The following is a 72089-nucleotide window of genomic DNA, read 5'->3' as shown; positions in this document are numbered from 1 at the left end:
CTAAGGTAAGATATATTGCAGTAAAAGGCAGCACGAGGAAAAACTTAAATGTTAGTTGCATACTGTAAGTATGCAGACCTGTAAACGTAATATTTGGTGGAAGCACTAAAGCAGTTATTACAGCTGCAAGTGGGTGAATCTCAACCAATTTTTCACACTGACTTGGTGTATTTTTGCTTGTGCTCTTATGCGGTTTTACTCAAACTCTCTCAGGTTGATTGGGGAATATTTATGGGCAGCAGTTTTCAAGCTTGCTACAGATTTACAATAAGACTCAAGTCAGAACTTTACTGTACCTCAAGAACATTCACATTCTTTTTTGTTAAGCCACTACAATGTAGCTTTGGCCTTCTGCTTTGGATTATTGTCCAGGTGAAAGAAACTTTTTCACAGTTTTAAGTTTTAAGCAGACAGAAGGATTTCTTCTAGGATCTTCCAATACCTTTACCACATTTTTGCAAGATCACACCTGTCAAAAAAAACATGTGGTCTTCAAAATAGCTTATATTTTGTGATGACTTTCTTCCTGCCACCCTGCCATACAGGTTAGTCATGTCAATTGATCTGGATATTGTTGAGTGATACACATTTTCTCCCAACCCAGTCTCTGAATTCTGTAACTCTTTCATAGTTGTTGTTGCCCTACAATAGCATCCCAAACCTGATCTAGGCATCTGAATGGTATGATACGCCTATAACTGGGAAGATTGTGCTCATAGGGATATCCAGAGACTAAAAGAAGTTTTGTACCCTTTGCCTGATCTGTTTTTCAATTTTATCCCTGCTTTGCTTTTAAAGCTTCTTTGTCTTCAGTTGTTGAGTCTTTGCTTGAAGTTCACTACATAGCCAAAGATAATCACAGAAAAAGACATTATTACACACAGAAGCCACTCAGCTGAATTGTGTACATTGTGCATATAGTGTAACAAACATACAGGTAATTGCTATTTCAAAGTGTCAGAACTGCAAGCTTTAAAGCAAACAAGTGTGAAAACTGTGGAACTTTTGCATGGCAGTGTAAAACTGAAAACAGGAGGTATTCACGCAAAATGTTGTGGGAACAAGCTATCCAGTCATGTTATTAAAGCTGATACCCTGGCTTCTATCAATAAAAAGTTGGATGATATTCTTTCTATCTAATATACTACAAGTAATATTATCTACTACAAAACAGGCTATATGAGCCAAAAGGCCTTCCCTTTAACTTTTTTGTTCTTGTATTGATTTACAATTAGGATGTGATTACATATTAGGTATGAAAACAAATTATATTAAATTTAAAATTCAGGATTACACCTCAGTACAGTTGCTTCATGACCTCACATGGAAATAAAAACAAATGAATTATGAAAGTATTGCATGTTTTTTCTGGATATTAGGTTGCACACAAGAACTAATTTACTTCTGAACAAATGAATGACATAATCGGCTGTCCACTTGGCCAGACAGAAGTGAGAACAGTAAACAGCTGATCAGTATTATGAGTTTACTGCGCAAAGTTATCCTATTTAAAGTCCATGACCATCTAAGAAGAATTAAGAGCTATGCTGTAAATAATGTGCAGGTATACTACAGCTTACCTGACCTATTATTCCTCAGTGCTATAGAATATTCAGCTTAGGTCTGAACAGAAGTTGTATAAGGTGAGTTCCACACATCTTCCAGGGTTTATTACACAAATACCATGATTTCTTCCAAGTTCTTGCGTTTTAGGTCAGGAACCGTAGCGTCTTCTGTGGGATAACCCACTGGCAGCAGCAACAACAGCTTTTCATTCGCTGGACGCTGGAGGAGAACACGCAGTTTTGGGCCACAGTTTAAAGGTGTAGACGTCACTGTTACCAGACCTGCATTCTGAGGAACAAAACACAGACATCATGTATTTTTTAAAAAAGGGGGGCATTTACAGTACCTACTGTATTTTCTTCAGAATAGTAACAAAATGAGACATGTAAAGGTTTTACATATTGTAAAACGTTTGATGTATAATGTGTATAAAGATACTGTAACTGTAATAACTAGGACACTGATTTTATATGTCATGCAAAAGATAGCACAACAGCCTATAATCTTGCAAAGTTCTGTCATGTGATACCTTAGCATCTCACATGAGGAGGAGCATGACATTCCGAGACACTGGGGCACGAGCAGCATTGTGCTGATGTACTGTATTTAAAATACCTGCAGTGCAGCAAGAAGCATCCCACAGGAGATAGAAACACTGATTTCATTGTAGTAATGGGTTTTCTTTTTTCCACTGGAGTTAATTCCATATATTTGCTTGAATATGAGGATGAGATAAGGAGCAGTGTCAAGATAATCTTTAACCCAGTTTGTTCTGAAACAACAACAGCAATAATAATACAATAATAATTACAATAGTAATCACCATCATTAGAAAAATAATTAAAGATCCTAGCTTGATGTGAGCCAGTGTCAGAATATACTGAGGTCAGTGGGACCAGGCCTGGGAAAATCTGTTGTAAATACACACACAAAAACTTTTATCTCCTAATTAATTCATGCCTCAAATTGTATTATTGTTTTATTTTTACTTCAGCATTCTATGGTATTGCTTATATCTACAGGGAACAAAATACTATATAATACAAAATACTATGGAAAAATCCTGTCAAACATGACAATTTACTTATATTTTTCACCACTAACCTAGCTTAATAACTGTAATGAAAATGTGTGAACACCTTTATTAAGAAAAATAGTCTCTTTTGGATCAAGCACACCTTCAACTGAAGTAGCACCAGGGATGTTTTACTTATACCCAGTATACAGAATGAGAAAGGTGTTTTAAGCCCCACCACCTTTGATGGACACTGAACTTCTGTTTGTTTTATATTAATAAAAACAAATTTGCAGGCTTTGTAATCCACAAGGAGGAGCTGCTGTGGTATATACAGTATCCGCACTGTGATTCAGCTCCAGGATTTATGTTAAAGGGCTCCATTCACAAAAGGGTTTTAGGCAATAAATTGAAGGTATTGTAGCAAGTTTGAGCAGAGACCATCTTGAGCCATCCCCCCACAATAACTCCTGTTCAAAGGGTTTACTTTGATTCAGCTTCAATCCATCAAGGGATTACTATACAAAAGCTGAAAACATATTGCAGCAAAACACAGTTTCTTTAGGAAATCGCTTCGGCTGCTGGGAATGTGAAGCTAGTTACGCTAACCATCCAATGTAGACAGAACTCGCAACTTTTTTTCTGAAATTGTAACATAACCAATGTCTTATGTATTTCCAAATAAGGAATTGGTGAAACTGACCTCATCCTCAAAATACAGAAAATGTTTTTTTTAATTATCATTAAAGCTATCAGTAAATGAAGTTCAAACCACACCAATCCCCAAAAACACAGTAAATAACATTTTAATAAGCAGGAAGGAAGTCCAAATCATTTACTAACATTATTGTTATTTCTTTGCATGTCCAGGTAACCATACTTTTCTGACTTGTTTGTCAATCTGTTTTTATGTAAACAAAATCTTGATAAACAAATAATTAAATGTCATTGGTGAGAACAGCTTAGAAATCAAAAGGGTCTTCTGTTTAACATAAGTTTATGTATAACCTTTGATGATTAATTCAGTGCTGATAAACTATCATTGGTTAGGGGAGGGATTTTGACCCCTATTTGCCTGGAAATGCTGGAACAATGTCATTACACTCCAGTAAAGCAGTGATCTGAAAAACCCCGTCAGAATTAGATATATATTTCCCAGTAGAATGTCTTAGAATAGAATTTTTAAAAGTACAGCACATCAAAGCATAACTCTAATGTGTGAAAAGGTAACAGCAGTAAAAACTACAGGTCCAGGTGACTTCTGTTACTCATGTTCTTCTCACCTTAGTCTCTGCAGATCGCCGACCCATTTCTCTCCCATCCGCTGTTTGTAGTTAACCTCTTCCTCCTCCTCGACAATCTCGCGGATCATGTGCTTAGTTTCGGGATCTGCCACTACCACATATGTCCAAGGCTCTGTGTGAGCGCCGCTTGGAGCCGTGCCTGTCATACATTCAACAGAGAAATCATAGTGTTGTCCCTTATCTCTGTCAGCCACCATACAGAGATCTGAGCAGAGGTATAAGTCAGATTGCAGGATAGATACAGTATGTACTGCCTGAATACTGTCTTTTTAAAGTCTGTTTTTCACATATATTTCGCTTATATTTCACATTCTTGTGAGTTCAATTATTTTTTTAACTTTACAAGGTAATTATACATTTCTTACATTGTGCTCCAGTAATTTTTTTTTCTGTGAAACTTCAACAAAGTTTAATAAATAGACTTGTCCTTCAACAAAAGTACATATTAAATAGGTCTCGACCATTGTTGGTTTACATGAACATCTTTATCTTTAAATAAAATACACTATAGGCATTTAATGCTAAAAGCATCTGTTTACTGAAGTGCCAGACTCCTGTTTTCAATCTGAACTGTCACTGCTGATCAGATACATGAATCCTGTTCTACTGATATCTTTAGATTTGTGCTAAAACCATCTCTCCTCTGAATAAAGATCACCGGATAAATTAAATTATAACCTGATATCTTTAGATTTATTGTAGGAGTAGTACTTTTTTCTTACTGGCAAGAGCAATCACAACTGAATATAATGCACTGTGAAAAAAAATGTATTTCTAAGAGATGAGAATCAACTGCTAAATCAATACATTTTCCATCAAGAAGATGTACACTTGATATATAGTAGAGGTTTACCAGCATGGCGTTTTTCAATATTAATCTGTAATTATGTAATGTTAATTCATCCCCATAATTTACCAGAATAAATATGTAGAATTAATTTCATTTGAAACCCATGAGTTATGTCTACTCCAATTTATTCACCTCCCAGAAAGCACATGCCTATATCATGGGATAAATCTGATTGTTATTCTAAATTGTCACTTTGTCTGGCCTTTGATAGATCTTGAAGATTGAGTACCTCTTTACTAGATGTTATCAGATAAAAAAATCACATTTCAAAACAATAACTATTTGGCATCATTTGGACCTAATCAAAGTTCCAATATGTCCTATATTGTAGGACAATCGTATTCCAAGTTCTAGTGAGCTTCTGCTAATAAGGTTTGGGATTTCTAAGAACACAGACATTATGATCAATGATGTGCAACAGATGCATAACTAGATTTGAATTTTGATTAATCAGAGAAAAAAACAGCAGATGTTTTGGTTTATCCCATTGCAGTCAATCTTCTTTAGTAGCAATATACAGATACAGGTTAACAAGCCTAAATTCCCATTTTACCTAAACCCTTGAGAACAGTAGTAGCACCAATCATACAATATTAACCAGTGTTAATATTGTGTTTCTGCCGTTTACTGAGCATTTTGGAATCAACTGGGGAGACGTGTCATACTTTGCAATTACGTCCAAAGTAGAACAAATTTTGTTTATGATGAAATTATCATAAACTGTTGCTCCATGTACTTTAACGTCTACAAAATGTGTAATTAAGGATGGTGTCAATAGATGTTATAGAATGTTGACTTCCAACAGCATTGAAATTATATAACAGACCATTAGACAATTCTCCATTTTTTATATCTTTTACACATCTACTTAAAGAGCAAATATTAACCCTAAAGTTGAACAAATTAAGCTAACAGCAAAATACATAATTGCAGGTACTACTGTATATAATAAGCACCTGCTTTGCACCAGTTGTTTGCCATGACAGGATCCAGCTCCTCTACAACCCTGAACTGGGTGAAGCGGTTAGAATATACTGTACATGGATGTATATTATGTTCCTAGAAAAACTATCATATTTAAAAAACAATTCTAACATATTTGTCAACAAACTGTGCTTATCAATCATCTAGTAATGCACAAACATTTATGTAGAGTACATATATTTTGCAAGAGCACATAGTATAGTTTATACAGTAAATTACAGATACAGTAGCAAGATATCTAATTGTTGCACATTTCAACTTTTACAATTTTAGCCAATTAATATGTCTTTGTCAACCTCATAAAGCTTGATTTGGCTAATGTTGTGATTACTTATGGGCTGTTTTCAAAAGATACATTACATAGGGTGAGCTGGATATTTTATAGAAAATATATTGTCTGGCAGAAATGTGAAAACAGCTGATCTAGGAGAAAATAGCCAACAATCGTATTTATCTTCTTTGGGTAAAAAAAAGGTCACTTGTTTCCAGTGATTCATATCCAATCACCTCAAGGTACAATGTAGCTCTGAGAAATCTTTCCAGCTGTGACTAATGTTATTTAAAGTAGCCACACATTCAAGAGGTTGACCTATGCAGTGGTTTAGAGTTGTTTCAAAATGTCACTAAACCTTTACAAAAAAAGGGATCCATTCAAATTCCTTACCATGTTTGCTAAAGCAAGTCATCTTAATCATGTGTACATGAAATGTTGCTTATTGTAACATATATAGTATACTGTATATAACATATAACACACTATCCTTCTAAATAGAACATGTCTCTCATGGCTATCTTTTACCACACAAAGGGGGCTTGTCCAAATTTTGTAATAGAGTTGTTAATGAATGCTGTGGAACACTTTGGTGTTTTCACCTTAGACCTAATTAGACAGAAGTGGCAGCCTGAGAACATTCATCAGTCTTCTGCCTCAGAGGCCATGAACAGATTTCTTCAAATTTGAACAGATATTTAGTTCAGCCCTGAATTGTGTTTGCATAGCTCTTAGAGAAAGTTTTCAGGCTGCCTGCTGGCACTGTGCCTGATTGCAGAGAGCACCATGGTCTGCATTCTGTCTTGATTACTACACACTGCAGTCTTTTAAAGAGAAGACAGATAAAACAAGTCTTTGTATCTCACCAAGGACAAGCTAACAAGAGAAGAGTCTGTCATGCTTCAGATCAGAATGTTCCAATTCCAATATTTAGAATATAAGGAGAAGGTATGTCCTAATGCACCTGCTGTTCTGATGACATTGTCGATAACCTCCCTTGGCACTGGCTTGGAACTGATGAATCTGACAGACCTCCTCTTGTTCATCAGCTGGTAAAACTGCTGAGAGCGCTGCAACATTTCATCTTTGGAGAACCTCAGGGGGGAATATGGGACGTGAGCAACATTGCTCTCACTGTCAGCCCATTCATCGTCAGCTAAACAAAACAGAAATTAACAGCAAATTAGTTTAAGATGACACATCTGCAGCACAAAGTGATTAACTATTTTATCAGAGTCTCCTACTTCACTTTAAACATGTTCATATACAGCTGGAATATACAGTGAGTTCGAATACATTGTATCCCTGACATGGTCTAAATTCTAAATTTCTGTTCCTGTTTTCCTTAAACCTCCATCTACCAGTGCTATAGTTATAAAACATGGAGCTGCAAATATGAAAGTATTCGATAGGTGGGTATCCTTACAACAGCCTGCCTACGGAAATTTAACGGGGATCAGCTTGCAGGCATTTAAGAATTCAAGTTTAAAATTCTCTCTTTTGACCTCCTGTGGTTGATAGTACAGTAGGTGGCTGTAACAGTTCCAAAAGGGTCACCACTTGACAAGAACCTAACTGGACTTACAGTTTTGAGAGAGTATGTGAAGGGTTCACTTGGTTGTAAGGGTCTGATTGTTTTGGAGTGTGGACATTGTGGTTTTTGGTATAAAAAGGGTGTGTCAAAGAAAGGCGAACACAGTATCAGATAAATCAACTTCTGGTACATTTTCCATTTGTGTTCTTGTATTGTATTTTGCCAGCTATCTTATTTGGCATCCTGAAACTATTCTGTGCCTTTTGAAAAAATAGTATATTCATTTTGAATGAGGGAGGCAGGTTAAAACAAGATGAAGGCCCTTGACTGAACCACATTTCACACAGAGCAATGGAAAATCTGCCATCGTCAGTCACCTGACCAGACAGAGGAAGATGATTGCTCAAGTGACATTTAAAATCAGCATGCAGATGCTTTGGGTGCTGATCTGTGCCTGATGTCTGAGAAAGACGTCAGCTCCTCTGCTTTGCACTGAACCAGAAGACCAGAAGGAGAGAAGTCTACTTATTTCTGATGGACCAACCAGCTGTGGGACCATGGACTCATGTGAACATTTGTTCACTTTGTGAACTTTGTGGGTTTTTGAGAACTTTCAGAAATGAACTTTGAAGATGGTAAGCAGCTTAGCTGCTTTGCTCTACCTATATAGAAGGATATTAGAACATGTTTAGGTAAAGTTCAAAAAGAAGCTTAGAGTTTTGTTTTGAATATGTTTTATTACTGTAAGTAAAGGATTTTTTTTACCTTACTGTACATCTGTGTGTGTGTCATGGATGTCTGAAGGACTAGCTGTGGAAAGACAAGGAGAGACCCTATGTGTAGTGGTAAAAGGGGCAACACGGAGGTTTGCCCAGGCTTAGAGGGTTTAGATGATGTTGGAATAGAAACCTACTGTATGCCCTCAGGCCACGGACGTGGGGCGACCTGGTGCTAGGCGGGTTTCAGGACATCCATACCCTCAATGCTGAGCCAGGAGCAGAGCAGACACAGGACATAAATAGGCTACATGACAAAACACCCCAGAAAGACATGAACAATAACAGGGAACAAGGAACAGGACAGAAGTAGTGCGCCCTCTAGGTGTACAGGGCGTGACGGTGTGTTTCGCAGTGACTTGCTTACATAAAGATCCTAAAGGCACCCTGCCCCCGAGTAGGTCATAATTTGTAGCTTCAACTTTACTTGGATAAGCCAATTGTCTATTTTAAATACATGCATTTGGAAACATTTAATCTATTCAATTTTAGTTAGGAGATTTTAATATATTGTATATACTAAATGTGGATTGGAGTTACAGTAGAAGTGTTGTGATCAATAGATTTGGAGGCTTTTTATATAACTTAAATGTCATTGCAACACTACATTGTTTATGGACCTGTTGGACTCAAAGGGCATCCTTTGAAAATTGTTAAGGTTGTTTTATTATATCACTTCGAGGAAATAAAGAAGCACAAAGATATGTGTTGTCAGAATGCAAAATAAAATTTTGTGAAGACCCTGTCCCAAGACACACAGAATGGTCATTTTACAAAACCTTTAGCATTTGTTAAGTTTCCAGTCTGATTCTGCTGACTGAAGATAACAGTTATAAATGAGAGCTGGCTATTAGTTTTTTCCTAAGTACATTTCACAAGTAATAAAATTGAATGGTCCATTTACTGTCAATGATGTTCATACGTACTGTATATGTGCCTTTCAGGAAGAGTTATTTCCGGACCCTATGCAGACGGCACAATCCGGGGTAAAGTGAGAAAACATGGGGAAAAAAGCATGCAGGATACAGGGATGAGGATAGGGGAGCTTGTCCATGGAGTGCTGGTGGTCTGGGGAGGTGTGACCAAGGCAAACGATCCAGGAATGAGTCAAATGGGAAATCCAAAACTGCACAAAAAATCCAAGGCCAGGCGATCCATCCGAGAACGACGATAAAAATCCAGAACCGGGTCGGGACCGGCAGGGGAAATGGGAACAGGAACAGAAACTAAAACCATAACGGAGCCAGGCACATCCAGGTCCCGGGCTCGCATGATGTGGGAACCAATGCAGAGCCCGCATTAACGTCTGCATCTGGCTTTTAAGAGGGAACTGAAAAGGGGCTGGAACATGGAACAGGTGCGGGAGATGAAACTAACAAGGAAGGGCTGGAGCGCCCTTAAGAGGAGGGGCTGCGATCATGACAGTGCTTTGTTATTAACACAATACCACAAAACATACTAGAATTGTCAGATGTCCCCACAGCTCTTGTGTACCTTTGATGAGTATTTGAGTCTTTTGCGTGAGGTGTCTGCATCAGGCACTGCATAATAATCAAAGCTAATGTCCTGATGTGATTGTTTCAGCTCTCTTCTGTGCTTAGGGTTGTCCATATAATATTTTATGTAAAGAATGCTTACTTCAATATGGAAGGGCTCTTGTTATGAACAGTTCAAATGAAAATGCTGTAAAGCTGCAGAGCTCATTTTTTAATTTTAAATTTCACATTTCTACTGAATACATTTCCCAAGTACCAGTAAACCACTTGTATTATTTGCTGTTCCACATTGGAATAAGTGCCACTTCTGATTTAGTGCAAGCTCTAATGCAGCCCATTAACCAGCCATAAATATTGAAGAGATGAAAGTCAAGAAGATCTGTTGACAAAACTCTGCTTCAAAGAAGACAAAATAAAAGACAGAACAAAATGTTTTTATGCATATGATCAACTGCTGTTGAAGCTTTCTGGTGATTAACAGCCCTGAGTTAATCAAAAACATTCATGATACTGCAGTATCAATTTAATTTATTTGTCGTGATTGTACTTTCTGAGATAACTGACATAAGATTAATAATGAAAATCAGTGACTTAAATTAATCCTTTTCCCCTTGCTGCTTCCTAAGTACTCAGAGAAGAATGGTTGTAATGGAAATGATTGAAAAATGTGTTCTTCCGTGATTCATTGACACCTGGCTATATTTGGCACTTCTATATTCCTCTTTACCCTCGTTTCTGTAATTCTGGGAAGGATATCACCATACAGTCTTGTCAACCAGATTACTTGTACTTTTTTTCTGATTGAAATCTATTTTTTTTTCTTGGAGAAAATGAATGACCATGCAATTTAAACTGATACCATATTTAATTAGAAATTTATAGTCAATATATAATCAACTAGAAAAATGAAAAAATTGACTTTCCAGATTTGTCTTCCAACATTTTTCCTCCCTAAGTCAAACACTAAGCCAAGTTTAAAACATTTATTTTAAAAAATCAAAGTGAATGTAAATGAGAAATCATCGATCCTGTGTATTTTCTTTTGCTAGAGTTGATACAGTAAATAGCAAAAGAGCTCACTGATTCAAGAATCTCATTTGATCACTTGAGAAGGCTCTCAAGGATTCCGGTTCAACACATTGCTACACATGAAGCTTTATGTAAAAACGTTGCAGAGGAATGTCTCTTATTTTCAATGCTTAATGCACATTATCTATAATTCTGCATGTGTTCCCAAGTCAGACAATGAGTTATATTTTTAGGGATTTCAGGTGTAATAATGCCTAAACAATACCTGTGCATTTTCCAAAAAAAAGATGTTACTTTTTGTTACTTTTCTAATATGTAAGGGCTGGATGCCGTTTTTACAGAAATCATATTGTTTTAATATATTAGTAAGATGTGCTGCAGTGGTTAACATTGAACCTTGGGTTCAGTTCATGGGGAACTAACTGCATGGAGTTCATGTGTTCTCCCATTGATTGCATGGGTTTCCTCCTGGTGCTCTGGATTCCTCACCCAATCCAACGAAATACTTGTAGTTAACTGGCTTCTGTGTCTGTGTCTGTGTGAGTCCTGCAATGGACTGTTGTCCAGTCCAGGGCATATCCTGCCTTGTTGCTTGCCGGGAAAGGCTCTGGCTCGCCCAGACACAAAGCAGTTAAAAAATGTATGGATGGATGAAAAGTAGATATTTACTGTATAACCTTGATGTTTGAGGCAGTTAGAGTTTGGCTTTTAAAGTTGGAAACACAGCTGACTTTCAGTTTAATGTAGTGAGTCCCCATTTTCTTTGTCAACCATACAAAGAATTTGCTTGATTCCACCCTACTAAAGCTATAAAAAGTTTGATTAGCAGCATGAAATTGCATACATTGAAACGTTCACCTTTTAAGTGAGTCTTTTATCTCAGTGCGGGTAAATGTTAGAGGTACAATTATAGCAATTAAGCCCTTGTCATTTCAGGTTGTGTTTTTTTAATATATACCTTCTTACTGTAGTTTTTGTATTTTCTTTTGTGATATGACTCACTGCAAGAGGTTTCCATGCAAAGGAAAAAATAAATGAAATCGCTGACTTTTACTGTTCAATTCAGTTCAATATCTCTGCAACATAAGTGCAAACATTTTGAAGTCAATGCAAAAATTGCATTTTAATAAAGATTATGTAAAAATGATGTCATAAATGAGCTGTGTGGTGATCAGTAGACAAAAATCAGTACAAAAAAAATTAACTCCAAAAAAAATCCCTCAAAATGTACTTTGAAAACAGAAAAAGAAGAGGGTAAGGATCAGCAGTATCTGAACGTAAACATATTTACAGTCTATACCACCTGATTATGTTAATATAAACCGTGTATTAAGAATATGGTATAGTATACTGCACTTGCACAGTCGAAGCGTTTTGCTATGGTTAACTAATTGATTCAGAATTAAGTGACATTAATCTTTAGTCTAACACTAGAAAAACATTCAATATATTTTTAGTTTGTCTTTTGCCTTCCTTGGTTGACGTCTCTTCAGTTCATGCTTCTTTCTGTCTAAATATTTAACGGAACAGTTTTCTGAGTTGAAGTAAGGTCAAAGTATGACTGAGTAGGCTCAGAAAAAGTCTTTTTGATCCACTTATCGAATTCTAACATGAATTTTGTAACAAGAGTGATGTACAGAACATATTCAGAGGTTGCAGATACCCATTAATTTGCTTAAAAGTTAAAAGTTAAAATTAAAAATCTTCAGAATCTTCTTGAAGTTAAAGATTTGGATTTCCAGATTATGATCGAGCGTGACAAATTTCTCAGTTACCTTTGATTTCCATTTCAATATTTGCCATTCCTTCTTTAAAATTATTTGACTACAGGCACTATTGTAATTTCTATGATGACTGCTATCATCTTGTATGCATTAATAACAAATTAAGAAAATAATCAGCAAAAGAAATAATGTAGTAAGTCCGTACATTAAAAAAATTATTAAACCTTTTTAATAATGTTGTCACAGCAGGAGTAACATCTTTCTGGAAATGTCAATCAAAATTTTTTAATGATTACCTTCAGCTCTGGGGTTTATCTCTGTGTTGTCTTGAAGATCTTCATCTACCCAGGGTTTGGCTGTAGCAGGGGGTTTGAACTTCTTCTTTGTGACTTGATTTTTTTTCTGTGACCCTCTCAAAATGAAAAGGACAACAACACATAAAATGGCCACAAACACTGGAGTCAGAGAAGAGAAAAGAGCCATAGTCCTCGAGTGCAATGTGAGGCAATGTGCTTCTTTTCACAAACTGGAACATTTCACAGGCTGAAGAGGAGCGCACCAGCAAGAACAAACAATCTCTCCACCCTGAACTGCAGAACAGTGGACCTTGAAAATGGAAGGTTTGTAACAGAGAGTTATCGCCTATCTTTAGGGTAATTATTAAACAAAGTTGCTGACAACTGCACAAAAAACTGCAAAATCACAGGGACAAAGATCTTAACACTGCATTGTTTTTAGGTTGCTGCAGTGACCTTTTCGATTAACTTCACTGCATCTAAGTTTTGAGCTGCAACACCAACACTTACTGTAAAAGAACTGCTGCGAAGATAAGTTGCTAATGGCATAATGGGATAAACATCTAATTAGTTTTACTTCTATACAAAGCTTTTACTTAAAGAAATGTAAACAGAAAGAAATGACATTCAACACAATTAATTACTTTTTCCAAAAATGAACAAGTAATAGGTTTATTCCATGCTGAAAAAAATAAGAAAGAAAACACAACGTTTCGGCCGTGGGGCCTTCTTCAGGTGTGAGGAAGAAGGCCCCACACCTGAAGAAGGCCTCACGGCTGAAACACTGTGTTTACTTTTTTTCAGCATGGAATAAACCTATTGTTCCTTTGCAGCCTACACATGCTGACGCAGCTCCCCACCTGAACTACTTTTTCCCAAAATGCCATGAAATAAATTATTTTAATCATTTAAACTCTGTGCACAAACATAAAAAAAATCATTTTCTTTTTCCGTCAATTATGTGTACACTGTAGTTCAACCTACAACCCAAAAAATCATTCTGTCCTAGAGCAGGAAATCTCAGCCTTTTCCAGTTTGCTCAACAACTTCAGGGAATCTCTCAAAAAGGGCCGTCCAATTAAAATGACTAGCTTGAAGTATGCCATTCTTGTACGTACAGATTATATCCATCTGTCGTCTAATCGCTTCATCCGATTCAGGATCACAGGGGAGCTAGAGCCTATCCTGACAAGCAAGGGACGCAAGGCAGGATACACCCTGGAGAGGACGCCAATCCATCACAGGACACACACAGACACAGAAATGCACATACATAGCACCACAAACAGCTGAACATTCAGAAACTACTCCCTGAAACATGTCCTGATGTCACGCCGGGGCCAGTTTTCTCTAAGTCAATTAACCTACCAGTGTGTCTTTGGACTGTGGACGGCAACTGGAGAACCCACACAACACAGGGAGAACATACAAACTCCACTCAGGCAGCGCTCCAGGTCCAGCATTGAACCCATGGCCTCAGAGCCTGTACAGGAGGAATGCTAACCACTGTGCCACTGTGCTGCCCCTGATACTATTATAACAATATTAAAAACAGAATGTCTGAACCACAGAACTACTGTAGTTCTGAGTACCTTGACAGTTGGATTTGATTCAGTCTTATTGTGTAGTGTATTGGATTTTAAACATTTCAGAATTGATAAAAAAAGTACCCCAATTTCTCTGGATGATTTTTATAAATACACCCTGGGTGACACCCCTCAGTGACACCCCTTATTAAGGAGCCAGTTTAATGGCTCCTTAAAGCGCTGGCTGAGCACCACTGTATTTGTAAAGCAAGTATTAAGCTTCTGTGACAGACGTGGTTAAAACAGGTCGAAACAGAAAAGATTCATATACTGTGTAGATGCTGTCTGAAAAACATAGTGTTGAGGTGCCTGTATGAACTGTACCTCTAGAATAAAAGGAGGAATTCAGTTGTTTAGTTGGAAAGAAACCCTTCATTGGTCAGTGAATAAGAACAAAGGGTGAGGCTGTTATTAAAAAAAACACCTCTAGAAGCCAGAAATGTTTTTTTTTTCCTTCAGCAAATTTATTTGGTCATTGGGCTGTTTCTAAACTACTTTTATGCCATATAAGCAGTAGCTGAAAAACATCTACAGTAGGTAGTAAAAAGTGAAGATGGTGGCTGGCAACAACACAACCTCGGGGAATGTGAAACATGACACTGGACAATCTCTGAAAAGTGTTAGTATTTGGTGAAATACCCTATTAATCTATTACTGTAGTTTTGTCCAAATCAAGTTATTCCAGCATTCATCAACGCTTACAAATAACAGTTTTAAAAACCATTGCTAATAAATACTGTATAATAAATTGCACTAGTGTACAGTAAGTCCAAGATTTCATACTACAAACATACTAATTTACTAAAAAGGTGATGCTTTTCAGGTGATTGGGATTCACATACTATATGACTGTATAAATGTTAATTATTGTACATTTAATGCAAAAAATGAACTATGGTACATTGTAGGTGGAGTTTTTATACAGACCCTATCCACACTGCTGTTACCAGCTCCAAATGTTTGCTTAATGTTGCTAAGCAACAAAGACCTAGCATAGGAAAGTGCTTCACCAGCACAATCCTGCAAACAACACACTGCAGAAGGTGGGTTATGGTCAAAGCTATTAAATAATAAGTTTTTTAAGCAAAACAAGTCCAGAAGAATTTTATATCCAAATATGCACAGGGTACTGTTCTCGAAGGTTCCTAATGGAACACAGATATTTATGTTAGTATGTAGTAGTTCAGGTGGGTAGCTGCGTCAGCATGCGTAGGCTGAATTTTAATCTTCACAGCCCTAACATGTTCTCTGAAGCGGTCTCTGAGTCTCTTTCCTGTTTCTCCAATGTAGATGGCTGGGCATTTACTGCAATACATACAGTAAATAAGGTTGCTGGAGGTACAAGATGCCATCTGGGTGATCCGGAATTGTCCTGAGGGGCCTTGAATGAGTGTGGTGTTAGATGTGTACTTGCAGGTGATACAGCAAGCTCTGTTGCAATACACTGTGAAGCTATGAAGATTAAAGATCTCTCAAAGCCTGTTGTTTCTCATTTCACCTCTGACGGCCATGACCACTCTAATATCTCTGTCTGTGTTCTCAAAGATGGTTTTCCGAACTCGTACATCAGAAAGACTACAGAAACCAAAATTATCCTGCATCTAGGATCACACCTTCCCCCTTCTCTTAACAACAGACAACTTTTCTTCTAAATTTTCTCCATTCATTGGAGGTTTCATTTCACACCTCTCTACATCTATTCTGACTTCACACCTCTTGATTGGCCTCTCTTTCTTCTGTCCCTTGCTCCCGCCTCTCGCTCCTCTCTCCCAGCCTTTGTTCTACCGCTACATTACCTTTGCTTACTGCCTTGTCTTTCTCACACCTGAAGAAGGCTCCACGGCCGAAACGTTGTTTTCTTTCTTCTTTTTTTCAGCATGGAATAAACCTATTACTGGTTCCTTTATGTTAGTATGTTCATTTACCTTGTGGGGCATTTGCCTGACTTTAGGCAAAAAGAACTAGGTTTCCAGATTTGGAGTAGGTGCAGTAGGTACCAGAGTATTGAGGAGCCCGACAGCCTGTGGAAAAAAGCTGTTACTGAGTCTGGTGGAGCTGGCCCGTATACTGCAATACCTTTTACCAGATGGTAGGAGGGCAAAGAGGTTACAGGAGGGGTGGGAGGGATTGTCCACAATACTGGAGGCTTTCTGTGTGCAACGTTTGTGGTATATTTTGACTTCTTTGTGTTTCATTTGACAAATGTCTTATATTATTTCCATACTTATCTTCCTATTCTCTGGCTTTCCAGGTGCATTGCTATTATTATTTTTTTTACTTAATTTTTTAATGTTTTATTTTCTACAAATAGTATTTAACACTCAGACACAACTTCCTAAAGCCTGTCCTAATGCTACAGTAGGTGTCCTTTTTTAGGCTACATATTCTGTTGTACTGTCAGTTGGATGCCAAAGTGATTGCTTTTCTGCTTCTCCAAACTGACAAACAAAAATATAATAAATCTAAGGTTGCATAATTCCCACATTTCAGCAAAATAAAATCAGGTTCCAAACAGTATTTTTTTAAATTGAAGGACCTAGATTTTCGCTTGGTCTTTCTGATAATTAGAACATAAGAAATATTACTAACAAGCTGAAGCCATCTGGCCAATCTAGTTCAATAAGTAGTTAAGTAGCCTATTGATCTCAGCATCTCATTCAGCTGTTTCTTGAAATAAGTCAGAGTATGATTGGATAGATTGTTCCATTCTTCCACAACCCTATGCGTAAAGAAGAGCCTCTTGTTTTGGTTTAAGTTCAATTCCAGTTTCCACTTGTGTACTCTTGTTTGTGTTTCACTGTTGATTCAACAGCGAACTCAAGTCAGCCTCAACTAATCTTATCATATGCATGTCAGCGAACGCCAGAATAATTTGAAACACGTCTCTTTTCTCTCCTTACTAATCTACAAATTGTATGCATCATGAAAGCCTCAGGAAAGGAATTAAAATGACAATCAACATAATACGTAATACACTCCTTTCTGTTTCTGAGTACTGGGACAGTGCTAGTTTTCTAATGCCCTCTGAAATGTGCACAACCCTTATTTGTGGAGTTAAAGAAAGTCAGGAGGTGTTATGTTTCAAAAAATGAAATGGCTGGGGGCATTTATTTCATGTGTTATTTAAGCGCCTGTATATCATTGAATACATTTGCTTAGGTTCTGTTGAACAATTGATCAATTACATTTCATAAAGTATTTTTATTAAAACAAAAAAATTCAAAAGAAGCTGAGTAAGATGAGTAGCCATACTGTACAACATTACATACCCTTAACAAGCACGTGAAATGCAGAGGAATCATATGCTTGTTTTTATGACAAACAAAAATGTAGATTTCTTAGCCACCTGCTTTCTCACAATGTAGCAAAATTTGCACTTATACTGTATATAGAGTCATTTAAAGGAAAAAACTGTAGGACCTCAGTAGCACACTCTCAGCTCTCACAGTCCTGGTTTTCTAACAGAAATAGGAAGTTAAAACATTTTATGAAAGAAAATAAATTTCATTTTATTCAAAATTTTAAAATAGCTTTGTGTTCATTCATCTTTTGAGATATATTTGCAGTTATTTACTTTTGTGATGGTCAAGATTTTAATAAAAAATGTTTGAATTATATACACATGAGCAATTTCATATTTATTCTTACAATGAAACTTGATAATAAAAGCTTTAAATGTCTGTTAACTAGGATAATGACTAAATACAGGATATTAGTACAATATTTATCATCTGACTGCATGATAACACATCACATCATCCAGGAAAATCATGCCCTGAAAGACTCTCAGGCAGGCAAACATCAGCAAACACAACCTGTGAAATTATGTTTTTTCTTCCATTACTCATCTGGTTTGAAGAGACTTGTAGATGACAGCTTATCAAAACGTACTGTTCAGAAGGATAGCATACTGTGGTTTAAAATTCCCAGATACCACTTAATGCTGTCATGTCATAATCCTCCCTTGAAGGCCAGGACACTTCTATTATAAAAACAGATTTCATTTCTATCTAGACATCATTGTTTTTAAAATGGCTGGATTTACTTGTACAAATGTGAAATTATATTATGAAGGTGTAACGAACAGTTCTTTCCGGACCCTATGCGGACGACACAGTCCGACTGAGTGGGGAAACACTGGGGAAACGTCATGCAGGAATACGGGGCTGAAGACAGGGGGGCGTGTCCAAGGTGCGCTGGTGCACGGAGGAGGTGTGGCCGAGGCGAACAATCCAAAAGAGTAATCCTTAAGAGTATCCAAAACACAAGGGTAAGTCCAAAACCAGGAGATCCATCAGAACACGGAATTAAAACCACGAAGGCCGGGTCGGAACCGGCGGACGGGGAACAGGAACGGGAACAGAGGTTAAAACCTTAACGGGACCAGGCGCTTCCAGGTCCCGGACTCGCACGATATGGAAATCAGATGCAGAGCCCGGATGAGAGTCAGCGCCTGGCTGTTAAGGTGGGCTGGGAATAGGGAGCAGGTGCATAGAATAAAGTCTTAAGTGAAAGGGCTGGAGCACCCTTAAGGAGGGGGGACTAATATCGTGACAGAAGGTATTGTGAAAATAACATTAAGTCATAGAATATGCCATTATTAAAGATATATCCCATGCTTTATAGAACTGATTAGATGTAACAGATTAATAGAATTGAATAGATGGATTTAAATCTCATTTTCTCACATGACATCTTCTAAAACCCATATGTAGACATATTTTGGTTTATTTATAGCAGTATTTTCAAATTTCTACCTTACATTTACTAGATAGATACTTTATTGATCCCATGAGGGAAATTGCAGGTTTCTTACGGTGCTGACATGTCTTCATGGTATGCTACTACAGTATGTCAGACAGTACCATACAGTAGCAAACATTTCATTGGAAGCTTATGGAAATGGCATGGCAATTTCTATGGTTGAGTGTAGTAAAGTGAAAGCATAATGGAAACATGGAAAACAATTAGAAAAGAAAAGCATTGGAAAAGTACAATTCCAAGATCATTTAATATTGATTAACATTTTCATCATTAACAACTTTCATGCAGTATAATGAGTACAGTCATTACTGATACAATAATATCTTTGGTTCTTGTCTTTTGCTGTATTTGCATTATATGCATACATGTTATTACTTTATTTTGGTTTTTAAATTATTTTAGAAAAAAAACATGAACTTGCTGTAAAATATATATCCAAAATAGCAAAAAAATGTAATTCTGACAAACCATACATGTACTGTATGATCATCTATCACAGATATTGAAAATAAAATGTCTAAAGTTAAATGGGTAAAATAAAATATTTTAAAAGTAAAAAAAAAACATACATGACTATTAAAATAAATGTAGGAATGAATAGAGGGATCAAGAATACAGATATTGATTAAATGTTTTTAGATTTAGATTAATTGATTATTCATGACTTTGCTTGCTGCATAATCGTCTAATCAGATAATTAATGAGACTGTTGATTGGGCTCAAGTGATGATGATTTCACATCTTAGTGTCAAGGCTGTTGAAGATCAAGAAACAAAAGCAGCATGTTCCATTTTTTTAAATAAAAAAATTCCTTTGTGGCATCGGAATGTAGTGGCAAAATCTCAGGTAGATCCACCAGCAGTGAGTCCATGTCTTTTTACGTGATGAATAAAGGCTTTACAGTTTACCTAAACTGCTCTGGTGGATATTAGCAAATGCGGCACAGACCTGCAGAAATATAAAATTTGTACAAGAAAATATTATGTCCTGCCATTAACAACATCCTGACTAAATTCTGTCAGGAGAATCAACAAACAAATGCTGCTTGTGTAACAACAGTTTTCGTACAGGATCAGAATGTGATGCCCAGACTTACAACCGGTAAGTAATATTAAAGTCTCAGAGACTGGTAAATGACACATGCTTGTCCAGGCCCTACAAAAGGAGGAGAACAGAACTCCACAAAACAGGATCTGCAACCTAGTGCAAAGCATGTGTTGCAGATGTATATTGTAGCTTGTCATAGTTTTGTGGCTTTCATACTGTAGTTGTCCAGCCTTATTGATGACAAACGTTAATCAGGAAAATTAATTTATCTATGTTGTGTCTATTCAATACATTTGATAGTGTACTTCCTACAAAAAGGTTTTCTTATGTTTTCAAATAACATTGTGAATGTGTTGTAGTTATAAATTGCTTTGACTCTCTGTATATAGTAAAAATTAAATACTTATTTTAAAGCATATTTATTGTAATTATATTGGATACTGACAGGAAATTATGAATCATTTATATTGCTCACACTATTGCTACTGTATAATGTAAACTGTATGTCATAATAAAATTCTATTCATTTTCTAGACGTTATTCCTCAGGCAACCTAACAAAAAGCATGACTCTGCTAAATGTTTGCTTTTCAATTCTCCTTTGATTTCCCTCAAGATGGAGAGGATTAAATACATTACATTATTTCTTCTGGATTGTTGGAATAAGATTAAAAAGCTTCATAATGGGAAACCACTTCCCTTTTGGCCCTACAGTATTTGCATGGAAACAGATTTATTCTTTTTAACAAAAGCACAAATTACTGTACAATACAACAGCATGCTATGCCTGATCATTTACAGTACATACAGTATATAACACTGGGCTATATTGTATTGTAATCCCAGGGCGTTTCTCGAAAAGAGTAGGGGTGTAACCCTGGCGTCCTGGCCAAATGTCCCACTGGCTCTTACCAATCATGGCCTCCTAATAACCCCCCTCCATGAATTGGCTACATTACTCTGCTCTCCTCCCCACTGATGGCTGATGTGTGGTGAGCGTTCTGGCCCACTATGGCTGCCGTCGCATCATCCAGGTGGATGCTGCACATTGGTGGTGGTGGAGGGGAGTCCCCATTACCTGTAAAGCGCTTTGAGTGGAGTGTCCAGAAAAGCGCTATATAAGTGTAAGCAATTATTATTATTATTATTATTATTATTATTATTATTATTATTATTATTATTATTATTATTGTTGTTGGTATTAGTAACTAACTGCCCTCTGTTAACAAGGCTTTGAAAAAGGTCTGCTTAGGATTATCCACCCTTCACTTCCCTCTTCTGTGTCCTCAGCTGTTCTCTGCAGCTGTGTGTCCTGTCACCCACTTCTCTGTACTGTAGTTCTTGCCTGCACTGGATTCTGATATGCTATCCGCATGTGGTCATACTGTCACACGTCTCATGACACTTTTGAGGTTTTCTGGTCTACCCCATGAAGGCTGTTTGTTACTGCTTGGCTTCAACAGTTTTAATGTGTCACAAGAATTCACATTATGTGATGCAAATCTGCAGAAGAAGGTAGACAATCTAGACAAAGGGTTCACAATTTACCCTTAAAACTTCAAACCATTTTTATGGATTTTAACCACATTTCTATTCATACTAAATGCTGAATATTTGTTATACTGAAATATTGTGTGATATATTATTTTTTATTCATAAAATAAAATGGAATTTGGCATCAAAAAGATAATTCATTTATACAGTCAGTAGTAGTTTAGAATGTCGAACAGCCTTGTTTATAGGCATCATTCTGTTTACCTTCTATTCATCCATTCTCTTTACAAAGACTAAAGGTTTTCCCAAAAATTTTCAGGAATGTATTTAATCTCATTAAAGTATTTTTGAGTTTTTTGCATTTTTTACTTCTGGATGCTATTAATATATTAGCCTTCATGTTAACATGTAACAGAGGGTTACAAAGCCTTTATTCTGGAAGGATTTAATGCATATTAACATTCCTGCATTAGCAGACTATATTGACAGTTGTGCTTGGAGAAGAAGATCATTTTAAGTATAATAGCACACTGGAGAAATGATGATTATTATATCAAATCAACCTTCTTTTGTGGGCCAACAAAAGCCATTAAGCACTGCCATTCTTCAGAAACAAGTCACACATCATACTAAATAAACATCAATGACTCCAATGTTGACTGAGATGTGGAAACAAGTATACTTAACACACAGTAGATGACAATCATATGAAGCAAAAGCAGCTTATGATATTAAATGTCATACTGTACATTTTAAAATAACGAAGACTGTATGCAGACTTAATAGCAAAACCCTACATATTGTTCCTGCACAGCAAAATCCTGTTCTGGCAGACCCACAGGGAATGTGATTTTACACTGTCAAATACTGAACCATAAGGCTTTTGGAGATCCTCTTCTTCTCCTTTTACCTCGATTTGATTCATCTTTTCCAATAGAAAATTAAGCTTCAGTAGGTTTGCCAAGGTTAAGATCTGAAACCAATCAATGGAGTTCAGAAGAAATTATCAATTTGTGCTTAAGGTACTAAAAATCCTTTCATTCTGCAAATGAGCTGAGTCATGCAACTTGAACTATGTTATACAGTACATCTACTGTATGTATTTTGTATGTACAGTGGTGTAGGTAACTGGATCATTCAGTTTAAGATTTCTGTTTAACCATTCTTGTTGAAAGTCAGCTCTGCTGAAAAACTATGAAACATACATATTGCTGAAAAAATTAAATATGAAATGGTGTCCCAAACTGAAAAACAGGCTTACAATTTTTTTTAAAGTAAGTTGATCCATCTGGTTATTCAAAGACCACCAAATTCTACTTTAAAAAAGTTTGTTTGACACCAACAGTACTGTACATCTCTGTAACTGTTCTTCAGGTGCAACTGTATTGATAACCTTTCACCATTATTCATGTTAAAAACAGATCTGTTTGTGATCAGCCATACCTCAGATGTTTAGTGATATATCTGTAATTTATTCTGCATTCTATATTTTGCAGTAATACAGTCACAATGTCAGCTGGACATTAACCTTTATTTAAAAAATATTATGTATAAGGTATATGGGAAACTTTTAATTTAACTGAACAACTTAAAAACTGAATAAAACTACAGATTTGAGCAGAGAGCTGTGTTTGTGTGCTTTGGCAGTATTGAAAGGACAACTCTGAAAAAGAAAGTTGAAAAGTTGAAAGAAAGGACAAAACACATGGTTAAGCTGTAAATGCTAACATTTTGTTGTTAAGCCTTCTTCAGGTGTGAGAATTACTGTGAAAATTAATTTTCGGAATAACTGTAAAAACCTCCATTATAAAAGGCATGTTAATCTTCATAAAAATCCCAATCCCAATCCAAAAAAAGGCTGGTAAAATCTGCACTTCACTAAATTCCTTCAAACATGACAAGTTTCCAAATTGATTCCATTATCAACCTGTTCACAGGGCTTGCCTTACTGTTGCATACTGTACAGAAATTAAATTGGATTGAATATTAAAAAGATAATCCATATTCAGCAACTATATGCAGTCTAAATATGTGACTAAATTTAAAAGGCATTAAGTCTGCAACAATATAAACCACTGGCAACAAATGTGTGGTATTACTATTTTTTGATAATACTGCACTGTATGTTTCACTCATATAAAACAGCAATGTACCCATAGGATCTTTGTAATTTAAGACAAGTTGAAATGATTTGGAGTGAAGGTTTCTGAGAGATGCTTCAACCTTGAAGTCACAGAAATAATCAATTTACACAAACCTCTGAATTAACACACTCTAAAAAGGAAACTAAATGTACTGTTCCCTCACATTCACTACATGAGACACATATTAATTTAATAAGAAAACAGTATTTTTCTTCTTGCAGTAGAAAGAAAAAACCAAGGCTATCAGGCACTGACAAACCATAAAAATGAAATATTATAATTTTAAGAGTCACCCCCTGTTGTGAGAATATTAAATTCTACTTTGAGTGCATACTGCTAATCTGCAGTGGTATTCACTTAAATATATCATGTGAAGTGGAGATGTACAGTACCTTGCCTAGTTTTCGGAGAAATTGCAGAATATGAATGAAGGTGTTTGAGGTGAAAAATGTATTGCAGAATAAGCATAGCTGGCATTTTCTTTTCACAGAGTTGTTAATTCATCTTGCTCCCGGTTCACTCGCATAAGCAGAAAAACCTCCATCAAAGACATTTCCAGAAGTACAACTTTATAAAAGGTCTGACAATTTGATTAAATGACATTTAAAAACATTATGGTAAAAAATTAATATGATTAAAGCAAGAATTTTTATTATGAAAACTACAATATAGCTGACCCTTTGGGCACTGCACACATGCATTAAGCTGTACAGTATGTTAAACATGTGTTCTTAATTTTATTATCATAATTATGAAAAAGGGTAGAGATCTGGTATTGTTGGATTCTGTAGCCCTCAGCCCTCTCTTAATGTCAGTCCCAACTCGACTAACACAAATTCCACTTTATGTAAAAAGCTCCCATGGCCCCCATAATAAAAATGTCTACAGTGTAGGTAAGAAAAGTTTACGTTACATGCATTAGAGCAAGAATTTGAATTAAACACAATGCGGTCTCCACCAGGGCTGTTTAACAACTCAGTCTCACTTTGCTTGAGCAAATATCTGGTAACTTCTGCAAATTATCTGTCGCTTCTTCTTTGAAATTTTGGAGTAATCTGTATTGTAATAATGTCAGGGAGGCATCTAAGAGATTTTATTTACTTTGAATGTATTCTGTGTTTATGCACAGAACAGTACATTGTACATAAATACAAAATATATTCAAAGTAAATAAAATCACTTGGGTGCCTCCCCGACATTTGTGTTCATGTACGTAACAGTACACTGTAGAGCAGGAAAATGTAATTTTCTATGCAGTTTGTGGTCTTTGAAAAGGGGGCCTCTTTTTATAGGCTTCATCAGGAAAACAGACTTATAATTTAACAAATGTGTTGCTGGCTTCGAGTTTGAAATATACCATTTTGAAGAAGAGGTTGTATTTTTCGGTTTGAAAGGCTCCTCTGTGCTCCTGTCGCTGTCACTGGGAGAGCGACTGCAATCCAAAGGGCTAGAGGTTGAGTCACCTAGTTTATTATGTCAAGGACCAGCTCTGTACTGTACATACTGTAGTTTGTGGTTCTGTTATGATTTTGCTACCTCTAAGTGATGAAATTGGCATGTAGGGCTGTATGTATATATTTTTTTCTGTATTGGATTAAGAGAATATTGGAGATTACTTGCATGTACCATACTTTTGTGAAATGTTTTAAAAATGTTGTTTGTGACAATGTAAAGTGTAAGGTATTGTATAATTCACTTGTCATGCCCACATCCAAAATGACTGGAAGAGGAAATTCTCATTTATTTACTGTACTATATTGTTTTTAAATATGCACAAATTTGGTGTTTAATGATTTAGTGGGCTGGTGGATGAACCTTTCTCAAATTTCTTATTCTTCTTGTGCACTGCGAGCTAAGCCTTAATGGAAACCATTATCAGTTCAAAATTGTGTGGTTATATACTTAAAAATAGCTAGCAATTTTGAACACCTCAAGGTGTGATTCAGAAAGTACTATAAATGTGCTGATGAAAGTTAATAAGCACTTCCCTATCTCTCTGGAGGCTGGTTCAACTGATGTCATAGATGTATAACATAAATATTATTTGAGTATTTCACAGGTTTTATATTGTATTTGTAACTTGTAAACAGTCAGGGTAGTAACCCAGTGGTAACCCACTGAAGCTAAGCAGGTGTGAGCCTGGTCAGTACCTGGATGGGAGACCTCCTGGAAAAAAAACTAAGGTTGCTGCTGGAAGAGGTGTTAGTGGGGCCAGCAGGAGACGCTCACTCTGCGGCTCATGTGTGTCCTAATGCCCCAGTATAGTGACGAGGACACTATATTGTAAACAGGCGCCGTCCTTCTGATGAGATGTTAAACCATGGTCCTGACTCTCTGTGGTCATTAAAAATCCCAGGGCGTTTCTTGAAAAGAGTAGGGGTGTAAACCCTGGCGTCCTGGCCATATTTCCCTTTGGCCCTTACCAATCATGGCCTCCTAATAATCTCCATCTATGAATTGGCTACATTACTCTGCTCTCCTCCCCACTGATAGCTGATGTGTGGTGAATGTTCTGGCACACTATGGCTGCCATCGCATCATCCAGGTGGATACTGCACATTGGTGGTGGTGGAGGGGAGTCCCCATTACCTGTAAAGCGCTTTGAGTGGAGTGTCCAGAAAAGCGCTATATAAGTGTAAGCAATTATTATTATTATTACTAATCCAATGAAAAATTTATTTTGATTAATAAGTGTGCACCTTCTGAACAAGTTGTAACAAGTATTCAGCTTAAACCAGCTAACTTTGGGATTATTTTTGGAATGAGCTAAGAACAGTACCATCACATTTACTGTAGCTGTTCTTTAAAAGTCTGTTACATGTTATACAGTAGGAGCTCATATACTGTACTATTTTCAGCTTTTCAATTTCTGCTTGAGTAGGTTAAAACACTAGTATGCCAGTCTCCCATTAACCACCAAGTCCATTTTTTACCTTCACTGTTATAAAGAGCTGCAATTTTACCATAGCTAGGTTTCACTGTGTGAAAACTGTTAAATGTTGTTGGTTGCACGCCAGAAGCTGAAACTCTCTTGGTTTGATTGAATCATTTTGTGATTTAAGGTGATACTGTTTTTTAGAAGCCTCTACCATGACCAAATCAATGTTTATTATTTATGTGCTTTGAAAAGGATTTGGAGTTGCAATTTTAAAACCTAAAATTCTTAGGTTGCAGACAAATGTACCATGAAAAGAAACAGAAAATAAAAATGCTAATGCCCAGTGTGCATCTATTCTACTGGAGGTTTAATTTCTACTGTATCAAATCTGGGGCAGCTGTGTCATGTTATTCACTGTTTCTATGGTAACAACAACAATCTAATCTGATCTGAGGGACCTCAGAAAGATAGACCTGCAGTCTTCATCATTGTTTTTTTATCCAGATTCATTGAACTCTTCCCAAAATAAAGCCAATGTGCCTAGTTTTCACTGCTCGTGTTAAAAGGATATTTTATTAGGTGTCTATTTTAAATTAAAGTGGGATTTAAATTACAGGTACTGTAAGTGGTATTTGCTGCTCATTTCTTTAATACTGTAAAATAAATCCAACCTTGAGACAAAAGTGAGATTTTTCTCAATGCATCATTTTTCCTATATAACCTAAACAAATAAAATTAACTGAAAAAATATATAATAAATATATCATTTAGTGTATTCAGTATATACAATTTCCGGTCCTGTTTAAGATATTACAAGGTTACCTAACATTAAAATACATAGAACATGTGATTAAAAATCCAGAGTGGAGACTATAAACATCCATTCATTTTCATCCAATCCACATTTGCGATGAATTTGGAGCCTATTCTGGGAAGCAATTGGTGAAAGGCAGGATACACCTTGGATGGGACATAGGGCAGACACAAACATAGACACACACACATACTCAAAGCAGTGCTAATTTATCCAGAAGCCACCTAACCTACAGGTACATTTTTTGGACTGCGGGAGGAAACCAGAGCACCACAGCACTATGAAGCAGTAATGCTAACCATCATGCCAACATGCTGCCCACATTTTAAACATTTTTATTGAATTATGCAGACTGTACATTAGCTTTATTAGTGGCTGACAGTTCTAAATTTACATTTTAAGTATGAATAATCATTAACACAAAAAACCTACAGTCTATCTGTAATGTCAGCTCTGGGTATGATGTCAGGATGTTTTAGGGAAATGTTGCATAAAAGATAAAGCAATGAAAGAAAGTAAAGCCATCAAAATGGTAGTGGTGGAGGGGAGTCCCCATGACCTGTAAAGCGCTTTGCGTGGAGTGTCCAGAAAAACGCTATATAAGTGTAAGCTAAAATAATATTATTAATAATAATAATAATTATTATTATTATTATTAATGTTATTATTTTTGTTGTTGTTGTTGTTAAAATATAGGTAAAGTGATATGGCAATGTGACAATCAGTCATTAAAGAAGTAAGGATCATGAAAGGACTTAGTGGAACTCTCTAGGTAACTGACAGAGGTTGTGAAACAAATCTGTTAAAGATTAGATATGGTTTTGTAGTAATTTTGAAACTACAGTACGTGAGGGCGTAACAATGTATCTTGACCAATATTATGGGTCTTTTACAGCAGAACACAGTTATTGACAGCATCAAAAGCCTTAGCTAAAAATATATGGATAACTGCATACATGTGATTTCTGTCACAGGTCATTGATATCAATGAGATCATTGACATCTTTCAAACCTGTTATAATACAATCTTACCCCAGAGTTAAAAAAACAGACTGTAATCATATAAAACAGAATTACTGTCTAAAACAGAGCTTAGGTTTTTCCCATGACCTTTGAAAGTTAAGGCAAAATGGACAGAGGTCTAAAAAAGTTAGGATCTGACTTATCAACAGCTTGGAAATGAAGCAGAACATGGGTGGACTTCCAGTCTGCTGGAATTTCAGACATCGTGAAAAGAGATTGAATAAATGGGTCAGCAGAGCAGATGTTAAATGAGCAGGACGTTTTAAAGAACATGGCTCGGTACCAACCTGATCAGCAGAGTTATTACTCTCCATTGCTCAAAGTTGAGCTAGTATTTCTGATTTAGTACTGTATTGTATGGTAAAACTGAAGGAACTCTGGAACACATGAAGCTCAACTGAATCAACATTGTTTGTTTAAAATCAACTTATCAAAAATACAACAAAAATTAATGAAATATTTACTTTTTTCTTTAAACTGAAAATGTTCTCAATAAATGTAGCTGATTTCCCAAATTTCCCAAGATTTTTTAAGGGGTTAGAATCTTAGAAGCTCATTTTAGAGTTTCTAGTAGTTTAACATTTGTTCTACATTAAACAACTGAAGGGTAGCCAATCAGTGTGTTTCTTAAAGTCTATAAAACAGTTCACCAAAATAGGTTATTTTGTTTTATTTCAGTTGACAGATCTGGGTTAAAACAGTCTACTGTGACTTTAATCTTAACTCAAACTCTTAGCAGACATTGTGGAATTAGGTGTTCTTAAGTTTCTTCACAATCCAAAAACCTTTGTCTTCATTACAGTTCAACTGATAACTATAAAGTTAAGACACATTTTCCTATTTTGATAAAAAAAAACAAGGGCAACAAGCAATTGGTAAAATGAGCTGACTGAGATGATTAACCTAAGGTTGTTTTATATAACCAACCCAGGATGTCTGGCCTCATTGTATCTTGGAACCAGCAAAAAACAGATGACCCAAGTATCTAGGGTATAAAGCCTGAATCAGAAACTTGAGAAGTAATTACCCACAGTACATCAAGGGCAAATGTCTTATTATTAGTGTGACATTCCATTCTCATAGGCGCTTCAGGAATGTGACACTGGGCAGAGCAATTTTGTGTCTACCCTCATTCAACATCTCTCATCTTAAAAATTTGAAGTAAGACTCTCATAATAATAGAAAACTATGATGGACAATAAAAAATACAAACAAAAAAATGAGAAGAATTCCATATAAATCTGTCTGTACCAATACTTATATGGGTTTCCCCATACAAATGTATATACATTTATGTGGGTTTCCCCAGAGAAGAATGTAACCTGAGCAATATACTGTAACTTATTCTTATAAATATACAGAAATGTACATTTTACAGTATGTATATCATACATTTTAATATTTATGGCAACTCAAAACTAATTTTAAAAAACGAATGTGATATGATAAAAAACACTGCATGGATGAATTGAGGGCATCTTGCTTCTCTGATTTTTGTTTTTTACATGATTTTTAAAACGTTTGTTTAATTAGATTCACTGGGTCGGGGGAATTTTTATAATTAAATATGTAATTTAATGTGCAGCATTTTATATTAAAATTACATCTAAACAGATTGCAAATTGTGACAGTATTTTGATACAAACACTTCAATAATTCCCTCTGTGATTTCTGCACTGAAATTTCTCTTGCTTAGTTTATGCTCCTCTAGCTTTTATACACACAGCTTGGCAACACTCCAGGATATTTCAACATTAACATTGCTGAGCTAATGGGTTGAGGATGGAGACTTTTCTGCATGAAGTGCCATAAAAACCTCAAAAGTTTCACAAATATTTAAACATTAAACAAACATGACACTGTATAAGGCTCACAATTACCTTTGAAACTCATGTTTCTTAAAGTACTCCCCTGGGGATGAATAAAGTACAGTATTTTGAATGGAATCAAACACTTCCCAGAGACATAGCCCAAAATAAACACACAAGACATTAGCAGATCCAAAATTCTGTGCAGCATCATGATTAAAACCAGCTATACTTTTTGTGTCCTGATTTAATATATCTGAAAACACATACATGTTTTATTAATTTTGATTACTATCAATTTTATGCTTCCATAAATATTAAATAAAACTATGTGCAGAATATTTTACTAGTATCTCTGGAACTACATTCACAATGATATCACTAATCCCTCATTCTGGCATATGTAGACCAGGAAGGTTATTGTCCTTTCCAACATAGTCCAAGGTGTATCTGAGGCAGTGTTGGTTGGCATAGGACAGTCCCAGTGGCTACGCCACAGATAACCACAGATAACCTGCACAGTGTGCAAATGGCTGAGGAAGAAATATCACAGCCAGTTTTAAAGTTGGATAAAATGATCACCTTTTCCTACTCTGTCTGTCCTAATCTCAACCCCTGGTACTCAACCCCTGCAGGAGGTGACTGGGGAGCCTAACTCAGCTCCACTGTGCCCTGCCGTTGGGTTCTTTCTACCTCCTGGACCATGGTCCCAGTCCCTCCTTCATAGCACATTATAACGGTTATAGTTATACAGCAGATGCGTACACTTTAGGCGTTCTTTCATTTGCTTGGGTGATGTATAATCATTATGTTGTCCATCTAATCTTAATTCTTTCCTGGAGTATATTTATTCTGCTTCATTTGTGCTCTAACATCAAGCCTATCTTACATGATAAATGGTTGAGGCCTGGCAATGAGTTCAGATTTCTGCTATCTTAATGGTATATATTCTCCTAAAAGTCATATGATGTTAATGGCTTTATGTTGAGTAGTGGGATGATGTCAATGTTTTAATCAATTTAACCTCTTTTTTAGCGTTCCTCATGTTTGTGTTATGGATACATAAAACCTATTTAACAATGCAACATTCTGCCAAGTTCTTGGCATACTGTATTTAATTTTGTTTCAGTAAAACCAAAGTACTGTTTCAAGGTTTTGTCAGTTTCCTTATTCCAACAAACGTTTTCAGGTTGTATCTTTTTCCATTCTAACTGCTTGTCAAAATCATCACCATAAAAATGACCATAAAGTGTTCATTTATGCTCTGTCACATACTCTTGATAATTTGGATTTCCAAAGTTCTGTACAGCCTTAGAATTGAATTTACAGTCTGTTACACAGAGCCATACAAATGACGTCAAAGATTAGTAAAACATAGAGTACACAGACACTTTTTGTTTTGAACTGCATAATAGGTTTTGCAAATGGCTTACTATATATATAGTTTTTCTTTCTTAACAGAACCTCAGATGTTGAGAGAGAACTACAGTAGGAGAAGTCACTATCATTTATTGGTTATATGAATATTTGCACTGAGAACTCTGGAATGCAGAACCATTAGAAGCTACAATGACAAGCCTATGATACTCTCGCATACCTTGACTGGTATGCAGCTTGCTGGATTCTTTTGTGCCCAATCAGAGCTTAGTGGCACTTTGGAAAACTTATCAGTTTATTCTACAAGCACTGCTCCATCCCTAAAATAATCGTGTATGGTAATTGAAACCATTATTATCTGCCCTTTCATCATTTGTACAGGTTTCACTGGTGTTTTTTCATATGGCTACAACCTGGATCCATAGTCCCCTGATATTTTAAAACAACAGGATTTTGCGTTTGCCTGGAAATGGAACTAGTTTAAGGATGTATCAAGTGCTAAACCTTTACTTATGCTATTTAATTACCATGCAGAGCCTGACAATACTTTAGCTCTTTAAAGTGCTGTGGGTTCACTGGAAATTGAATTTTGCTCAAGGATAGACACCACTCAGGATGACCACAAGATAGAAGGATTTCCTCTGCTTTATTGAACTGACGATAGGCAACACCACATACTGTACGTGGAAACTGCAATTTTGCATTCAACTTAAGCAAACACTCCACACTGTTTTGATGGTAGATAAAAAGCAAAGGAGGAAGACTCACCTTCATCAACACATGTCCTGAGGACCTTGATCTCTTGGCAGATGCCCTGAGGACTGGGCTGGTGTAGTCAAGAGTGGTTGTGAAAAGATGCCCATCTCCCCTGGTAGAGGGCTATCCATCCTGATGGGGTACAACCAGATGGACCTGTGGAGGCTGGCATACTCTGTAGCTAGTTTCCTTCACCAGCTCAACAACTGTGCACAGCTCCACCCATTTGAGTTTTAGGCAGTAACCTATCATAGACATGAAGACCCAGACCACCTCCTGGGGCTGGAATGGGCATTTATATTGTAGCTACACAGGCACTGCTAACCCGAAACTCTTGCCTGCCACTCCTTGAGTTGAGAGGCTAGCTGTGGCCTGTCCATCACTGGGGGTGATCTGGGCGTCTGCCAAAGACTCTCTGCTAGAATGTGGAGCTTTTTGTTTTGTTGGTATGTTAAAAAAGTAATTACGAATGAGTGTAAATGTTGTAGAACATTAATGTTCTCTACCTAATTAACCAGTAGCATCACTGGCACATCGTGATACTATAATATTGTAGCATCCACGGGTATGCTTTAGCAGCTGCTCTGTCCCCTTTAGCCATGAACACGTAAGGCAGGCTGGGAACAGCACCTGAGGGGCGGGACTTGGGTTACCGGACTGTATATAATGGGACAGGGGCTGTGAGGCGCCCTCTTCCCTTCCGTGTCTGTGTAGGTATTTGTGCTTTCTTCCCAGAGTCCTTGTGTGTAATCCTCTTCAGTTGGGGTTAATAAAGGTGCTGCTATCTCACATCCGAGCCTTGTGCCTCCTTCATTCTGTACTGAAACCCCACGGTTGTTACAATATACAGTATATTTTGAACAATTTAGCTAAAAATGGTTCACTTTCTTCAGTCTAGAGTTGTCTAATACAGCTTTGCATACATTCAATTAAAGTAAGTAAACAATGTCATTCATTTTGTGAAAGATTAATAGGTAATTTACACTCATATATTCCATGACTCTTATTGACTTGTTTGTCTTCATAAAATCACCTTTATTCAGAAAGGTTGTCTTGTTAAGAGCCATTTAACTTGTCAAATTAGAGCTGTATCACTCTGATGAGCTCTAATAAGTGGAAATGTTTGACTTAAAATACCCAAAGCAGAAACGGAGGTCTTTTAAATGCTTCTGCTCTCTAGTACTTTGGAAGTTAGAGATTAATTATATTCATACAGTATATATTCAATTACAAAAAAGCACAAAAGAGGGATATAAACACACAAAACACTTTCCCTCACACCATTATATATAGCATGAGAAAATATGGGGGAAAAAAAAAACTTTTCATTAAGTACATGCCAGATGTTGCAATTACAGTTATCCTGGTTACAAATTATAATACTGGCTTAATTTAACTTAAGTGTACTGTAGCTGAAAACATTTAATTATGTAATATCAATGCTACAATAAAAAAATGCAGTTGTTACAAACAGTTCTAAGATTAAGGCTGTTTTTAATATTTACAATATGATTGTCGTTTGTTCTTTTGGCAGGCACAATGGTGACTTTTGGGTATTCATCAACAACAAGGTACCGATGGCTGCACCCTCACAGAAGAGTGCAATTCCAAATTCACAGTATGACTGACTTCTCCAAATGTAATGTGTCCCCCCTGCAATTCATACCAGAAAACTGAAAGAACACCCTTGTGTTAGCTGTGCACATAAAGTAAGCAAATGTTTGTCAAACAGCCACTACTGTAGAAATTATGATTTATGAGGTCACAAACACTTAAGAAAAACATGGTAATGTCCCAGTCTTTAGGCTATTTAATACAGTTTTGCATGTTCTGTAGCCTTGCTTAGATATTTTTATTTTCTGATATAAAGTCTTTTTAAACATCGTATATAAAAAATGTCTAAGAACGCTAAGACTAATAAGAATTTATTGCTTTCATGTAAATGATCTTGCTGCTTGATTTTGTTTTATATGCAGTATATAGGGTGAATCCTATAAACACGTATGGTAAATATGATAAAACATACAAATATTAGATACCGACAACTCATATGCTCACAAATTTTAATTTAATGAAACTTAAATAAAGCTAACTATTTAGAGATGCTGCATAAACCATGAATTTAGCATTAATTGAGTTAAATTGTTTGCTTTAAGTTTGCTTCTGTACATTTAATCCTTTTAATTGTTTTCCTACTTAAGAGATAAGTCACCCCAGTCTTCTTCATAAGTGCCTCAGTGTTTCCCATTTTTATTTGTAGTTTTTACTACCTCTATGCAAAACCCAGCACCAGTCAACATTCAACAACCTGTCAAGTGTTGGTCCAGCTTTGAATGTCATCTAAATCTTTCTGAATTTCATTTGGTGCTTCTACAGTGTTTGGTAATCCTCCTATTTTAGGGTCATCTGCAAACTTGCAAGTGTATTAACTATTCTGGAATGTAGATCATTGACAAAATTAAGAAGCAGTGTTCCTAACACACATCTTTGGGGTACTCCACTAATAACTACACACTAACTTGATTTCCTTAAGCTCTGGACTGCATCTGCTCTTTTCTGGAGTGATTTCAGAGCAACAGTATTTTTTAATAGTATAGTGGCAAAAATTGTATAATATTCTAAATGTAATCCTTCTAGTACATCATGCAATTTTAACATTTCTTTATTTAAAATATCTTTAATTACAAATGCTAATATCTTGTTTGCCCTTTTTATTGCTTCCCCATGCAAAAAAAAGGAAATGACATGCCAACATCTCCTTTTCCCATTTTGTTACAGATTATTTTTGCTCCTTGTTTACAATATCCTGCACTTCTCTACATCCAACATCTGCTAAGTATTTGTCCAGTCGTGAATATTAATGTTGTTCTCCAGGGGTTACTGGAGCACATGAGCTAAGCCAATATGACTTTCCATAATGGGTGTTCTATCAATTCCTCTCTCTCTGTGAATTTCAACTGATAAGCCACAATGAGAACACAAATGTACAAAATTAGAGAAAAATATGCAGAACAACTATACTAGGACTTGGAATATCAGTTTTACTCTTTTCCCCTTTGAAATGGATACCAAAATTACCCTGAATTGTTCAAATTAAATAATGACTGGGAAATGACTTGAGGAAAACATGTTTTATTTGTGAAGGTGGATGTCTCCTTTGGCTATAAACACTAAACATTCAGTAGTACTATTATTGTATCACTCAATTATCCTGCGGACATAACTGTACAAATTTGCAAAAAAACATTCTCATACCTCGGTTTCTCAAACCAAAACAATTTAACAAAATAACAGATTCTGCAAGAGACCAAAGGAATTTTCCAAAGAAATCAACACCCTAAGTGTGCCGACGTGCAGAACAGACTGGTAGATGTGAACGCCGACTGTTCATTGCTTCATGATCTACAGCTCAGGCTTGTTTTTGGTTTTTTTCCAGCAGTTCACGTCAGAATAAAAAACGAGTAGACAGAGATGCATTTTTGTTCTAAATTTGTCAGAACACAAATGTACACAGGAGAGGTCAGATTAAGTACTGGTTGACTGGGCATATGAAGGGGAACATGCTGGAAATCAGGTTTGATGTTGTACACGTCAAGTGCTTTGGGCCATTTGAGTGGTCTATTTTTATTTGTTGCATTTAAAAAAAAAGTATCATCTAAATTGAAAATGATGGGTTATCAAAACATATTAAAATCTGGTCATTTAAAAGGTCAGTGGATATTACCTGTGGGTTTTCCGTGTTGATTTCTCTTTTATACACATTCGAATACACTTTTATACACATCCTGATACTATTAACCAAAACTGTATTGATTTTCCCACATTAATATTCTTTAAAACTTGGAAAGCCCAATTCTAACCTCATGCCACTTTGTGCTTACAAAGGCAAAAATCTACTGCCAACACATTTAACAGCAGTACTGTATTACCACCTTCTAACATGAGATCTTCAGGTCTGAAAAGTAAGCAAGGCTGGCCCTCTGAAGCAAAATTCTCAAACCAATGCTACAATATGACCACCAGAGACTGATGTAGGAGGTACTCTCCATTGAGGGATGTTGAACTGAAGGGATGTTGGTATAGCTCATAAGAGCAGGGGTAGTCCCTGAGTGCCCTGGCTAAATTCCCCTCTATAAGCCTCCAACACAATCTGTCCTCCCTTAATTCCACAGATCTTTCTTTCTCATTTTCTCAGCCTGATCTGCTGTATAATGGGCCTGCCACATGTCATGGAGATGGGTGCTGCTCCTTAGTGACGGGTGAAGTGGGTCACTTATTATATATCAAGTGGAAAGTCCTTCGGGATGAAATCACCATACACAGTAGATGAGCAATTGTTTTTATTAATTTAATTATACTGCACTTATTTTATTCATTGGCCAAGATAGTCCACTGTGGGGAAAAAATGGAAAGCTTGATTGAAGGCTGCTGAAATTGGATTAGGAATCATGCAAACATACTACAAAATACACAATCATATTTTACTAAAATATACAAAAACATCTTCTCTTTGTGAGCTCAAAAGGAAACATTCAATCATCCACTCGGGTTTATTATGCACTCACCTCAAAATTCTTTTGTATTTTTAGCTTTTCAGCCATGAGAAGCTAAACCAAAACTTGCAGATTTGGTGACTATAACCTGGTCTCAGTAACATTAAATCAATTTTAACTATAAACATCACCTCACAGGACACAAATTGCACTTGACCCACTTTTCCTTCTACGTCCCAGACATCCATTTTCATTTGGATGTCCTCAGCAGTCCCCTTATTAAGTATGGAGAATGTTCCATGATTATTTTATCTAATCAAGTTCAATGGGGGTGAAGGCATGATACAAAATTCACTCCGCCAAATCCAACTACATCAAAAGCTTGGTGGTACAGGTACTAATATGGACACATCAGTTCATTAATTAAAAGACATGACGCATAAACCACTTAAATGGCATTTTGACTTCTGCCTTGCACTAGACTACTTAGTGCTTCCCTACACTTCCAAGGTGCTCTACCTCTGTCCAGTCGATTCCTGGAGCACACCAGAAGATTGAGAAGTTTCCCCCAACACTTAAAGCCAGCCGTCAATATTATTTTTGACCAGAATTGGATGATAAAAGAATACAAAATATCTTTTCTGGTTGGTCTCTAAAATGAGGACATAGCAGATTATTAACGTGCTGAAGGCTGATCATTGACAGTCTGAAAAGCAAGTCCAAGAATTTTAGCCACCAGTACCTAAGTGATGACAAAGATAAGATCAACAGCTAATAAGACTGGTGCCATGGACATTTAGTAACTCATCCACAAAGTGGTCTTTTCAGTAGAGTTAGAACACAGAAGAGATGAAGAAACCCCAAGAGAGACAAGTACAGACCCACCTTTTAAAATGACTGTATACCTTTGTTTAGACATGCTGTACTTCACTGAACCTAGAGGTTCTCTTCTGGAGATAATATAACCAAATGAGGAACTGCATTAAATTGTGAAGATTGGAGTCCCTCCTTTTGTTTCCTCTTTAAAATACCCGTTTGTTATGAAAACACTACCATCCAACCTAAAGACCTTAGTACCATTTATCCCAAAAGCTTTTAAGGTATTTGAGAAAACTTAACATTGAAAACTGTTTTGTTTGTTCTTCTGCCTTTATTGTCAGCAAAAAAAAAAAAACTCTTAAATACCATACATTAAAAAATAAAACCAAAGCTTGCAGATGTACAGAACAAACTTTCAAAAACATTTTCCCCTGTAGAAATCTGTTCAATTCACTCAAGGTATAAAAGATAACCAGGTTACACATCCTTCTTTCAATTTACTATACTTAAGAATACATGCAATTTCAAAATGCCATACATTTTATCCAAAATGTCAGTAGTGTGGAAATCCTTCAAAAATAAAATTGCCATCGTCTGCCCCATTAGAGCTGATGTCTTACAGATTATGAACTTTCCTGAACAATATGGAAGTTTTATTTAAATACTGTCAAGACACTATTTTAGAGCCCTTTAAGCTCTAAAACAGTCTAATAAAAGAAAATAAAACTAAATCAGCACCATTTGTTTTGTCCTAGAAAGGCATTCTGTCTGAGGAATAATAAAAAAATCTGCTTTATAACATCCTGATCCAGGAATAAATAAAACCAAGGATGTCAAATTTAAAATTTCTTAAAATGGAAGAGATAAGTATGAATAAAAACACGTCCAGTGTTCCATAAAAAAATGGTAGCAATCGTGGGTTCACTTAGTTTTTTGCTTATCTGCAAATGTTTTCCAAAATTGAAGGTTCCATCCATTTATTTAATAGTTAATTTGTCCTGCATCATCTTTGGCAGCATACCATAGTCAATTGTTTAGAAAATTTAATTTCGATGGCCACAAATAAGGAATATCCATTGGCCTGTGCTTGCAATTCCAAAGCCTATAATCCCCGTTGTAACACACCTCATGACAACAGGCTGAACAGTTATGCTGCATAACTGTTCAGCCTGTTAAAACACACTGCACATGGTTTCCAACCACAAGTTTGAACGTGCAACGGTTGTTAGTCATCTTCAATATTCTCCATAAATGTACGTGCTTTTATCCACAAATAACTTTGTTATACTGCCAGACATCAATATTTACTGGTATTATTGAAATTAATTCAGCACTTCTTGAACACCCTTGTATGAAATGTAAAGGTAAGGCTTGTACAATTCTGTGGATTTTTAAACTTCACACGCCTGCTGACAGGAGGTGTTTGAAAATCTTGTGCTTCCGTTAACCATCAAAAGATTAACTAGGTAGTTTCCAAAATAAAACAAATCTAGAGCAAAGATTAATGATGCAAAGAATTAAACTCCTCTGAAAAGACCAAAATGGGGAAACTCAGTTTCTGCAAGGATCCTATAACTCAAATGCTTTCAATCCTTATGATTAGTAATATATTAGCCAATATGTGTTTATTTAAAAAAGAAAGTGTGCTACTATTAAAATAGGGAAGAAGCCTCTTAACATTGCCTGTACAGATCACAGTGGAAGTGTTTTTATAATAATCGAGCAAATAATTGTACCAAGTCCTCTCTCCCATAATCCACAAACGAACTGCATTATAACTGCAATACCAATCACTGTTGTTTCAGCTTTGCCAAACTTAAAAAAAGACAGATATGGGAAGCAAATGGGCTCTAGACTTGACTTCCTGGCATAACCTAAATCATAAACCTCAAAAACACCACAGTTAAATTAAAAAATGTCCTTTAGATAGCATTTTCTTGTACAAATAGCTCCCCAAAACCAAAAAAGGCATTTGAGGATCTTAATGAAGAGTCCATTTTGCGTTTTTGATTCTGGCTTATGGCTGATGCACTGTTGATCATTGTCAGGCCACTATTATAGACCCTTTTTTTGAGGAGCACTTAGCTTTCTCATCCCTCTTATCCGTGACAACAGCTCTTTGACGAACTCCTGCAAGACACAAGAAGCATTGTACATATGAGAACAATTTTTAAAAAATGCATTGAGCTAGAAAATGAGTTGGTAAACTGCTGCTAATTACTGTTGGTAGCTATTATTGGGAAAAGAATGCAGATGACAGTACTAAAAAGGGAAGGAAAAAAAGTTGACAAAATCCATCATTATACCTTGCTGCAAACTTGTGTGTATCTGAACCAACAGGTATTGCATACAAATGTGTCCTCCGATGCTCATCTGGCCTGAATGCATTTAAGATGGGAGCTTTGATCACAGAACAAAAACCTACCATTAGAGTGTCAATATAACTGATCCTTATATTGGTCTCCATATTATTATAATGTGCAGTGATTCATCAAATCTTACACTATCATCTCTCTGAATGTCATAAATTGATTTCTCAAAATTCAGTCTTCAGACGTTAGCAACCAGAAATGTACTCTTTACAGTTAATCCCCCTAACTTTGCTCTTCCTTAGCCTGCATCAGTATGAGAGAGAGAGAGAGAGAGAGAGATTTTCTACAACACAAGTTTTAAATGAAAAAAAAAACAAAAACAAAATGAAAGCATATATCCACCTCATCACCTACTATAGCTAATTGTAGAAACCCTAAGGACATCTTGCACAGAAGGGGGTGCTGGCAACAGGTTCCACATGCACCACAGCCCCACCCATGAAATGTGTGGCAGAAAATAAACTTGAGTTGCCCCTCCTGTCAGCCTGCCATCCCTTTGTTATCAGTTCATGTATCAACAAAGCTCAAGATGCATCTATACAACAGCATGGCTATCAGTTTTGCAACTCGGGGCAGAGAGCTGGGCTGTAAAGACCCAGTGAGAAACTGATTAAACTCTCCATTTCTCCTGCATCTTACAGTGCTTGCATGATCACAAACCAAACTCCTACAACTTGTGTATAGAGGAGACTCCTGTTCTCCATTTTAAATGTACTGTCCTATAGTGCCCACTTCCTCTGCATTTCATTGTTGGTTCTGAAGAAGTCCCACGATTTGACTTTGTCAGAGTCTTTGATAATTGTTAATATTTAAAACTGAAATTTTTGGTGCACCAGAGTAGGACGTTCCTCTAAGATTTAGTTGCTCTTATTTGGACACATTCCAAAACTGCAGGAACATTTTTGCTTTGCATCATAACACTGGATGCAATATTCAAAATGCAGCCTTATTTTTGCACTGCACAAATTTTAAAATCAAATGTAACATCTCGGCTTTTAAAGATGTATTCTAAAATTGTATTGCATCGATGAAAACGATCCGTCAAACACCTAAAGTTTTTCCCCCCATGATCAACCTCAAAGCTCTGCATTTCTTTTATAGTTTAGTATTTTTTCTACTTGTATTTAGGACTTATTTGCATTTAAATTTGCCATGTGTATACCTACTCATGAATTGGATTTAAATCTTTTCAGATTTTCTTTGCAAAACTGCAAAGTCTGCTTAGGTATCAGGTTATTGTCCTTTGTACAGTAAATTGATCCATTCTGGATGAGAGATGCATAACCCTGACTGACAGACTGACTTGAGTCAAAGAGAATTTACACACAAAAAACAGTTTCAGAATGAAAAGAAATAACCTTTTCCTATGGTTTTTAGGCATCTTTATCATCCAAATGAATTCATTGAGGGGAAAAAAAAATGTGCAACCCCTGAATTGTTCAAGCACCCCAGAGAAAAAGTAATCCCAAATCATACAGATTACTTCATCATCAGTTTCATTTTGAATAAGAGCAGTCGTGGCATTTCATTCACTAATGCTTACATACTTCAGAGGTGGACATGAAACCAGTGCATTCTGTGGGGCAAAACGGCACTACACAAAGCTGGACAGTCCACCTGTGCATCCACACATCACCAGATCGCTAGTCCCTTTTGTTATTTTTTCAGATTCCTGTATTCAATGCAACTTCCACAATTTCAAACAAATATTGGTACCTACTATACAGATCCAAAACTGGGTTTTTACTGAAGAAATCTGTTTATTTTGGTCAATGTTAGTGACAGTGTCCCTACCTGAGTATTGAACTCACAATCCACAGATCAGGAGTCTATTTCCTGCCCTTTTGTCTTACTGGCATATATACAGTATTTTGGCTTTGGTAAGTTTCATTGTGCATGACACCACTGCCCGAATTCAGTCTCTGCGTACAGCCACATTGCAGTTTAAAAAATGAGCACCAACTTTAATCATGCAGAAGGTAATTATAGGAACAAAAAAAAAACCTATAAATGCACTTTCAATAAAAAAGGCAAACTTGATCCACAAAGACGAAACCGAATGCAGTGTTAGTCCCGAAATCACCCTTTGCAGGAAATTAATGGCTTGATAGAATAAAAGCAGCAGTGCTAGGCAACAAAAATCCAATCAAATAGCAATGTTGCAGTGTCCGACCTATTGCACCCTTGAGAAAAGCCCTTAACCAAAAAGGCTTCTATCTGAAGCATGGTCTTTGCTATACAGTATATAGGAAATAAAAGAATATTAATCTGGTGCAGGGACTAATTATGATCAGATTAAATTTAAAAGAACCATTCTATTTACAGGAAAAAGGAATAAAAGTGCTTTGTTGATTACATGCAAACATCGATGCCAGAAAGCAATTCATGTACTACACATAGTATAGGACAACAGTGTCTGTATACAGTACAGTATGTGCTCAGTCAATAGTTACAGTATATTGCCTTTTCATAAATGAACACTAGTTAGCAAAACGGTCTTCCTTTTTATAGAGTGCTTGTTTTTTTTTGACTCCCCTATCTAACAATGTTCTGCTGATCTTTAAAGCTTCTCTTACTAAGAAAAACAACAGCAACACTCTCAGGCACCTCTAAGCAAAACAGTGGAGCTTGGGGTCAGGAGGATGGCCCATCAACTCGCACCCTCATTAAAATAGTCACTTTCAGATCAGCTGTCAAATCACTAAAGACAAGCACAATGATAAAACCAATCGAAACAAAAGGCGTAGCAGGACATTATGAGTACCTTGAGTCCATGACCTACTTTATAAATTTCAACTGCAATGCATGTCCGCAGGTAATGAAGCTCTGACACAGATGCAGACTCTTAGCAGCTATGTCCTTTGAGGATTACTGTTCTCTAATCCGCCCTCAGACTCCTTCAGAAGTGAGCCCCCCACACAGTGACCTTGCAGCACCTCTAGCAAAAACGACACTGACGGCTATTTCAATTGATGGCTTTTTTTTTCTGTTTTAACATAAAACGGAGTTTATAGCTATAAAATGTTCCTTTGTCCTATCATTATTATTAGCAGAAGTGCTACATTTCCTCTTTCCCCAAATGATTCCTAAGAAATTGAAAATTAACATTTAATATTCGAGGACAATACCCACTGGAGAAGTAATTAAAGACAGACAATGAAAGTGCATAATTCAGGAACATGATGTTCCAATGTCTGTTACCTAGTAAATTATTTTAAGTTTAAAGAATCGGAACACTAATTTGAAGCATACTCCTGGTCTGTATTTTGAAATATAGTACCAAGTACTTGCTTATGACACCAACATGAAATGTGCAGTTACTTAAATGCTGTATTTTGTGAAAAACTCACCCGTTTTAAACAAGATCCTAAATGTTAAGTGTGATGAAACAAAAATCAGCCAATTAACACACAGGTACCACTTTTACACTAATCACTCATTGATGGTTTGTAACTAAGAAGACTCTCATACAAAAGCAATATGCATGTTCAACTTCTGTTTTAGGTTGGTTATGACAGGATGAAGACAAGACTGCTGTGCATTATCATTATCCGGAAAAAACACCATGCCAAAAGCAAAAAATTCAATGACTTGTAACCTTGAAAACCTTCAGTCGTAGCTCTGCATGAAGACTATTAAGTATCCAGTTTAAGCAGAGCCAAATTCTTCCAAAAACACATACTTGAAGCAAAACAATTACAGTACAAAGAGAAATGGGAATTGTGTCTTCACTTGAAGATATGAACAAAGGCGACTCATTCATCAATGGGTAATTGCCAATTATTTGCTTAACTGCGGCGTGTTTACTGGCATGTCTGCATACCTCTCTTGATTGCAACTGTATCCTTTCTTGAGTCCCCCATTTACAGTGTTTTGTGCCAATGCAATCGTGGCACTGGGATATTGTGCAACAACTCTTCTGCTTTCCCCTGACCTCACACTACCACCATCATAATAAAATACAAGTAGCCTAACTTTTCATTTGAGATTCAGCCTCTGAGCTGAAACACCATATTTGTCTTGAGTAATAGTAATAAACAATTCCTTACACTTATATAGTGCTTTTCTGGACACTACACTCAAAGTGCTGTACAGGTAATGCGGCTCCCCTCCTTCACCACCAACGTGCAGCATCTACCTGTATGATGTCCTTGGTGGCTTAGAATAGCCTTTTCATACCATATCCTGCTTTAGGTGCCCATCTGTTATAGTTACAGAAAAGTGTCCCATTAGGTAAGCCTCAACCGATTCCTGTTCACTGCATGTGGAGTTCATGGAGCCCAGTGGAGCAGTGAATTCCTCATCGTTGCTCTGTGTTTAATAATTTCTTCCCAAGTCTCCAAAGTGGTAAGCACTAAGTGACTAGCAAGTGATCAACATTCCAGTTAATGGAGGATTCCTGCTCAACCTCTTCCTTGGTACAGATCTTTTGAGAACCGAATTTGTTTCGTTTTTTTTGCACGGTTAACGTCTTATAACTGTGCTGTGGAAATGACCCATGGCTAATTTTAAAAACGGACACCAATTTGTTTTGTTTTCCCCCATTAAACCGTTTTGTAATTAGTATAAGTAATTAGTTTGGGTCTTTTTGCTAACCTCTGAACCTTCTAAAGAAAAAGAGGAACATTTATCTCAAATACTCCTTCAAGCTTCCATGACCTATGTAAAGTAAAAGCAGTCATCCTCCTTTGACAGTGAGGCTTCCCCTTATTTCTTAATCCGAATAAAATACCAAGTTTATTTGTAAGACTAGCAATACTTATGAAATGCATGGAAAAAAATAACATTGATACGGCCAGTACATTGCATTTCATACACTTTAAATTGTTTTACTTGGGGAAAAGATTGAGCCATACTTAAGCAAGACCCTAGAACAGATGGTTTGCTCTTTTAAAAACCCAGCAGCAGTAACGCATAAAAGTAGAGTACAGTATATAGTACATTTCCACTTAAAGTTGGAAAATATTTTTTGATAAAATTTTAATCTTTTGTGAGGAATTCTAAAATTGCAGGTGGTAGGCATTCAAGGATGTGCAGATTTTTTGAATGAAAACTGCTGAAATGGATAGACAACTCATTGGGGCTGCATGCTCAAATTGGGATTATTAGTGGAGGATCCTAGGATTCTGTATTAGAACCTATATTCCCTCTAAATCACACCACTGATCTAGATTCCAGTAGCAAACTAAAAGTTTTCAGATGCTATACACCATGGCAGCTGCAAAGGGAAGTCCAAGAAACTCAGATTGAATTCAAGAATATTTGATCAAGATAATAATAATAATAATAACTAACACTTATATAGCGCTTTTCTGGACACTCCACTCAAAGCGCTTTACAGGTAATGGGAACTCCCCTCCACCACCACCAATGTGCAGCATCCACCTGGATAAACTACTTCGGTCACATTCACAATGTTATATGCAGTCACTTCTAGTTTTGTTTTGAGATCTAATAATACAGATGAGCTTTAAGAGTGCTTATGAGTTGAGTCTGTGCTAATCCATCATATTTGTCTTCTACTCACTGTGGGGAAGCAAAATGTAAATGTAAAGCAAAAACAAGGTTAACATATACGTATATGGATAAGTGTAGGATTCAAGTCAAAACTGTACAATGCACTATGCAAGACCTCACTTACAATACAGTGCAAAATATATTTCTAAAGTCCGTCTAGAAAAGAACAACCAGGGAACATATTACTCTGACAGACTAAAAAAAAACTTTTAGTCTCAAACCGAGAAGACTATTAGAGGACTTGATTCAAGTATCAGGTCATCAGTGGAACTGCCAAAATTAGCCAAAAGAACTCCATTAGACTCAGTGAAAAACCAATTGGGGACATGCATGGAGAAAAAGTGCAATTAAAACAAGAGGCACTTCTGAAAAATAAAGGGCTGTAGGAGTTGGGAACAAGAAATCAACCAATCTCGTCTTTCAATAAAACAGCAACATGAAATCCTTAAACCAACCAACTATCTGAAACGATATGGACTAGAAGGGGTAAACAGTAACATTGTGAAAACATAATGTTCAACTTCAAAGCCATCTAGCCAAGACACAAAACTCACATATTACAGTTGCATTACTGCGAGTTCGTAATATACAGATTCACTTCTCAGTTAGACTGCTGAATAAATACGGCTATACAGTACATCTTAATTATTCAAATTTATCTCAAGCTGCTCTTAACTCAATGCGCAACGTCAGGATAATGCAATACAACTAAAGGCAAACAAAATAATTTAGACAAACACCTTTACAACAATCCTTATCTACAAATTAATGAACAAAGATGAAGAATGCCTATAATAAAAAACATTTATACATTAAATGAATAAAAGATTCCTATAGCACTCAGACCATTGGAGTATTTCACAGCATCACAAAATGTCGACAAAGCAGCAGTTAGGTCTACTACAGTTTCATCTGGTGCAGCAGAAGTGAATTTAACACTTTCCAGAACAATTAAAACCATAATACTTCATTAAAACAAATAGCTTTACCCTTGCCTGTGAATGATCCTTTATGTATAAAACCTCTAAACAAAACCACAGTACAACACATTCCCTTAAAATAAATGTACTAAAGTGACATTTAAAAGCCTTTCCCTCATGGCACATAGTTCCACAGAAAAGAGATACTATAAATTAGGTCATTGAGGAGATGGTTTCAGTTGAGCTGTTTGCTGCAGATGTTCGTGTGAGAAGAATGGTGGCTGACTGAAGCATGAGATGTGTGATCAGGCAGCTTCCCATTCTTAAGACTTTCACGTCAGACCAGACAGACTACCTCTTTCATGGATTCAATGCTAGTGAGTGACCTGAATAAAATGTGCCGCATCTGGCAAGAGAAAACCACTAAAAGTGTTGCACAAAAGGTGTCCGATTGACTAGACAAACTCCTTCTTCCCCCCCCTCAGAAACCCTCAGACAGACAAGGAAGGGAAAAAGACAACATAATAATATCAAAGGCAAACTGTTTGCTTTAAATTAAATGCGTTTTAGGTCAAATTAGACCACCTGCATGGGCGCACAGTATCTTTGCCTTACGGGCTGAATCTCTCATTTCACACACCACCCCTTATTTTTGACAATACAAAACACCAAAGATAAAAGCTATGTAACACAATCTACAAAGTTAATTTGCTGTTATCACAGTGCAAAATAATAACAGAGCAAATCAATTTAAACACATTTATTTTGTACTAAATGAAAACTGAAGGCCATATGTGCAGATCTTTAATAAAATTATGCAATACTATGGCAGTTCATTACACTATATAAACTTCATTTATGAGAATGACACTACATGAAAGCAATCGAGTTAATTCTTTAGTAAAACCGTTGTATACCTGTACATAATATAGTGCTGATTGGAATGGATTGGTTACTGATTATTTAACCAAAAACCAAACTAAAGGAATCATCTATTAAATATTCCAATTGCTTCTATAAAACGGGTCTTGGACAATTTCCCAAGAAAGCAATAACTCATATGTACCACCACTTGCTGCTTTAATGATTCAATAAACTGATAGGCTTTATAGTAAACAGATTCCATCTTCCTTAAAAGAGAACATAGCTTTGTCATAACTTTGTTCTGAGTTTACAAAGGGCAGAACCTTCCACCCATAATACCAAACAGGTTATTAAATGTAAAAGAATTTACTTTAAAAAAAAAAAGAATAGGATGACTCACACAATACAGTTTTAAAGCACTAAGACAAATGATCAGGTGCTGAAACGCCCATCTCACTGACTAGTCAATGATAATGGTATTTGATTTCAAATGTAATGTAAACTCATCTTATTCTACAATAACTAAAAAGATACTTGGAATGATATCTTGACACGAAAAGTTACAAAAGTTATGGTTATTTAAAGGCAATTCAAAAAATAAAATCAATGTGAAAACGCCGAATCTATATCTTATAACAGCTATCATCCACTTCCATTATTTTTTTTGGCTTATCTTAATAGACCTGGGTACTGAGAAGCATTAAAATAAATACTGTACTTGTCTAAGTGAATGTGATAACCCTCGAGTCCGGTGCATTTCCAATAGTCCAATCTCACCTCAGCACAGGCAGGTGGATTTTGGTGTAGAAAAACATGCATTTCTGTACTTAACATGCACATTTCTGTACTTAACATTCAGATAATTAAATTCCTTTATCAATTTGCAAAAATGAGAAAAGTGATTAAAAAATACTTACTTCTGTGGGTTTATAACAGTCTATCAGTGATTCCTTAAAAGAAACAAAGAAAACAAAATGAGTTTTTCCAAAGTGATCATGACTTGTGACAAAGGTGTTTGGGTTTTAACAGGATGACTTAGTTGAATGTGAATTCCCAAAATATATTTTTCTTTGAGGACAAATTTACTCTTTCACCAGAGTTATTTTTAAAATATTTCCATTGCACAAGGTTGAAACATTCAGAGCAACAGGTCTAACAGGACAAATGCATATATGATTAAGCCTTTATTTGGTTGAGTCAACCGTCTACATTCCACAGAACAGAATAAGGAGTTTGTTGTTAGCAGTAAAATGGCCTTTCTATAAGATGTACAAGGTTTGGCTGCACATCAGAGCAATAATTCCATTTTCAATACATTTAGACATTTTACAAGGAATCATTTAGCAGCAAACAAAGGTGGGGACACGTCTAGGGACTAACATTCCAGCTCCAGAAATTAAGTGCGTATTCCAGGGTCTAAACTTGCAGGCCAGAAACAGCAATTCAGAAATTGGGGAGTTAACCAATGATAAGCACAATTTAATACTCTCAAGTGTCAGTATCACTGACAGATGACCTTCACTATCACTGCTAAGATAAACTGTACTGTATTGACTGATAAAACCTCTGACAAGAGCACTATGTTTCATTTGGCCTGTAAGAATGACAAGTTACTTTATGCGGTTTATTTTCAAAACCGTCATAAAAATGCTCCTTCTGAAGGCCAAGCGATTTGAATGTTCTTGTGAAAAGTCAAAGCATTTTTCTTTGATGGCTAAATTCAAGGTACATACATTCTGGAATATAAGTCATTTCAAGAGATTAAAAAAATAACAGTATTAAAAGAAAACTTGCTCCATGTAAACTGAATGCGTGCAGCACAAAACATCAGTGCAGTGGCTCTGTGGCTAAGGATCTGTGCCTGTGGCTGGAAGGCTGCCGGTTCAAATCCTGTGGCCGGCAGAGGAATCCTACTCCGTTGGGCCCCTGAGCAAGGCCCTTAACCCCAACTGCTGCAGGGGTGCTGTATAAATGCCTGACCCTGCACTCTGACCCCAAGCTTCTCTTCCTGTCTGTGTATCTCATGGAAAGCAAGTTGGGGTATGCAAACAGACGAATTCCTAATACAAGAAATTGTATATGGCCAATTAAGTAATCTGATCTTATCAATAAGAGTAAAAGAAGCAAACATACAGTACTTGATAATTGGTTGAAAAGGCAAACAAAATGCTGAATCTCACACCAAACTGTGGTAACGTTTAAGCCCTTGTAAACTTGTGGTTACATGTTATACAGTACTTATAACTGTTACTTACACAAAGCAATAGTTAATAAGTAACAGCTTATAATTTCTTAATGTCCATGTGTGAACCACAAATTGAACTGGAGGAATCTGAAAGGGTTTGACAGGTGAGGTGCCCATTTTTTTATAGGACCCGAAATGTAATGGCACAAACCTTAGGTTGTATTGCCTCTGAAGATAAGCATATCATTTTAAATTTCACTTCTTTACTCGAGACCAAAAAAGAACTTCGAAAGGGTTTGATACACATTTATCAGCCTGAAAACATCTCATTAAATCATGACGTATCTCCTCAGTATAGAACTACTGCGGCTTCCCTCACAATTTCAATTACTTAACTTCTAGAATTATTCAATGCAGGGTATTTTGCCATTCAGAATTTTTTTTTGTAACAGTCATTAAAAATGGCCCATACTGACTTATTTACAGTACAACTGACTTGACGGAGTCTAGATGTGTGCTCTGCTTTTAAACTCACTTGTAATTTAGTGGCCCGTTCATCTTCACTGGGTTCATCCAGAAGGTCATCAATGTCTATTTCAACTTCTGGCATTTCTTCCTCCTATGCAAAGAGAAAACATTGTTTGCACAATCTGTACACAGCAGTCAAAAGTCTTAACATGTATTACTAATTAATGAGGGGACTTCTGACAGATTTTGGTACAATCACCGTAACATAAATTACTTTTATAAACCAAATGACATGAGGTTTTGCATCTATTTTCTTAGAATGAGAAAGAACCAGTGCAATACAAATGTGCAGTATTACAGACCATAATGCCTGGGAAAAAACCAAAACAGGACCTCACAAGGCAAATCTTTGTTAAGTAGCAGCATCTTTAGCATCTTAAAGTCCCAATGCCGCTTGTTTGGGGCTACTTTCACACCCAGTAATTACAAAACAGTAGAGAAAAGCAGAATGAGAGTGAATGGGAAGTCCTTGCAAATACAGAAGTGCAAAAAATGATCCTGATTACGCGGCTGTCCCCTGACATAGCCGTATCAAAACAGTAAATGGAAAATAAGGAATCACCAACACCATGTTTAAACTAGGAAAGACTTCTAGCTTGTAAACTAAAATTAATGAGATGGTGTTTGATTTTACAGAGTACATCTTGAGAAATGGAGACATGGAACACTTAAAAGGCATCAGTCATGAGTTGCCGTAACTTCAACAAGGCTGACAATTGCCCTATCAACCCAGTATATTAGGATGTTTGCAAGAAGACCGAGTTCTCATTACCACACATAGTGAATAAAGGTCTCCACAAGATCTTGCTTTGTAAATTCACTCCTGTCCTACCTCATTAGCATTTAATGAAAAAGGTCCAATACTACAAATGCTTAATATATCTACTTAAAGATTTCTACACACATACTAGAGAAACCGATTTGAGATATTTGACTTTAAGATTATGAAAATCAGTTAAGGAGGTTCTTAAACTGGTGTTGTACTGTATATTAGAAAATGCTCAAAGTCAGCATCAATTCTCATTGTGTGAATTCAAAAAAGGTGTATTTATGATTTTATTACACTTAAGATTTAAATTCATTTTAATGACATGTCCCTGCCACTTTAAAACAATCAAGCAAACACTTTCCAATTGTGGGGAAACTGCATAATCAACGGAAACTTCCTTTCTACTGGAGGAATATCAGAATATAGAAGACAAGAGCTATACTAAGTGATGCTAAAGGAGCATACAGACTGTCATGTATTACAGTCACAAGTCCAGAAACATTCTGTGCTGCAATTCCTCTTTACAGTAGTAATCTTGCACAGCTGAAAAGAGGAAAAATCTTATGCACTCATTCATTATCCGACAGAGATCTACTGTATTATGCTTTTAATTTAGTTTTCGGGTGAAAGGAGAAAGTGAAAATTAAATACGTACCGTCATTAAGTTGGAATTTACTTTTAATAACTTTAAAAGGCATGGATTGCATTTTGATGTTTTATTGCACAAACAATATGGCAATTCCCAAGAGAAAACACTGGATTAACTTGAATGCAAATTGGCATCAATCTTCCTGAGCGTTTCTATGGAAACAGTCAGGCAAAGTACTCAACCCAACAAAACGCCCTGAATTTAAAACATGGGTACTAAGGTCCTAAAAACCACATGCATTGTTAAAGAGAAAATATTTAACCCGCACAGCTGTATCTAAAAAGGAAACTGCACAACAATTTTCCTCAAAACAACTGCTGCTTCTTCAAGCGTGTACTGTACATAGAGCCAACAAAGAGAATGCTAGAAATTCATTCTTTTTTTGCCAACAATTTAAAAAAAATTGAAACAATTTTTACAACTTTAAGCGCAAGGCTAAGCATTTATGAAATTGCTTGGTTAATGCCATTTTTGTAAAGAATATAAAAACTGTACAGCTACTATATATGGGGGTTAAACTAAAAAAACAAATGAGTTGCCACAAAAAGTAGAAAAGTATTTATTGAGCTTGTGATGGAAACAAATAGAATATCCAACATTATAGGCTTCACAGGTATATTAAGATTGACGATTGTTGATCTGCATTTTACATTTTTCGTTTCTTTGCAGTTTTTGTCAACAATAAGCATTTCAACCATGGAATCATCTGGTTTTGAAGATTTTTAAATCAACTGCTACTTTAAAATAATGGACACATCACTGGGGATTAAACAAAATGGGACATCATATGCTTGTATCCCCCCCCCCAAGAACTTGATATTTCAAGTTTAGCTCCTTTTCAAATTTTCACACACTCATATATATATATAAAAATCAGTTGTCATCTTCAATATCAGATTAGTCACTTGTTGTAAATTACAGGTCATGAAGCAAAAACAGCCTCATAGCAGCTTGACTTGTATAGAATTCCCTGAGAGATGGAGGATGGTTCCATCATAATTAGATGCTAATGTGAACAATTCACTTCAAGGTCAAAAGAGAAGGGGAAGAAAAGGATTCATCATAAACTATACCTCTAATCAATTGAATCAAGGGTCATCAACTTGGAAAGTTTGTTCTAAAATGTAATATGAAGAGTTTTTTGCTGGCTTGGTCAAGGACCTCTAGATTTTAAGGGAGAATTCTCCAATTGCAAGGCAAAATACTTTGGATCTTGGAAAAACTACTCTTCACCACTTTCTTCACTTTTCAATCATTAGCATTGTAATACTGAGGAATTAGTCTTAAGTTTTAATAGCGAGGTCAGGGAGTGATAAAAATCCCCTTTGTTTTGTTCACTGAAGAGGAGTCTGACAGAGCTTACAAAGAAAAGCTACAAATGTGTTGCAGATTCAAATGACACTTATCATGGCAGAGCAATTTTAAGTCTAATTTCTACTACACAGCACATTTAAAGCACTATCACCCCTAGTGGGGCAGAGCAGCCAAAATACATTTCTAACTGCCCCCTTAATTGGGAAATCATTAGATTTACTCTGCTATTCCTTCTGGCTTGCACAATAACTTTGCAGAACTTTTGCTAAAGCAAGTCACACACTAAAACGGTAAAGGAGAAACATATGCTAGAAACACTGACCATCTGCACATTTGGCACATGGGATCTTAATGGTCCAGAACAGAGCTTCTGGTCTGCAATCCAGCAGAAAGCTTATAAATTCTTTGGTGAACCGTCCCCCTCCCAGGGCAGAAATGGGTATAGTAGCAATCTAGACCAATCCAACAAGGCTAAGAGGTCACTAAAACTGATGACACCCCTGTAAGCCTTTGGCCTACATATCATCTCTGTCTGGCCATTTGCTAACCCAAATAAGACCAGATGGCCAAGAGGCTTTAAACTCTGAGTCACTAATTAAAAACAAAGTACCATGACAGTGGTGGATAAATAGAAAGGCAAGACATACACTATTTATATTCAGACACACGTAGCACATACAGCAAAAACAAGTTTAATTTATGGCTTAAATATAACAATGCACTGCAGATTCTGAGAAAACATACTGTATGCATCATCTGCAGCAAGACATTTTGATTAATGGCTTGCAGCAGTGTAGTACCAAAAGTGTGGAATCTATATTAAATTAAGAGCAGCTCAGACATTCAGTCTCTGAATTATTAGAATATGCACCAGTTCTAACAAAAGATCATCCTCCAAACTGCATTTTCTGCAGTCTCTAAGAAAAAAAAATCAATTGGTTCAGTTTTTCTTTAAATTAACAGATCTTTAAAAATCCAGGCTGCTTCATTTGGGATGTTTAAATAAAAAGCAGTACCTATTACGGCTTTGATCATCAAACTAAAGGTCACATTACTTGTAATCTTTTCTATCAGTCCAATTATGTTTTATAATATAACTGGGCAATCTTAAGAAAAAATTAAGGTAGGATCCAGCTACAATTCTGGATAATGGAAGAAAAGGTCTAACTGCATTTCCTATTTGTCTCTACCATTTCTACTTTCTTTGGAAACTGGCAGACACTTGGCCACGTTTCTCTATGGGCCACTTCAAACTTTGTTTTTTTATATTACAGCATCATGTTTAAAAGATGAACTGACTAAAAGTATTGTAAAAGTACAATATGTTTCTTTTATGAATCATTAGGACAAAGGGTTAAACTCACTTCATTTATTTAAAAAAAATTCAAATGAAAAGCGATGCCAACACCTCATTAGGATTCAACAGATACAAATTAGGGTCTTGCAAATTTGTTTTCCAAAATAACACTCTTCTCTACAAGACAAAAAAAAAAGCTGTTCTTATTGTTCAAGAAAGCAGAAATGTATATTTCTGAACCATACCAAAAAGCTTTAAAATCCATAGCTTGCCACTGTTAAAAACAAAGTATCGTAGTATTTGTCTTGAAGAATTAAACAACTCTAAAATCTTCTACTCATTGTTCACATACCCATTCAAATAAGTGCTTGATTTGGTTTTAGAACTAAGCTAAATCAATATGGAAATAAGATCCAAGAGGACAGATTTGTAAAGGATTGCAAGAAAGATTTTTAACAAGCAGAAACAATAATGGTCATACACCAAGCACCTTACTGTATGTGGCTAATGGAATTTTCAAAAGATTATCAAATTCCTCAGAAAAGATTGATTCTCGAATCATAGGTGGTAGGAATGCAGAGTAATGCAGCTACAGTATATGGATTGTGAACTGGTCAACGTATAGGAAACGTTGAGTATAGCTAATACATTATATATAAGTTAAATACTTTAAAAGCAGCAAATGAAATACAAAAGTTTAGATCGTTCTAGACAGGGAAAACAGCTGGCAGATACTTAAATGACATCAGCAGAGTATTAAATGAAGAAAGCAAAAAACGAATATCAAAATGGAAAATACACAAGAGACTACTTATTAAAAAATGGGTTACCCAATTTACAAGAAAAAAAAGGGTGGGATATACTGATAATTTTAAAAGAAAAGGATGTTAAATCATATAATGCAGTAGTAGAATACAATTTTGGTTAATGCGTTAAAAAAACACTCCTCTGCAATCACTGCTGAGAAGTGCATCCAGATGGGGCCCAGAATAAGGTAATGTCCTACACCAACAGGCTGATGGAACTGAACCTTTTTTTTTTAAGCATTGAAGAGAGAAGACTCGGGGACTCTGTGGGAACTGGATACAAAGTATTCAAAATCTAAAGCATTGATAAAGTCTACCCAGCAGATTTGTCTAGAATGAATACCAAAGACTGGAGGCAGTTCTTTACCTAAAGGGTTGTAGGGGTATGAATCAAGATACCAAGCTAAGAAGTGGCTACATATCATCAGATCAGATAGCTCCTACCTACCAAATGAGACAGATGGGCCATGGAGCCTTCACACATTTAAATCATTTATGTTGGAGAGAATAAAAGATTTAGGCTGACCTGGACACACAGGCTGAAGATACTGTATTTCTTGCAAGCCAGTAAATTCCTGTGGATTGGTCACTTTAGTGCTTGGCATTATTTTTACAGATAGTCCTTCTGGACCTTGTCATGAAGCTTTTAAGTGACATTAATTCATTAAACAATGTTTGCAAATGTGACATTTTAAAAAGAGAAGGGAGAGGAGACTAAACTGCTCTTTTTTTATTCAAAGGGAAACCAACTGCCCTGAAACCTCCATTCTGCATATGGTTTGTTTTTAAAATTTTCATTAGGACACCAGTTGATAGCGTCAACTACTGTATGTGACATCACAGAAAACTTTCTGCAATTAAAATTTCCTTCTTCAAACCTAAAGAGTACTTTATGGAAAAGGAGAGCACTTTAGTTTTATTTACATCATTACCACATGTCCCTACTTCAAAATCACCTATGACTCAACTTACCGGAGATTTTAGTCTATATATACACTTCACAAACCATTGATCCCCCCTGCTTTCCACCCCTCAGCTGAGCACTGCATATTACACAAAAATGATTTCCAACAGTGAATCATTTCCAATTCAAACCTCTAAAGAATTTTAATTCAGCTTTCAATGTTAAAAGGTGAATACTCTAATAAGGTCCCAAGAGGTTTTCACAATAGCCTTGCCATTAACATTTTTTTGTATTTCTGGCTCAACTGCTAGTCCACCACAGATCCAAACAGGTCATACGATTTCTTCATATTAAACATGTGATGAATTATACTGTACATACACGAACACACTTTCCTTTCTTTCAAGGAAACTACAGTAATTGTGTACATCCACAGATTTTGAAAGCATTTCAGAAAAGTGTACACATTGTACACACTCAAAAGCTGTAAAATCTAAGACATTTAGAAATAAAGTTAACTGGTGAGCATTAAAAATCAGGTAAAAGACAAGAACTAAAAAGCTAAAACACACCGTGTGCATTTTGTTTTACCTAAAGATCTAAGACAGACAACACTGGATCTGAAGAAAAGCTTCCCTCCGATGTGCCATTTAAGTCCGTAAACAGACTGTACAGGTGGCCATTTTAACATTTTGAGTACAACCATTTAGTGGCATTAATGTGACAGGGAGAACAGGAATTTTTATTCAGAGCAATGAAAACACCTGGGAAGGGAGGCGACTCCATATTAGGAATCAGTGAATAAGATTTGTCCACAAGTGAATTCCCATAAAATTATTTTCAACAAATACCATGGGGTTTTCAAGACATTAAACCAACCCTAGTATCTATGATCAAACAACTACAACACTTCAGTTTCAGTTTGCATAGTCTGGTTCACTTAAAAAGTGCAAGCAAAAGCTGTGCCCCATGCACCCACAGTTCCTACTTTGTGGTTCCAATCTATATTTTGCTACAGTACATGAAGCACACAGTTTAGTGCCAAGCATTATGTACAGTATTTCCAAGATGCATCTTCTGACCCTTTCTACTTCATCCATCAAAACCAAAATCTTAGTGCAATAGAACTTCATTCTATCAATAGATAATGACTCGATGGCCTTCCATGAAGTCATAATGCCAATGACAGAACTTATTTGGATACAAAAGGACTAGAAACACTCACAAAATGGCAGCAAAGTTGAATTCTGACATTTAGCCCAGTTATAAAACTGGCAAAACCTTGCCAACAAGCCGTCACTCAGGAATGACAATCCGACAAATCCATGCAGCAAGATGGAGGGTCAAACTCACCATTTTAGTTCAAATAATGCACCTCTAAGTTTGCCAATATGGCTCCCATGGAGTGTTCTACTCTGACATGTAAAATCGATTATTTTAGCTACAGCTTAAAAGGAATAGTTTAAAGACAGTAAATGAGAATTGAGTGGATAAAGCAATGCCTTTGGGAATCACATGAAGGCTTTTATGCCTTCTATTTATGGATTATAGATTTTTGACTTTGTGTGAAGTTGACAGCAAGTGCATTAGGCAAGAAAGCCATTTAATAGCTCTCTCACTAGGGGGCTATCAATGAAAAGGCTTATTAGCCTAATTCTATTCATACTGCATAGGTATAAAATGCATTTAAGCATAATGAACATTTGGTTTAAGAAGAGTACAGGAGGATAGAACTACTACAGAATGAAGGATGAGGTCATTAGATCGGTTACCAAAAAACTGAAATGATTTAATTAGGATATAGGTCAATGTTTTGCAAAATAAGTTCCTGGTGTCTCCTAGACTAAAACTTGTTACTTCTCAGTATCCTCACTATAAGGACTGGAAGGTGTGAAGGTGTTTAGAGGTGACAGGAGCACATCTTTGTAGTGAATGTTATATACACACACACACATTAAAATCAACATTTTAAAATCGGTTGTCAATACTGGAGTTCTTTTCTGTTTGATTAAAAGCTTCACTTACTTCTTATCATGTATTGTTAAATGTTAGTCACAAATATTAACTTCACCCATGAATTGCCAGACAATTCAAACCCACAGATAAACATGTACCAGCATTAAAATGTGCATACAAGTGGCATTATCAAAATTTTTAATATCTTTACATTTCTATTCAAATATAAATCAGACTATGCTAGACGTTAAAACTCCACAGCACATACAGAGTAAGCTTTTTACATTAGTTTTTTGCTGCTGTCCCTTCCATTATACTTATCTGTAATGCTTAGCTACAGTATTTCACAACGATCTTAGTTATCAGATTTAGTTACTCGCAACCATATATAAAATTTAGATTTTTTTGGTTTTGTTGGATGGAAGATGGATGTACATCTAATTGACAACTGTGTCCTCATGTTCAATTTCTTTTTACTAGATTTCAGAATCAGACCCAGTTCATTATAGATTGCACTTCTGTTGGAATCAATGGTAATAACTTAGTGCTTCAGCAAAGCAGAACACCAACATTTTTTAAGTTGCTATGAAAGAATCAACTATTCTCTTTCAGAAGCCTGTAATTGAGACGGGACTGCTTTGCTTAAAATTTGAATCATTAAAATGTATTAAATTAGGAAATTGACTGTCCCTTGAATACTCTCCATTTTCTTCCTCAAGCACATACTTGGCCACCACCACCACCATCCGAAGGACGGTGCCCATTTACAGTATAGTGTCCCCATCACCATACTGGGGCATTAGGACCCACTACCTTAGTTTTTCCCAGGTCTCCCATCCAGGTACTGACCAGGCTCACACCTGCTTAGCTTCAGAAGGGTGCCAGTCAATATGGCTGCTGGCCACTGAATCTGGATGAGATTCTAAGACCAATCTGCTAATAATTACCACACAAAATAGCTTCTTCTCCTTTGCAAAAAAACACTTAATGTATTGTAATGTTAGCCGATATCTTGTTAAAGGGGTATGACAAGTATTTTAGCATAAAATAACCTTATAAACTGTTTGCCTAGGTTTTACTGATTTTTAAGTAGTCCAGGCATCCCTACTTTTAAATAGAATGAAGAGATCCCATCAAACCAAAACACGATTTTGTGAATACAACTTAAAATTAGCAGATCCACTTCCAACAAGAAGAACTAAGGAAAATACAATTCTCTAGGTGAACAGCTCTCTTTACTTAATGTAATCAAAGCCGAGACTCTGTAACATAGTAGTTATTTCAAAATTCCATTTCTCAATTACTAGGAACCTAAAATAAATTAATACAAGAGTCAATAACCTAGTAAGATATTACCTCAAATCTTTTAGATAATGAATTAACAATAGCAAAATCAAAGCCTTACCATTCTTTGGTTTGCATTTTGCTGTAACTTTGAGAGGGGGAAAATATGATACGCCATCTAAATCAGTAAGTACAAGCTTGGTTAAAGACTATTTGTTCAAAAGGTAGAATGCATGTTTTACCACCCTCAGTAATTCAATACTCAAAATGTTTTCAGTAACAGACTCAGTTTCAAGTGTGGGTTTTCTTTCTACAACTTTTGTTGTTCTTTAAAAAATTGCAAAAAGCATCATCCGAGATCTATCGAGAAACTAAACGCACCTAAGTAAGTAATTTGTCAGGTGTCTTCAGAAATTACTGGCAGCCTACTGAATAGTCCTAATCATAAAGAGTGTTCTGGCGCACTATGGCTGCCATTGCATCATCCAGGTGGATGCTGCACATTGGTGGTGGTGGAGGGGTGTCTCCATTACCTGTAAAAAGCTTTGAGTGGAGTGTCCAGAAAAGCGCTATACAAAAGTGTAAGCAATTATTAATTATAAAATTGCCCAAGAATGAAAATGCTAAAAGTCTAATAGAAGACATAGTAACCTTTATTATGTATACTGCCTTTTTTCTCCATTTGACATTAAGTCAGTTACTGTAATTAAGACTTACTTAATTTTGTGTGTTAAACTGCAAAGGCTATACTTTGTAATGACTTTGGAAGCACGATAAATTAGAACCATTTAAGCACTGCATTATTTGCATTAAACAGGTAAAGTCTCAAAACTTGGTCCAGCGCACTTTCGACTGTTTCCTAACTACTATTAGCATTTCATTGTCAGGATTTCTACTCGTCAAATACATAAGAAAGAGCTTGTACCCACAACATAGACCAGCTGCCAAGTCTTCCCAGATTTCACTTCTATAGTACATAAAAGAAAAACCCTGGTTCTTGATAATTAAAGTCTGTATTGATACAAACACACCTACAGTATATAGCATTTAAATGGCCGTACTACAAACATTTCATGTACTGCTAGTTGTCTCCACATGGGATGATTTGAACCCACAACTTTCAAGTAATAAGACCAGCTTCCTAACCACATCAATAACGGGGGGGGAAAAAAAAACAAAAAAGAGAGAGCAACTGGCACATTTGCAAAATGGAAAGTGTAGTACAGCCTCAATCCAGGTAACGCAAGACTCAACTTGACCTAAAACCCTCCTGGGGGTCCCATAAAAAAAAATAGGTACGGAAAGTTACAGTACACACGCAACATGAAAGAGCAAGTAGTGGGACAAATTCCTTCCATGGATGAAGAGCACGGAGTAGTTGCCACCAGCAACCATGAGGCCTCCGTTTCACACTTCAAACTTTCACACACGTGAAAACAGCTGCATATTATCTTATGCGTTTTTATTAAAAGTTGAGAGCAACCCATACTGAAATCATGTCAGTGAAGCACCCCAGTTATTCGATTTTATTTTGTGTTTAATTGCTGTACTGCTTTTAATAAATTGGTATCCCACTCTCACCAGATCACAGGAACTACAGTAACCAGATAATGCATATGAATCTCAACCACATTCACAAATCACACCTCTAAATTTTTAACAACCACTTTCAGTACCTCACTAATTAGACCAGTCCTCATGTCACATCCTTGCTCAGACTTGGTGATGTTCGAGTTTCCTCTCCCAGCTTTTTGATCTCTGGATCTCACGTTTAGATTTCATTTGAGGGTTTCTCCTGGTTAATGCTGTATTTGGGGTTTAAAATATTCTAATGATAGGGTTTCCCCCCCATTCAGTGTAGTTTCATCCCCTCCCCCCATATATAATCAGGGAAGTTGTCCTCTCTCCCTACCTCAAGGACTCCTAGCTGCTGCTGCCTACCCCCTCTGATTAGCACACACACCCAATAGCCTTTAAAAGGACAATAAGTGCTGGTGAGCCTGTAGTTCTGCTCTCTTGTCCTTTCTCACTTGGAGACATGCCTGGGGCAAAAATGTGAGGATCCCCCCCAATATCATGCTACGTAATTCTCCATTTGTATTGATGCTATAACCAAGGGTTCCGTCTTGCATAAGATTCAGGTCACAAATACTGAAAGAACAGAAACCTTTCGTGATCTGAGGAGTGGGGTGTACAGTGAAGCATTAGCAAAGCCTACCTAATATGCAAATATATTGTGTCATGTACAGGGGGTGGCCAAAGTAATGGAAACACCTAATAAAAAAAAAGGACTTGTAATTGGGATTTAGTAAGTTACAAATATTTTGCACTTTTCATAATTTCAATACTAATAACCAATGTTTCCCCGATAAAAGGCATCTTATAACCAACAATTTAATATGCAAGATCTCGCATTTTGAAAGATGTCATATAGTGGGTGCCTAAGGTTCAGACGCACGTCTTAGAAACGGGAAAATGTAATGCATCAAGGGCAACGGTGTGAAAAATCATGATGGTATATGCCAAACAAGGGAAATCAGGAAAGATGAACAGTTATCCCAAGTTTAAGTTCACCGATAGGGATGGATGGACACTTAACAGGATAACTGCTAAAAACCACAAGGCAATGGCCACTAAAACTTAACCTCGGAACTCAATCTACACCTGCATGACCCAGTCTCATCAAAATCTGTACGCAATGAGCTTCACAAAGCCGATATTTATGATGGAGCTGCCATACAAAAACCACCTGTAACCAAAGCCAAAGGTTAACCTGGTGTAATGAGCACAAAACCTAGACTTGTGACCAGTGGAACAAAGAAAATATGGTGTGACACGTCATTGCTTAAGTGTTTTTCCTACATTTGGACAGGTTTATTGTTGGAGAAAGCCACAGGAAACCTTCAACATACTGTTAAACATGGTAGTGGATAAGCATTGTTATTGTATAGACAGGCATCATGTGGAAGTCCGTGAAATTTGAAAGCCAAATTTTTGACAAAGTCTGGTCAAGTAACTATAGCAACATTCTCTAATCTGCTCCAGGTAGACAAGTTCAAATTTAGCCTGATGTGGCTAAAAAAACAAAAACAAACATTACCTTAGTTTACATTTCATGTCAATTTTGATGGGTTTCTTGTCGGTGTTGCAAGTTAAACCTGCACCATGTTTTTAATGATTCCCCTACCCCAGTCTAAATCCTGGGGTCTAGGCTTATATCTTGTCCTTCGGATGAGATGTAAAACCAAGGTCCTGACCCTCTGTGGTCATTAAAAATCCCAGGGCATTTTTCCAAAGAGTAGGGGTGTAACCCCGGCGTCCTGGCCATATTTCCCATTGGCCCTTACAAATCATGCCCTCCTAACAATCCCCATCTATGAATTGAATTCAATACTCTATTCTCCCCACTGATAGCTGATGTGTGGTGAGCATTATGGCGCACTATGGCTGCCGTCGCATCATTCAGGCGGATGCTGTACATTGGTGGTGGAGGGGAGTCCCCATTACCTGTAAAGCGCTAAATGTAAAGCGAGTGGAGTATCCAGAAAGCGCTATATAAAAGTGTAAGCAATTATTTTAATCCAGCTATTGTAAAGGGCTCACTTTGAGATAACATTTTGAAAACTATTCTACTGGCACAAAAACACACTGCTTTTAAAAACTGAAATGCTCTTGATGCGTTTGTTTCACATAAAACAAAATAAACATAGCTTGTGGCACAGAATAGAATTTTTAAGGTCAGCATCTTAAAATGCAGCCAGACAATTCAATTCCAAGTTAATTTGTAACCATCACTTCCTTGCATATCTCAGGGTTATGCATTTTTTATTCTCTGGGAACCCTTTTAAAGTAGCTAATGTATGTAAACCTAAATCCATACAGGTGACCTGTATGCCAGGCTTACTTTCCCTATTGGAAACGGTGCTAAATCAGCAGAGCTACTGGAGTCAATCTTGCCATCAGTTTCAAATGCAAAACCAACACTGCATATATTTCACAAGAACGAGAACAGAAGCTTTTTTGCTGAATGCTATATATTAAAAATCAACAAGCATCTGCAATAATACCACATTAAAATGGCAAAATATGGACACAGAAAGCGTTCTACTGGCTGTGAATAAAGACAAAAGCACTAAGCTATTTTCACAGGTGTTCTGAAATTACTCATTCAAATCAAGATCCAGCACCACATGATTTTTCCCTTACATCAAGACAAAAGCCACACGCAATACAATCCTATTACTTTCCTACAGAACCCGCAGGAATCAATTGGTGTACTTACTGCAAGTCCTGACAAATGTCCCATGAATGAAATTAGTCATCTGCCATCATGTTTTATAAATTCCTTCTTAATAATGGATTGGATTAAGCACTTTATAAAGGTAATAAGGGAGCCTAATAAGCCATAGATGCAGGCCCAATTCAACATTAACAATTGGAAATGGTGTGACTGAAATTTAAAAAGCATAATACAGATTTTTCCCCATGATGCATTTAAAAAACAAGGCTTGGTTACAAGAAGAATAAATGTGCAAAACCAGAAACTACCCTTTTTAAAAATGAGTGTCACATCAGCAATTATGAAAGCAAAAGATTTTCCTTTCAATATTAAAAGAAAATCTGGCTTTGGGGTTTAAATAGAAGCAAAGCAGTGATCTTTCTGAAGAAACATGCAGAGATTCTAGCATTGAGTTGTTATAACTTTAGTCTTTCAAATATTATTTTTAGCTAAGAGCAAGACAACCTAAGGATCTCCACTGTATAGAGACTAGAGGTACAGGCAGACAAATGTTTAACTAAAAAAAGTCACCAATGACTAGCAGTCACTGAAGACAATCCTGCAGTGCAGGCCTGTTATAAAATGAAACTAAACTTTGTTAAATGTTTTACTTTGTGAAATAAGCGGTTATAATGGAGACTATTGCACATCTTCCAGAATACTGAACGAAATGCGCAGAAATATTTTCACTGCTACCCACAGTACTGAGGACTGCACTTTCTGGACTACCCGTTTTAATTTCAATCAGGGGTCCAGGAAGCAAAGATGTGGCAGCGTGCTTCCAATTTAAGATTCAGAATCTCAAGGTTACATGCCCTGCCTCCATCTTAAAGAGATTCACATTTAAGAAACAGTTATGTAGAGAGGCTTCCTCTCACTGAAATTGCCATTATTCAATTATTAGGCTTAAGAGCATCATTACTGCCTCCAGAATGTGGATGGAACAATGTCTTAATCTTTCAGTGCCTGTCATTGTCATGTTACTGCTTGAAGTACATTACAAAGAGGCGTGAATTAAAGGTTTTTCGATCTGGCAGGATGTAGCTTAGAATCCCACTACTGTGACAAAACATTTGAAGCGTAATATACATTACTAATACAGTAACAGTTAAGTGTTTTTCCTATAGACAGTAGTCCAACCAGTTCTTGTAGGGCTACTGTATTTAAGTCTGCATTTCAACATAAAAAATAAAATAAGAACCAACAAAGAATAACATTTTTAGCTGTACTCATTACTCGCATACCCACAAAGACAACAGATCAACAACAAGCAAACAAGATGAAGGGCAAAATGTAATGGAAAGTAGCCTTAAACACCTTGAAAATTAAAGTCAAAGTCCTTAATATCAAATCATTCTTTTACCAAAATTATGAAGTGATTCAAGACCTCAAAGGTTCATTCTGAAAACAAAATTATGAATTTAAAAAATTGGTATATTGAAGTATACCAATTTTTATACTTCAGTTATAGAGACCTATAACTGCAATCAACTCAAAAGTAAGGCGATATGGAAAATGTCAGAGCAAAAATGTTTTCTCACCATCAATTTATTGATCACATATGACAAAGAAATGCGTTACACTGATTTACCTTTGCTATCACTGGGACAGCTAATAGCTTATGCAACAACTTGCTTATTTCTTAACAGAGCTTCTTCAGTAGAAATCACAGGAATACAGGACTTGTATTCTAGATGCACTAGATTGTGGATACTGTCTTGGAAGATTGGTTCATTCCTCTCATGTCCTGCATTAACCTCTTCACTGAATCCCGAACCCAAGATGACACGTGACTTCCCAGCCAATCCCACGGATGTTCAGTGGGGTTCACGTCTGGCAGGTAGAACATCCAGGGCATAACCGTGACACTCTCGCCCCACAAGAAAACTGTTACATGAGCAGCACAAGGACGGGTCTTGCACCATTATAATACTGTCACGACAGGATCAGCTCACAGGAAAGGCGGTAAGTGACCTGCCTCAATGTGCCACCATGCAGAAGGGTTTCCCTCAATTACTTGTTATGACCTGGCAGTGCAAAACTAATCACAAAGACCAAGCTGCATTAGTCTTGGTGAAGATTATACCTTCTGGTCTCACCAGATTGTGGAGTAATTTTCAACAACTACAAAACAGAAGATTTGTCTGAAATGCCAAGCCAGATTTGAAAGTGTTACTCCCTGTCTGGAAGCAATCAAGAGTTCAAAGCTGGCAATCAATGACTTAATCCAACCTCCAACATTTAGATGGTACAAGAGTTTTGTTCTCTTGAAAAGTGAGACATGTTTTCTTTCCAATTCCTCAAGTCTCACCAGGCTTAATTAAGTTAACAGGTAAAATTACTGCATTACACGTGCTCAATTAATTTATTAAAGAGAAAATTTTACGCTTGTATTATGAGATGTCAGAAATAAACACGATCAATTTATGATGAACAGACAAAAATGGGAATGACAGCATGAAGAAATCTAGTAACGAGAGCTTTCTACTCCAGAGGTCAAATGGATTACTGTTCACCTGAGTGAGAATAGTTCTAAAGTTCAGAAATTTCCACAATAATAAATCTTAGTGAGATTAGTGAGCCAACAATGAAAAAAATCAATTTCCTGTTTGAGGCATATTTTATTTGCTTAAGATGAAGAACCGAGCTAGAAGAGATGTTGGCCCCTCAGGACTAGAATTGGGAACCACTGCTATTTATTTCTGTAAAATGTATATTCATAAAGTAGGTATTCAGTTATTTTGTTTGTGTTGGAAATTGTTTCTGTTTCATGACATCTTCTCCAACTGCTTCCCCTCCATTAAAAACTGCCACATTAACAGTTTGGAGGAACCATTACTATTTCACTTGTAACACAATGGTTGTCCTGTTCATTTATAACAGAGTACAATATGTATTTCAACATGTACTAGGTGTTTATTTTATCCATGTTAAACTGCACCTGCTCTGGGTTGATGAAACTAAGAAGCAGAACTACGGCATTCCCAGTGACATTTCTCTCTAACCTGCAGTACACACGGTACAAACAACAAGGGACACATAAGGGTATCTTGAGTACTCTACACAAAGATTGGGCATTTGTAATCATTTATAGCTGTAATTATAACAAGTGTACCTGAAGTATAGACAATACAAAATTTAAATTCACTCCCCATACTATTATTCAGTAGAATTTCCATTTACAGAACAATCATGTGAAAGGTGCATGTTATATTCAACCACAGATATGTAGTTTGTAAATTCAAAACGACTTTGTTCTAGATGTTTTTTTATTTAAGCAATTATCAAGGACACTACTGAAAGAAAACAGACCTGTAAATTTAGTACCATCAAAAGATGCATTCTTCAAATTCTGCCAAAATAGTCAACCCCAAGAAAAAAAAAACCCAACTTATTTCAGCCATTTGTTTAATCTGCATTTTATAGTTGTTGAAATGCTCTAAAACAGGTTTCTGACAATAATATATAAAAGTGAAAAAGACCCTCATATAAGTCAATATATTGAGTGTGCATCATTAGGATCAAGTAATAGGTTTATTCCATGCTGAAATGAGGAGAGAAAACTTTCAGCTGTGGAGCCTTCTTCACCGTGTGGTATGGCAACACTTCTCCGCGAGAAAAAAAGGCACTGGAGAGAATGGTCAATATGGCCCAGAAGATCATCGGCTGCGGTCTCACCGAGATTAAACAGCTCTATGAGGACCGCTGCCGTGGTAGAATTCTGGCCATCACAGAGGACAGTCACCACCCCGGGCATGAGCTCTTCACCCCACTGCCCTCAGGCAAGAGATATAAGAGCATATGGTCACTTACCACTAGATTCTTCAATAGCTTCTATCCACAAGCAGTGAGACTGGCGAACACATTTAGCCATCCCCCTCGGACCACACCTACACCATCACCATCTACCTCATTGTAATTTATTTATTGTACGTCTCAAGTCATTGTTTACACGTCTGTATTGTTTACATTCAAACTGTCTGCATGTTTACTTGCACATTGTCTATTGTTTGTTTGTACATTGTCTTGATGCACTGTTTGCACTTTGTTTTGTTTTTTACACTTGTTTTACAAACGAGAGACTTTCTGTAAGTAAGAATTCCATTGTACCAGTACCGGTTACATATGGCAATAAAGTTCAAGTTCAAGATAAGGTATTATTAGGTTAGCTACAACAACTATGCAGTGACAAAGAAACTGATTGCATTGCAAATACACCATTGGATCCCCCCCCCCAGTTCTGTCTCTAAAGCAAAGGCTAGGTCACCAATATCATCTGTCAATGTCTGGCAATGGGGTTTAACAGTCAACCGGGTTGAGATCCAACAACAGAGCAGGGCAAAGCATAAACTTCTACAATTGCAGTCTTTAGTGTCTTGTACTGTATAGAAATGAATATGATTGTGTTGAAAGACTATGGAACTACACTGATCCTGCTGTAATAACATCTCATTATATGATTAATAACACTGTACAGCAACAATCATTGCCAAGTTGACATCTAAATTTAGCATCAGTACCCACTCACACCTTAATAAGATCTGTTGTTTCTCTACACAAGCCTTCTTCTGTATATGGGTGTTCCAAACATCAGTGACAAACACTTCATCACAAAACACCACTTCACCAATATCCAGACATGCTCTCCAAAGTGATGGGCAAAGAACAGTCTGGAGATGCCGAGTCACAACATTAACATTGCAAGAGCAGCACTCTAGGTTTAGTGGCATGGACCTTCCATGACACCCAAGAGTGTTAGCAGCAACATTGTAGATGTTCTTTTACACAGATGGGAAGGACAATTTGTTTGTCCTTTCAAAGAGCAAAATATCTAGATGTCCAGTGTCAAGTTCAAACACAGCTACTTCCTATTGTCTAGTTTTTAAGCATTTACCAGCTACCTAAAATGAATTTAATTAACAAAATGAAAGGAGACTGCTGCTTCAAACCATTGTGGGCAAGTATCCTAAGATTTCGAAATCAGCTTGCTAAATATATTAGGTTAAAAAAAAACAGGTGCATTGCACACTCCCCCGTTATCAATTTGAGAGGAGAGAGACAGCCAGCTACTGCTAGGCATGTACTATCAAGACCATAAAAAAGTGTTTGCCAAAAGACCAGCATTGTCCCGTCTCTGAAGGGGTTTCTCAAACACTGTTGCCCTTGCCGGGGTCGATAAAACTGGCTACTGTAGAACGTGGTTTTGGAACTATTCATATTCAGTAATATTCTTAAAGATCAGAAACGATTGCAGTAGAATAATTTTCTACACTGTCCTTGCCCAAAACAGAAACGTTTACAGCTAAAAATATCATACCATTTAACTCTGTTTTTCCTTCTGCGAATACCTCACCTCTCAATTTTTGATACAGAAAAATAAAATACGACCAGCCTCTACGAGACTTCTCCTTCTTTAAACACAGTAGCATAAAATCTGAGTGGCGCGCAGTATTAATGTCACCTAGCAATTACAGTGATATCATCCAACTCTAAGCACATACTGCATGCTTGGCAAACCAAGAAGTGAAGTTTTACAGTAAACAGCTTATTTTTCTCCGTGGCGATAGGTCACCAGATAAATAGTATTTGTAATTTAAATATTCACACATCTAGCGGGGATTTAAAATGTCAAGGTCGAATGTTTGACCACCGGTGATAAAGCCAACTTCAATGTAAAACAAAATAATGTATACTTTTTTTATATTTCATACATACGAAATGAAATGCTACTTAAGGGGCGCCACATCCAATATTTTCCATAATTCATTACTTCGTACGCTCAACTAAAACTGTCGCCAAGATAATTGGTTGGAAAGGGGTCTCAATAATGACACTCCGTTTCACGCCTGTCGAAGCCGCAGATTTGATGCAATAGCTGTACGATATAAGAAACGCGCACAGTTAAATTCTCAAATAGGTAATACTGCAGTAGTATCGCGATATCGTATTTAAACAACTATATATTTATAAAGAGCTTTTAATCTCAGGAACATTTTCTGCAATCGCGTTATACGAAAAAAATGTTTAATTATATTACCACCGAACTACTGCTTCTACTCAGTGGGTCTACTCGAGACTCCCTGCAATAAACAACTTTATGCATTTTATAGCAAAAGACGGCACAGACCTGAACATGAATGATTAATTGGTTTAATCAGTCATTTAAAATCTCATTTGACAAGTTACGGCACAAAGATCATCACTATGGATATCAGTTTTTGTATCCGTTCACGGTAAATAAGAATGATTCTTAAATTCTTATAATGATTATGTTAAATCAAGAGTAAATAGTAGAATATCCCATAAATATTTTCTACTACATAAATCACATAAACCTTTCACTTCCAGCCACTGGAAGAAATAACATGATTTAAAATGTATTATTCGGACACCAAATTCACGCACACAAAAACACAAAAGGCTGTTAGTTAATAATTTATATTTACCTACAGATTTCGAAGCTTCCTTTTAACGGACAATACTACAGCAAAATTAAAATATTAAAGACTACCTCGCAATCGTATAGCTCACTGAGTTGTTCAATGATCCATTCCTCCAAGATTAGCCTTTTTCTCAGCTCCTTCCTGTCGTATTTCACGGTTACTTTGCCCTGTTTCTTCTGGACCGAATCATCCCTTCTCTCGGGTCCAGCACCAGTACAGCCACCAGTCGGGGCTGCCTGAAAAAACACCCGTCCAGGAGGAGCAGGGAGCTGGGTGCTTGTTTCCGTGCCGGTAGCTGACATGTTAAAACCGTGCGCTGCACTAACAGACTCTGGAAATGATCACAATTTCAAACACCTGCTATTTAAAGCTCTTCTCAGTCTTAAACTGCTTGGTCAGAGAGGGGGAGGCGCCTCCAATCCAAATTTCCAGCTTTAACGCTCTCAGTGCTGGTGAAATTGATGCTGGAAAATTGGACTTTTAGAGTGCTTTTAATTGGGGCTGGTAGAGAGAGTTAAAGGTACTGTAGTTCACAGCGCTTTTTTTAGTGGATCTTGAGGAAGCGTTAATAGAAATAGTTATCAAAACGATTGAACTACGTCTTGCTTTCCTAATCGTAAAGCTAAACATATTTTAAAATTCCACAATGTTCATAGATGTACTATAATTGTTCAGAACATTTTAATAAAGAATCGTTTTGCTACACTTTGATATTGTCACGCCCTCTGCTGCCAAAGGGCGCTCCTTCTCTGTCCTGTCCCTAGTTTCCGGTCTGCTGTCCTTCCTGTCCCTCTCTTTCCCTTGGGCTATATATTTCCGGGTCTTGCACTCTGTCCTGGCTCAGCATTGACGTTTGGATGTCCTGAGACCCGCCTAGCACCAGGGCGCCCCACGTCCGCTCCCTGAGGGCATAGGTTTCTATACTGCATTCCTGAACTCTTTGCACTAATGAGCCCGGGCCTTTTTCCCGTCTCGCCGCTACGTATATGGGTCTTTTTCCGCTCTCCTGCTCCCCACGGTTAGTCCCTTTGGACGTCCGTGACAGATATATTAAGCAGAGGAAGCAAACTTGTTGAAAAAGTGAAAAATAAAACATTTAAATCAAAATAAAAATATGTAAGATGATTGTTTTCAAGAAAACTAAACTGGATGTCTGAGAAATACAGAAAATGCTTAATCAATCAGACGAAGGTAGTTATAATACAAGTACTCATTTACTCTGCTGGGCAATGGAAACGTAGAAAATAATGTGTACTGTATTTTGATTTTACATGAACAAGTGTACCAGGAAGGGTGGGATTTTGTTAAAGGATTCCTGAAGGGTTACAATTCTAAACTTACTTTGCTTTGTTCATTTTGTTAAAATCATTTCATTAATATTAATTAGAAAACTTTTACAAAGACCATTAATAACCTTATGAAATTCTTTGTGTCCCATTTCCTAAGAAGCCAGTGTATATAAACATGAGTCTTGTGCCAGGCTGAACAACACCTGGTAGGCTTTGGGGTGTGCGCTACTTTTATATGTTACACAAATTAAATGTTACCATGTTCTTTATACACAGAATATATTGTTTTCATTTAAAAACTTAATTATAGAAAACGCTGTTGGTGTGTATACTGTGGCATTATCATCCCTCCCAGAACCTTGGACCGTTCGGTTGCTCTCTGACTTCCTTTCTGGTAGCTTCTCCCACCCAGCACATAAGGGGGTACCTCTAGCTTTCTTCTCTCTTTTGATCGCATGGCAAGCTACATGAGGCGGTGCTCCCCCTTTCTCCCTCTACCTTTAATCAATTCAATTTTTTTTTCAATTCAAGGTGCTTTATTAGCATGACCGATGGGTACAATCAGTGTTGCCAAAGCAAATAAAAATAATAATATAAACATGAAACAAAACAAAAAAATAAAATAAAATCTACAGACATATTACAGACATTTACAGCAAAGACATATCATAAACATTTTACATATATTGTAAACATATTGAGCATTTGTCACAGTGCAGTAGGAAGTGCACCTCTGACTCTATTTCTCCCCGCTGGCAGTGGGAGCATAGCCTGTCCTCTCTGGGCAGCCAGGTTTGCCTGTGTCGGCCAGTTTCTTTGGCCAGGCCGTGGTCACTGAGCCTGTACTGTATTTCTTCAGGGTCTGT

The 72089-nt window shown here is 36.6% G+C and overlaps 2 protein-coding genes across 2 annotated transcripts in view; both read right to left on the bottom strand.

Annotated features, from left to right (window-relative positions):
• Positions 1 to 13160, bottom strand: part of iyd (iodotyrosine deiodinase) — a 14192-nt gene extending 1032 nt beyond the window's left edge. Inside the window, exons 1-5 of the mRNA XM_006625819.3 lie at positions 12846 to 13160; positions 6955 to 7146; positions 3865 to 4024; positions 2182 to 2338; positions 1 to 1854 (exon numbers count right to left, since the gene is read on the bottom strand). The exon at positions 1 to 1854 is cut by the window's left edge and continues 1032 nt beyond it. Coding sequence (XP_006625882.2) covers positions 1672 to 1854; positions 2182 to 2338; positions 3865 to 4024; positions 6955 to 7146; positions 12846 to 13032 — 879 coding nt within the window. The 5' untranslated portion in view covers positions 13033 to 13160 and the 3' untranslated portion in view covers positions 1 to 1671. The remainder of the gene's footprint in view (positions 1855 to 2181; positions 2339 to 3864; positions 4025 to 6954; positions 7147 to 12845) is intronic.
• Positions 13161 to 35651: 22491 nt separating this feature from the next.
• ppp1r14c (protein phosphatase 1, regulatory (inhibitor) subunit 14C) lies at positions 35652 to 70284 on the bottom strand. The gene is made up of 4 exons (XM_006625820.3): positions 70003 to 70284; positions 50241 to 50324; positions 48438 to 48470; positions 35652 to 39977 (listed from the first exon to the last, which is right to left on the bottom strand). Exons 1-4 carry the CDS (start codon positions 70234 to 70236, stop codon positions 39903 to 39905), a joined length of 426 nt encoding a protein of 141 aa, XP_006625883.1. The 5' UTR covers positions 70237 to 70284; the 3' UTR covers positions 35652 to 39902.
• Positions 70285 to 72089: the final 1805 nt, after the last annotated feature.

The sequence above is a fragment of the Lepisosteus oculatus genome, chromosome 2 (genome assembly GCF_040954835.1).
Source record: "Lepisosteus oculatus isolate fLepOcu1 chromosome 2, fLepOcu1.hap2, whole genome shotgun sequence".
NCBI classification, from domain to species: Eukaryota; Metazoa; Chordata; class Actinopteri; order Semionotiformes; family Lepisosteidae; genus Lepisosteus; species Lepisosteus oculatus.
The sequence above is the reverse complement of the archived record's forward strand: the minus strand, read 5'-3'. Positions and strand labels throughout refer to the sequence as shown.

Coding starts and splice junctions, on each gene's coding strand:
- ppp1r14c (XM_006625820.3), bottom strand. CDS start 70,236: ATGTCAGCTACCGGCACGGAAACAAGCACCCAGCTCCCTGCTCCTCCT. Junction 50,325..70,002: donor GTGAGCTATACGATTGCGAG/GTAGTCTTTAAT, acceptor CTCTTTGCATAG/GAGGAAGAAATGCCAGAAGT. Junction 48,471..50,240: donor AACGGGCCACTAAATTACAA/GTGAGTTTAAAA, acceptor GTTTCTTTTAAG/GAATCACTGATAGACTGTTA.